We start from the raw sequence: 66,083 nt of genomic DNA on the forward strand, positions 1-66,083 counted from the left end.
CAAGGGCAGCCCCACGTAGAGAGCGTTGCAGTAGTCAAGGCGGGATGTGACCAGAGCGTGTACCACCGTGGCCAAGTCAGACTTCCCGAGGTACGGGCGCAGCTGGCGCATGAGCCTGAGCTGTGCAAATGCTCCCCTGGTCACCGCTGAAACCTGGGAATCCAGGCTTATTATTATTATTATTATTATTATTATTATTATTATTATACTGGATTCTGTAATATTGTGCTCTGGAAATTAAATTGCAGAAAATGTGATTCCCATTCTTGATCCGGATGCATCTCCAGCTTCATTCCTTACAATATTGTAAGGAAAACGTTCTCCATAGATTTTTGTTTTCCATCTAGTATTTGTGTTTTTGAAAAAAAAGTTATAAGTTGATTCTGGGAGCTGACTGACATGCGACAAGGGGTATATATATAGCTCTGGACATGAAGAAAAGTGGAGAGGGTGCGCAGATGTAGGGGGGAAGAAAATCCATGGCTGTTGTCAGGAGAAAGGGTTACCTAGCAACTTTGACACAGGCTTCTCTTGTGTACAGAAGTGGGATTATTTTGCAGACTTTCACCAGACAGCAGTGAAGGGGGAAAACACCTCTCTGCCCCATGGCTGTAGCAACCCTTTAAATGGTGAGTAGCCCATTTATAAATATTGAGCAAGAGACACATCCGGCATTTGTTATTTTCTTTGTTCAAATGCCAAAGCTGGAGGCCAAATTATCTTTTGCAGATCCTTTAAAAACAATCGCTGTTTGAGAACCAGACAGCTGGGGAGAGAGGAGAGAAAAATAGACACTGCCTGCTACATCGAATTTAAGTGCATGATGCCCTGCAACAATTGGTTAAGAGATATTTTGGATAAGAGATACACACAAGTTGAATATCTCTTATCCAAAATGCTTGGAACCAGAAGTGTTTTGGATTGTAGATATTAAAAATAAAATTAGAAACACCTCTATATGCATAAAGGCACATAATGAGATATCTTGGAGATGGAACCCAAATCTAAAGGCAAAAATGTTTTATATACAACATATACACATAGGATTAAGGTCAGAGGCAGCCCTAGGTAATTTTCAATGGTAAGCAAACAGTATTTTGGCGCCCCCCCCCTCCCCCCAACCAATCACTGATATATATGTTCTGTTCATCGTGGGAGTTTTGTGTGCCATATTTGATTCAATTCCATCATTGGTGGAGTTCAGAATGCTCTTTGATTGTAGGTAAACTATGCATCCCAGTAACTACAACTCGCATATGTCAGGGTCTATTTTTCCCCAAGAGCTCCTCAAGAGCGCCCCTGGGTGAAATCAACTATACTGTGAATGCTTACTTTGCGTAATGGGTTGAGCCGCCCCTGATTAAGGTTTATTTCTAGTCATTTTGTGCATGAAACAAAGTAAAATTTCACTATCTCACCTATGTGATCAGTTTCAGGTTATGCAGTATTTCAGAATACCAGACATGGGACACTCAACTTGCACATATGAGTGTGAAAGACTTAAATGTGCACACTATATTCATGTTTTATTCTAAGCATTTTAATCAGATAGAATAATAATAATAATAATTATTATTATTATTATTATTATTATTTGCCTGTGACAAAGAACTGGTGGGATCACAAGCCGGAAAAAGTTCAGAGAATGAACACGTCAAGCTACTCTGGGACTTCTGAATTAAGACAGACAGAGTTTTGGAGCACAATACTCCTGACCTCACAATCGTGTTAAAAAACAAAGTTTGTTGATGTTGCAATCCCAGGTGATAGCAGGATTGAAGGGAAACAACTGGAAAAGCTGACACGATATGAGGATTCTCTGTGTGTTATCCTTCACAAACTGCCTGCTTCAGTGGTATCGCTAGTCCAGGGGGTGCAGACTGCATTGGATGACATCAGTAAAGCAGATAATAATAATAATAATAATAATAATAATAATAATAGTCCTAGATGCTTGGGAAGTGTTCAACTTGTGATTTTGTGATACAAAATCCAGCATATATATCTCTTTTGCTGTGACGTACTGTGTTCTTGTGTCAGTAAAATAATAATAATAATCATCATCATCATCATCATAACTTGTGCCACAAATACCATATGCCTGCAACAAAGAACTGGCGGGATCACAAGCCTGAAAAAGTTTCAGAAAATGAACACGTCAAACTACTCTGGGACTTCCGAATTCAGACTGACAGAGTTTTGGAGCACAATACTCCTGACCTCACAATTGTGTTAAAAAAACAAAGTTTGTTGATGTTGCAATCCCAGGTGACAACAGGATTGAAGAGAAACAACTGGAAAAGCTGACACGATATGAGGATTTAAAGATCCAACTGCAAAGATTCTGGCACAAGCCAGTAAAGGTGGTCCCAGTGGTGATCGGCACACTGGGTGAAGTGCCTAAAGACTTTGGCCTGCACTTAAACACAATCGGCGCTGACAAAATTACCATCTGCCAGCTGCAAAAGGCCACCTTACTGGGATCTGCACGCATTATTCGCCAATACATCACAGAGTCCTAGACACTTGGGAAGCGTCTGACACGTCATCCAGTACAACAGCCAGCAGAGTGTCTGCTGTGGACTCATCTTTTTGTGTTTCAAATAATACTAATATATTTCACTGATTCTAAGATACTAAAAAGTACCTTAGAATATTTCACTGACTCTAAGGTACTTTTTTCCCATATAAACATCTCAAAAAACAGAGTACACCTTACAATTGCCAGTGAGTTATATCTAGAGTGAGGCCCTTTCCACAAAGCAGTATAAAATCCACGTTGAACTGGATTATATGGCAGTGTGGGCTCAGACAATCCAGTATAAAGCAGATGATGTGGATTATCTGCCTTGATATTCTGTTTTATATGACTGTATGGAAGGGCCCAGAGAGAGAACTTTTTTCTGTTGGTGGTACTGAAATTGGTGTGTCTTAGCTTCAGTGGCATCTTAGATTCGATGAATCGTTATATTTCCAACCTGGCTCTTCCTAAGCTTTAAAAGGTACAATATAAATTAAATGCATTATAACTAAAACACATAAAACAATTTAAAATACATGTATTAAAACACATAAACATAAAATTAAAACATAAACACTACACATATAAAAAGCTCAGTTGGGCAAACTAAATTAAGAACCAATTAGAGCCAGCTTCTGATTTATAAGCCCATTTTTGTTAGCAGTACTGTTTGGTCAAATAGTATCATCATCCTTTCACCTCTAATCCTGCAATTTCTTTTGGAACTTGACATTTTATTCTATTGGTCCATATGCCTAAAACTCAATGTTTGGTGATTATTTATTTCGTATCAAAAGCATTGCATAAATTAGTATAAAACTGATAAAAATAGAAGGAGCGCAGATGGCTAAATATCTTTTGACCAAAAACGGGCAACGGCATTGTCTGTAGCCTCCAACAATTCTTCCTCTGTACATGAGGCAGGACATAGTGGACAAGCATACAGATGCAGAGTTGTCTGTTCTGCTCCATAGTCACATTAGGTGTGGGATTCTTTTAGGTAGTGCCATTTTGCCAGGTTGTCTTTTGTTCGGCCCACTTCACTTCTGAGTCTGTTCAGGGACTTCCAAATTGCCCATTCTTGGTTTACCCCTGGAGGAAGACCCTCGTGGGGGACCATCCAGTTGGGATTTCCTGATTTAGCTGCCCAGAGGGATACCCTTGCTGCTGCTGGGGGGACACCAAGAGGAGTGGTAGTTCTCATAAAGCTTTTCCTTGATTTGAGTCTACTGGGAGGAGGCTGGTAGCCATGTACTGGGTGGCTTTCACAGTGTTCAACTTTATTTCTCTCACATTTAGCAACAACCTCCCATTGTTCATGGGGGGGGGGGGGGGATGCCAGCTAGCTTGTAGAGCAGTGGTTCTCAACCTGGGGTCCCCAGATGTTTTTGGCCTTCAACTCCAAGAAATCCTAACAGCTGGCAAAGTGGTTGGGATTTCTGGGAGTTGTAGGCCAAAAACATCTGGGGACCCCAGGTTGAGAACCACTGTTGTAGAGTTTATCAACAGGTGTAGGTTTAAGACATCCTGTGATTATTCTGCATGTTTCATTCAATGCTATGTTCATCTGCTTTGCATGGGCAGACCTATGCCAAACAGGACAGGCATACTCGGCAGTTGAGTAAGACAAGGCTAGGGCTGATGTTCTTACTAATTTTGGATCTGCATCCCATCTGCTGCCAGTAAGTTTCCGCAGGATGTTATTGCGTGCAGCTACTTTATGCTTGGTATTCAAGCAGTGTTTCCTATATGCTGGTGTTTAATCTAAGGTGACACTGAGATATTTAGGATGTAAACAATGTTCAAGCTCTTGACCTTCCCAGGTGACTTTCAATTTCCTGTTGGTTTCACAGTTGCGTAGGTGGAAAGCACACACTTGTGTCTTGGCAGGGTTAGGCTTCAGCTGGATATCTTTGAAATAGCTGGAGAGATTTTTCAAGGCATTAGTAAGTTGGATTTCAACTGTTTCAAAATCTTTTGCTTGTGTGGTTAGGCCAAGGTCATCAGCATATATAAAGCTCTTTGTGAGTGGTGGTTGTGACTGATCATTAGTAATCACTGATCATTGTGACTGATCATAACCACAACAATGTTTGTTATGATACATTGACAACTGAGATAGTAATTGAAGATCATGGAGGGATCTCCTCCGGGGCGGGTGGGTCCGCGGGTGGAGGGGCTGCGATAGAGGTGGTGACAGGTAGAGGGAGATACGGGAAAGGGAGAACAAATTACTTTTTTCGGCCCAAAATTTATAATAATAATTCGGCAAGCTCAAAACGTGACAAAAATGTGAGACAAAAGCAAATCTGGCCCAAAATTTACAATAGAACATTGGCAATTCCAAAAATCCATACCACAACTCAACAAACAATTCGGCCTGAAAATAACAAGAATATATTGGGAACTCCAAAAAACCCTCCCGACAAGATACAGCTGAGATGCCAGGATGGTGGCCCCTCTGGGTTAAGGGTGGTGCTGTTCAATGCCAGGTCAGTAAATGGAAAGACCTCTATCATTCGAGACCTAATCCAGGAAGAACAAGCTGACCTGGCATGTATAACGGAGACCTGGTTGGACGAAGGGGGAGGGGTGAATCTCTCCCAACTCTGCCCGCCAGGTTACTCTGTGCAGCACCAACCAAGACCCGGAGGGCGGGGAGGAGGAGTTGCAGTAGTCTATAAGGAGTTTATCCCCCTGATCAGGTGCCCCATCCCACAATCATCATCATTTGAATGTGCCGGCTTCAGGTTAGGTGACCGGGACAGGATAGGGATTCTGTTAGTGTACCGACCACCCCGCGGCACGACAGTTTCTCTACCTGAGTTAGCAGGTGTGGTCTCGGATATGGCGCTGGGCTCCCAGCGGCTTTTAGTCCTGGGGGATTTCAACGTCCATGCCGAGGCCCCACTTTCAGGTGCAGCTCAGGACTTTATGGCCGCCATGGCAACCATGGGCCTGTCCCAATTAGTATCTGGTCCCACCCATACGGCCGGACACACATTGGATTTGGTCTTTACCCAGGGATGGGGTGACAGGGTCGGGGCGGAGGAGTTGACCATCGCTCCGTTGCCATGGACCGATCACTTCCTGATTAGGTTTAGACTTACTGTACCTCCCAACCTCCGCAGGGGTGGTGGACCCATTAAAATGGTCCGCCCCAGGAGACTTATGGATCCAAACGGATTCCTGACGGCTCTTGGGGAGCTTCCCACTTCCCTGGCTGGCGATTCTGTCGATGCCTTGGCCTCTCGCTGGAACTCTGAGATGACTAGGGCAATCGATACAATCGCTCCGGAACGCCCCCTCTCGAGTAACCGGGCTAGTCATGCCCCTTGGTTCACTGAGGAGCTGGCAGCTATGAAGCGAAAGAAGAGGTGGCTAGAGCGCGTGTGGCGCCGGAATCCGACTAAATCAGCCCAAACACACCTGAATGCCTTCTTAAGGTCCTATGGTGTGGCAATAGAGGCAGCACAAAAAACATCTTTTGCGGCCAATATTGCATCGGCGAAGAACCGTCCAGCTGAGCTCTTTCGGGTTGTGAGGAGTCTGTTAAATCCGCCGGAAAGCGAGATCCCTGACAGCTCAGGAGCTCGCTGTGAAGCATTTGCTCGGTTCTTCGCTGATAAAATTGCGCTGATTCGGTCTGGATTCGACGTCACTTTAAATGCAGTCTCTGAGGATGTAACGAGAGCATCTGCTTGTCCGGTTTCGTTGGATTCATTTCAATTGGTTCAGCTTGAGGATGTGGACAGGATCCTTGGAGAGGTGCGACCCACCACATGCATCCTAGACCCCTGCCCATCCTGGCTGATAAAGGAAGCCAGAGGGGGTTTGGCAGAGTGGGTGAAGGTGGTGGTTAATGCCTCCTTGCAGGAGGGCAAAATTCCAGCGAGCTTGAAACAAGCTATTATCAAACCGCTGTTGAAAAAACCATCACTGGACCCCACTCAATTAGACAACTATCGGCCAGTTTCCAATCTCCCCTACTTGGGCAAAGTCATGGAACGTGTGGTGGCGACACAGCTCCAGGGATTTCTGGTAGACACTGATTATCTAGATCCGGCACAGTCTGGCTTTAGACCGGGACATGGAATGGAAACAGCCTTGGTCACCTTGGTAGATGATCTGCGCAGGGAGCTGGACAGGGGGAGTGTGTCCCTGTTAGTTCTGCTGGACCTCTCAGCGGCCTTCGATACCGTTGACCACGGTATCCTTCTGGGACGCCTCAGAGATATGGGACTTGGGGGTACTGCTTTGCAGTGGCTCCGGTCCTTTCTTGAGGGACGGTCCCAGAAGGTGTTACTGGGTGACACCTGTTCGGCCCCACAGCCGTTGTCATGTGGAGTCCCACAGGGTTCAATTCTGTCCCCAATGTTGTTTAACATCTACATGAAGCCGCTGGGGGAGATCATTCGGAGTTTCGGACTGCGATGTTATCTCTATGCAGATGATGTCCAGATCTGTCACTCCTTCTCACCTGTCACCAAGGAGGCTGTCCAGACCTTGAATCGGTGTTTGGCTGCTGTATCGGACTGGATGAGGGCTAACAAATTGAAATTGAATCCAGACAAGACAGAGGTCCTATTGGTCAGTCGTAAGGCCGAACAGGGAATAGGGTTACAGCCTGTGTTAGACGGGGTTACACTCCCCCTGAAGACGCAGGTTCGCAGCTTGGGAGTGATCCTGGACTCATCGCTGAGCCTGGAACCCCAGGTCTCAGCGGTGGCCGGGAGAGCTTTTGCACAATTAAAACTTGTGCACCAGTTGCGCCCGTTCCTTGGGAAGTCTGATCTGGCCACAGTGGTCCACGCTCTTGTTACATCCCGAATAGACTACTGCAACGCGCTCTACGTGGGGTTGCCCTTGAAGACGGTTCGGAAACTTCAACTGGTCCAGCGAGCGGCAGCTAGGCTGCTCACTGGGGCGACATACAGAGAGCACACCACCCCTCTGCTGTGTCAGCTCCACTGGCTGCCGGTTCAGTTCCGAGCCCAATTCAAGGTGCTGGTCTTGACCTATAAAACCCTGTACGGTTCCGGTCCAGCGTATCTGTCCGAACGTATCTCCCTCTACGTCCCACCACGGAATTTAAGATCATCTGAGGGGGCCCTGCTCTCGACTCCACCGCTTTCTCAAGCAAGGCTGGTGGGGACGAGGAGCAGGGCCTTCTCAGTGGTGGCCCCCCACCTGTGGAACTCACTCCCAGTGGATATCAGGGCATCGACATCACTCCTGTCCTTTAGGAGAAAGACAAAGACGTGGTTGTGGGACCAGGCCTTCAGGCAGTCTGCTAACTAGATAGGACAACCAGGCAATTAGGACCGGCAGGACTGATATATGTGGACTGATAAATGTGGAAGAAAACTCTGAACCATGAGATAGCGAACACTGACTGGCAAGAAGGAAGAAGTGGTTGTATCGGTTTGTATGAAATTTTACTGGTATTATTGGTTTTAACGGTTTTAGATGCAATGTATTGTTGTTGTTGTTGTTTGCTAATTTGTTATTTTGTTTTATTGCTTATTATTGTGTATTATGTATGCTATGGGCATCGAATTGTGCCTTGGATGTGTAAGCCGCCCTGAGTCCCCTTCGGGGTGAGAAGGGCGGGGTAAAAGTAAACCAAATAAATAAATAAATAAATAAATAAGATATTAAACAAAGTCGATGCAAGAACGCTGCCTTAGGGTAAACCATTCTTTTGCCTCCTCCATCTACTTTTCCTGCCTTGAAACACCACATAGAAGCTATGGTTTTCTAGGAGAGTCTGGATAGTTTTTGTGCAATCATAGTCTCGAGTAATATGGTAGACTTTCTGCAGCATTTTCCTATGTTGCACCACGTCATAGGCTGCTGTAAGGTCGACAAAAAATGTTCCAGTAATGCAACCTTTCTCATATCCTTCCTCAATGTGCTCAATCAGATTAAGAATTTTTAGAGATGTTTGGTGCTGTGGAGCAGTACCAAAAATACTCTCCTCCCTTAATACAAGGATGTGAGATCTCCCATTGGAAGACACACTTTCTCTTGAGGCAAATTAGACTTGGTGACACAATCTGGCCAAGAGGAGCCTTCCACCTGGAAACCATGGCCACACTTTTTGAGGTACCTGGGAGGAGTGGCTGTGGACATCGGCCTCCTGGCATTACTAAGATCATAATCTCAGAAGTTGATGGGAATGGGAACAGAATGGGCAGTAAATGCAACTAACTGTGGGAATCAGATATCTACAGACCTTCTCTTTCCATGAGCACTTCTCTGATGAGAACATCAGAGTTTTGGGATGCTGTGCAGATGACACCCAATCTATTACCTCTTTCCACCCAAAGTCAAGGAAGGTGTCCTGGTCCTAAACCAGTTCTGTCATCAGTAAGGTACTGGATAATGGCAAAAAAATTGAGACCTTATCCAATCAAGTTGCTCTTCGGCCCCTTCTATACCGCCATATAAAATCCAGATTATCTGGTTTGAACTGGATTATATGGTAGTGTAGACTCATGTAATCCAGTTCAATGTAGGTAATGTGGATTACCTGCTTTGCTAATCTGGATTATATGGCAGTGCAGAAGGGGCCTTAGTCAGTTAAAGACAGATCAGATTTCAAAATGGGTTTACATTCCCTCTGAAGACACAACTTCACAATAATTTTGTCTGCTTGTTTAACCTGAAGAAGAGAAGGCTGAGAGGAGATATGATAGCCATGTATAAATATGTGAGAGGAAGCCACAGGGAGGAGGGAGCAAGCTTGTTTTCTGCTTCCTTGGAGACTAGGACGCGGAACAATGGCTTTGAAGGGGCTAACAGAACTCAGAAATGTTGAAATTCTAAAATGCAAACCTAGAGAGGGGTTTGTGCCTCTCCTCTGGCCTGCAGAAGACCAGAAGCTAAGAGGAGATAATGTATCTAGAAGACACAAGATGCTGTATTGTCAAGTACACCCAGGGTGGGTTACTACGCCCAGGGAGTACCCAAGGGTGGGTTAACACCCAAAATGCTTATCTGTAACAATAATGTGTGTGTTTACGTAGTTTGTAGAAGGTTAGCAGTGAAAGACATTGGAGTGGCAAAATATGAGAAAAAACATGTTTTTGAATGGTTGATCCGATAAGAGAGGTGTGTGCCCATGACACAGTGAAAAGACATGTATATAAGGAGACTGAAATATCCAAATATCAGAGACAGCTCTCTTTGAAGACACTGGTCTGTCTGGGCTGTTTCTCCCTGTGTGGCCACACTTGAAATAAAGAGATTTCTGCTTTACCTCTGGAGACTAGACTCTCTTCATTTTGCTGCCCTCTGTGACGGACTCAGCAAGGACCCCAAGCAGGGGGTCCCCTACATTTCTGGAGGTTCCACCGAGATCTAGCAGAGGTGCCGGTTTGATGAGATTCTAGAGGTTGTTGGCAACCCATTCCTGAAGGCGAAGGCTGCCCAATTGGGATGTATCAACAGAGATCGAGAAGGGATCCCAAAACAACAGACCGATCCTTTTGTTCATCTTTGTTGGGTGCCCTCGTCAGCAGGAACGCTCCACTTGAGAGGAAAGTTGGAAATCTCGTCCCCAGGAACGTCAGGGAACGCAAGTCATCGTTACCAGGCGAGTAGAGGTTTTCTTGGGGAAAGGGAAAGTCTAGACTAGTAAACAGGCGCCAGAAGGGTGGAAGGTTGGAAAGTATTGTCTGTTCGGGAGTGTGATACAACTGAATAGGCACCACCCTTAGGAAAATGGGGCAAAAAGGGAGTAAGAAATGCTCAAGCCCATTGGAATGTATGGTTAAGAATTTCTCTAAGTTTAGGCAACAGATGCCAGGATGTAACAATGCCCAGAAATTGCAATTTCTGTGTCAGGTGGAATGGCCGAAATTTAATTTAAATCCCAGATGGCCAGAAACCGGAACTTATGATTTGAAAATAGTAAGGCAATACCTTCGTTACATAGCTGCCAACCATCTAGATTAGCTTTGCTATATAAATGCATGGAGTGTTGTGTTGCAAACCTGATCTCCTTGGCTTTTAAAATGTTACAAAGAAACTCCCTCTTGCATGCCCTTACTTGCCAATCCAACAGCACCATTTAATGGTGAAAGTAAGAAGGTCATATACCTTGATTCTGCAGAAGGACAATTAGAGCTGGAATCCCAGCCCCCACCATATGTGTCATAAGTACTTTTAAAAACATTAGATAGGTTCTGCTTTTAGTGAGACAGGTTGCATTAGGCACTTTCAGAGAAAAAATAGACACAGACTCCAGTACTTACATGCTCTGCTCCATGGGAAGGACAGAGTGGTGTATTCAGAGAGTGTCAGATATGCTATGGGAAAGCATGATTCTGGACACTTTGGGGCTTCTTTCTCAAGGGAAGAGGAAGAAGTGCGCTTTTGGAGTCTTAGATTTTGTGCAGGGAGTCAGGTTCTGCTGTATGGAAAACAGAGGTCTGGTCCTTGGCATTGTGCTTAGGGAAAGAAGTTTTGGCATTTCAGTGTTTTGAAGTTATGGCATTATGGAAGTTATGGAACTGTGCATTGGCAGGCTGCAGGAAAGCAGGGTCTGGCCTTACAGGTGCTTCTCCAAGGAGGGAGAAAAGGATATGGTAATATTTGGATGCATGTGGATGAATGCGTGTACATGTGTGTGAATGTTGAGTGAAAATGTAATTCCCCTATGTTTAATGTATTGTCGAAGGCTTTCATGGCTGGAATCACTAGGTTCTTGTGGTTTTTTTTCGGGCTATAGAGCCATGTTCTAGAGGCATTTCTCCTGACGTTTCGCCTGCATCTATGGCAAGCATCCTCAGAGGTGTGAGGTCTGTTGGAATTAGGACAATGGGTTTATATATCTGTGGAATGGCTGGAGTGGAGCAAGGAGCTCTTCCCTGCTGCAGTTAGGTGTGAATGTTTAGCTGATCACCTTCATTAGCATTAGAAGGCCTGCCTGAGCCTGGGAAAATCTGTTGCTGGGAAGTGTTAATCTGTGCCTGGGTTTTTTTCCTCTCTGTTGTTTAGCTGTTATAATTTTAGAGTTTTTTTAATACTGGTAGCCAGATTTTGTTCATTTTCATGGTCTCTTCCTTTCTGTTGAAATTGTCCACATGCTTGTAGTCTGTGTAGTCTGACATGGTGGTTGTTGGTGTGGTCCAGCATTTCTGTGTTCTCAAATAATATGCTGTGTCCAGGCTGGTTCATCAGGTGCTCTGCTATGGCTGACTTCTCTGGTTGAAGTAGTCTGCGGTGCCTTTCATGTTCCTTGATTCGTGTCTGGGCAATGCTGCGTTTGGTGGTCCCTATGTAGACTTGTCCACAGCTGCATGGTATACGGTAGACTCCTGCAGAGGTGAGAGGATCCCTCTTTTCCTTTGCTGAACGTAGCATTTGTTGGATTTTCTTGGTGGGTTTGTAGATTGTTTGTATGTTGTGTTTCCTCATCAGCTTCCCTATGCGGTCAGTGGTTCCCTTGATGTATGGCAGGAACACTTTTCCTCTGGGTGGATCTTCACCTTTACTCTCGTGGCTTGTTCTTGGTCTTGCTGCTCTTCTGATGTCTGAGGTGGAGTATCCATTGGCCTGTAGAACCCAGTTGAGGTGGTTCAGTTCATCTTGGAGGAGGTGGGCTTCGCAGATTCTTTTTGCACGGTCTGCCAAGGCTTTAATGGTGCTTCTTTTTTGACTTGGGTGATGCTTGGAGTTTTTATGTGGATATCTATCTGTGTGTGTGGGTTTTCTGTAGACGGTGTGACCCAATTGTTGATCTGGTTTGCGGATGACTAGGACATCTAGAAAAGGCAGTCTTCCTTCATTTTCTTTTTCCATGGTGAACTGGATGTTTGGGTGGATGCTGTTAAGATGGTCCAGGAACCCGTTTGAGTTCTTCTTCTCTATGGCTCCAAATGGTGAAGGTGTCATCCACATATCTGAACCATATCGTGGGCTTTTTGGTTGCTGTCTCCAGGGCTTGTTTTTCAAAGTGTTCCATGTAGAAGTTAGCTATGACCGGGCTGAGAGGGCTCCCTATAGCTACTCCATCTTTCTGTTCGTAGAATTCATTGTCCCACTGAAAGTAACTGGTGGTGAGGCAATGGTGAAACAGAGCCGTGATGTCTTTTGGGAACCTCTGGTTTGTTTGTTAACCAATGTAATTGTGAATCCAATGTAGTTACATAGAATCTGTATGTCTGTATGTCCAATGTCCAATGTCATTCTTTGCCTAAATGTTTTCTGTAATCTTATATACCTTCTCACACTGGAAATTGCATTAAAAAAGAACCTCTGCTTTAAAATCATTGAAAAGTCATTCATGACATATGTAATTTTAGATGTTATTTAGCCTCATTCTTATTGATGATACTTTTCATAAAGTGTTTGCAGTTTTGAGCAGAAGATCCTCATCCTTATTGATTACAGGCTAATGATAAATAGAAGTGGGTTCATCCGAACCAGGAAAAACTTGGAAAGCTGTGCAAGTTAATTAACAGTTTTATTTTCTAAACAGGAATGCAACTGGCCACCAATTAAAAGGATGCAAAGCTTATGAAAAAAAATTGCAATTGGACTATTAATTGGAACAGTAAATATATGTATTGTTTGTGTTTTATAGTTTTTAAGGAGTGCAATAATAATAATAATAATAATAATAATAATAATGGTGACTCATATTATTATCTGGTACCTTACTTACTTACTTAGGCGATCCCTCGTTGGACGAGTAAGATGGTCTTCCATTATGGATTTCCCTGTGGGTCCGCATGTGGCTGTGGAGCCCTATTCTTGCTCTGCATCTTTTTCCGCAGTGAGGGCATTGGTTTCCAGGTGGAAGGTGGTCCCGGTCGGGGTTGGCTTGACGCGCCTTCCTCCTGGCACGTTTCACTCTTTCACCCTCCACTCGTGCCTCCTCAAATTCTGCAGCACTGCTGGTCACAGCTGTCCTCCAGCTGGAGCGCTCAAGGGCCAGGGCTTCCCAGTTCTCAGTGTCTATGCCAGAGTTTTTAAGGTTGGCTTTGAGCCCATCTTTAAATCTCTTTTCCTGTCCACCAACGTTCCGTTTTCCGTTCTTAAGTTCGGAGTAGAGCAACTGCTTTGGGAGACGGTGGTCAGGCATCCGGACAACGTGGCCAGCCCAGCGGAGTTGATGTTGTAGGACCATCGCTTCAATGCTGGTGGTCTTTGCTTCTTCCAGCACACTGACGTTTGTCCGCTTGTCTTCCCAAGAGATTTGCAGGATTTTCCGGAGGCAGCGCTGATGGAAACGTTCCAGGAGCTGCATGTGACGTCTGTAGACAGTCCACGTCTCACAGGCATAGAGCAGGGTTGGGAGGACAATAGCTTTATAGACAAGCACCTTGGTCTCCCTACGGATGTCCCGGTCCTCAAACACTCTCTGCTTCATTCTGGAAAATGCTGCACTTGCAGAGCTCAGGCGGTGTTGTATTTCGGCGTCGATGTTGACTTTGGTGGAGAGGTGGCTGCCAAGGTAGCGGAAATGATCAACATTTTCTAATGTTACACCATTAAGCTGTATCACTGGCATTGGAGAGGGGTTGGCTGGTGCCTGCTGGAAAAGCACCTTGGTTTTTTCAATGTTCAATGACAGGCCGAGCTTCTCGTATGCTTCTGCGAAGGTGTTTAGAGTGGCTTGTAGATCTTCTTCTGAATGCGCACAGACGACATTGTCATCAGCATACTGGAGTTCTATAACAGATGTTGTTGTAACCTTGGTTTTGGCTTTCAGTCTGTTGAGGTTGAATAGCTTGCCATCTGTCCGATAGATTATTTCCACTCCGGTGGGAAGCTTCCCATCAACAAGGTGAAGTATCATAGCGATGAAGATGGAGAATAGAGTTGGGGCAATAACACATCCCTGTTTGACACCTGATTCCGCTTTAAATGGGTCACTGGTACCAGAACCTATTGGCAGTTGTTTTTTCAGAGGCCAGAGCTATTCAGCATCAGACCTCTTTGAAAAACAAAGCAAATGAGATATCAAAAGTGCAGGATTTGCTAAGATTGGTTTACATGATTGGTAAAGAACAATTGCTCTAACACAAATGAAAGCAATATATGGTATAAAGTGTAAGATTTATTGTATAAAGGGTATAGAAAAAATAAGGATGAAATGATGTTTTGAATCAGATCAACCAAGTGATAGAAGGAAAGACACAGAATACAACGGATGAAGAATATTGAGCTTCAAATAGAGAAGTACAGCTTTGGTATATGGGATTACTGCCGGATTGCAATTAAGTATATTTGACCAGCTGAATCATCCTTGGTTGCTTTAATGAAAGCTAAAAATGAAACCTTACAACAAATAAGTAAGTCTATGAGTTGTTTGACTATGGAAATAAATTTGAGAGATTGGAGAGAAAAATGTTGATGTTAATAATGGGAGGACACTCAGAAGCCTTCCTAGAATTAACAAAATTACATTATTGGTTAAGAACAGATTATAAAGGATGGAGTAAGCTTGTCAAATATTCTTGGGAAGATGATATACTAAGATTGAAACTGGAAACCTTGGGAAAAATGGTCAATATTGGAAAAAATTTGGTTTGTGATATAGTTCCTATGCCTATGCATGTGGGAAAATGGTTCTGGGTTCCATATTTGTTATCCAAGAAAACCATATGCACAAGGTCCAAATATACAAATTTGAATGAAATAATTGATATTGATAGATGCAATAAATGGGATATGTATGTCCTTTAACAGTAAAACAAGTTGAACCATGTGCATTGGAAATGGCAGATGCAATCTGCAGGTTACAAAAGCTAAAGCCCAAAACAATGGTATATGACAATGGAATGTAATGCCTATGTGCTATATCACCTAATGATTTATATTGGTGGAAACACAGAACACCACTGGTATGATATCTTCATAGGATACATTTAATAGTATGGATAGGGATACTTATATTGCTGCCAATCATTTGGATCTTATGGCCTCTTAGACAAATGACAGGATTGACAAATCGATTATCTATATTTGAAAACAAGTTAACGTGTTTAGAAACACAATTATGAACTATGATGTTTGATTAATCATACAAGTTCAATATTAACCTAAAGATATGTACTCTACACTTAATCAAGTTTGATTATAAGTATAACCAACACTGAATTGCTTATCATGTATGGATCATGTATGTGATACGATAAATTAGCATTTATGTATCAAGGGGAGGAATATGTGAGGAATGAATGTTTGAATGCATGGAAAAGAGAAGAAACAGGCCTGAAGAAAAACCAACATGGAGTTCTCGCAAGGCATGATATGGGATGAACTTGGCAGTCGAAGCGAGGAGGCAGCAAGGCATAACTGAACAACAATGGACAATGAGGTATGCGGCCGAGCATGTAAGGAGTGCAGGAGGTACCCCATAAGTCATGAGGCCTGGAATGCTAATGTCTTGAACTTTGGAGAGAACAAAGACATATTGTCCTTTAGTAAGAGGACAGAGCAACCTGCTGTTGAAATGAAGAAAAATGGATTTTGGCCTATAAATGCAGGGGACCCCTGACAATCTCCATGCTTCCTGAACTGCAGCAATGGAGTGTCCACGCTTCCTCAGAAAAGACTGATCATCTTTGCCGGAGAAGGCCTGTGTGTGCATGAGTATGAATGAATGTGTGTGTGCACGAGAGCTCTCCTTGATGTATTTTCCCATCATCATGAAGATGTGTGATAAGTTCACCACAAGTGCGGTTCCCACTTCGTGGCAATTGGTGGTGATTACAAGAATGCTGGGGTATCATAAAAATGTTATAACTAGATATTGATCTTGCTTCAGCTTCTGTATGATCAGCTTTCGCAAAAAAAAAAAAAATGGAGGAGTGAAGGGGCTAACAGAACTCAGAAATGTTGAAATTCTAAAATGCAAACCTAGAGAGGGGTTTGTGCCTCTCCTCTGGCCTGCAGAAGACCAGAAGCTAAGAGGAGATAATGTATCTAGAAGACACAAGATGCTGTATTGTCAAGTACACCCAGGGTGGGTTACTACGCCCAGGGAGTACCCAAGGGTGGGTTAACACCCAAAATGCTTATCTGTAACAATAATGTGTGTGTTTACGTAGTTTGTAGAAGGTTAGCAGTGAAAGACATTGGAGTGGCAAAATATGAGAAAAAACATGTTTTTGAATGGTTGATCCGATAAGAGAGGTGTGTGCCCATGACACAGTGAAAAGACATGTATATAAGGAGACTGAAATATCCAAATATCAGAGACAGCTCTCTTTGAAGACACTGGTCTGTCTGGGCTGTTTCTCCCTGTGTGGCCACACTTGAAATAAAGAGATTTCTGCTTTACCTCTGGAGACTAGACTCTCTTCATTTTGCTGCCCTCTGTGACGGACTCAGCAAGGACCCCAAGCAGGGGGTCCCCTACATTTCCAAACTACAAGAGAGGAGATTCCATCTGAACATTAGGAAGAACTTCCTGACTGTGAGAGCCGTTCAGCAGTGGAACTCTCTGCCCCAGAGTGCGGTGGAGGCTCCTTCTCTGGAAGCTTTTAAGCAGAGGCTGGATGGCTATCTGTCAGGGGTGATTTGAATGCAATTCCTGCTTCTTGGCAGGGAGTTGGACTGGATGGCCCATGAGGTCTCTTCCAACTCTTTGAATCTATGATTCTATGCTTCTTTTCTTTTTGATTCCTAAACTCTATTTCTCAATGCTCAACTGCAATGTTAGAAATTTGGAGGCTGGAGAAAAAAATTAATAGGGGGCAGGATTATTATTGGAGGTACGGCACGGCACTTTGATCATGCTTCCTTGCAGCTACACCTATGAATAAAATAATACCAATAAACACAACAACATCAGTAATAATACACATTTATGGAATCAAGTGTGATTTTAACTCATACAGGCATCAACCCAGGCTTGGTGCAAAACATGCATTTTTTAAATGAAGGGATTTGAGCCCCGGCATTCATTTTGAATCCCAGAACTGAAGGAAGATTACCATCTTTCTACAGGAAAGGAGTAATCTTCCCTGATTACTTCCTGTAACAATATCCCATTAATAATTACTTCCTGCTCTTCAGTGTGCCTAGTCCAGCTAAACAGGACCAACTGGATGCCTGGAGTGTAGTACAGTTATAGTTTGAACCACAAACACCCCGGTGGTATTTGTTTTGCTGCCTGTGCCCCTGTTCAGAAGATTTCACATCACTCTCTGTCCCTGTGATAAATTGATTTTGAAAACTTTGGCTTGTTGTGGAAACAAGGATTGGTGAGAAAGCTTCAGTGGAGACTCCTTTCCCCCATGATAACTCTTTCGGAAGAGAATTTCCCTTTGAAGGGGTAGATTTCTCTCACGCTCATTCTTAACTATGAGTCATTTGTAAGTTGGATGTTTGTAACCCGGGGCTGCCTGTATATTGTTATGGATGCTGCAGTACATTCCAATAAATAACCTGTGGCATTTTGTTTACATCAACTGATAGTGGTTTTGCCAGAATCTTGGGTTTTTTATGTTTAACTACAACCCAGCTTCTGCACTTTCTTCTTTCACCATGTTTAGAAGGCTCCTCAGCAGCTTTCTGAAATGCCCTGCTTTTCTCCATTTTCCAGCGGATATTGGCTATTTGGTCTCTTGTTCCTCTGCCTTTTCTAAACCCAGCTTGTATATCTGGCAGCTCTCTCTCCATGTATTGCTGGAGTCTTCCTTGCAGGATCTTGAGCATTACCTTACTGGCATGAGAAATAAGGGCCACAGTACGAAAGTTTGAGCATTCTTTAGCATTTCCCTTTTATGGTATGGGGACATAAATTGATTTTTTTCCAGTCTGCTGGACAATTTTGTGTTTTCCATATTTGCTGGCATATGGACATCACCTTGACAGCATCCTCTTTCAAGATTTTAACCAGTTCAGCTGGGATCCCGTCATCTCCTGCTGCCTTGTTGTTAGCAATGCTTCTTAAGGCCCATTCAACCTCACTCCTCAGGACGTCTGGTTCTAATTCACTCACCACATTATCAAAACTAACCTCAATATTATTATCCTTCCTATAAAGATCTTCTGTATAGTCTCACCACCTTCTCTTGATCTCTCCAGCTTCTGTCAGGTGCTTGCCATCTTTGTTTTTCATCATGCCCATTTTTGCCTGAAATTTACCTCGAATGTTTCTAATTTTCTGGAAGAGGTCTCTTATCCTTCCTATTCTGTTGTCTTTTTCCATTTCTATGCATTGCTTGTTTAAAAATAGCTCCTTATCTCTTCTGGCTAACCTCTAGAATTGCACATTTAATTGGGCATATCTCCTCTTATCTCTGTTCCCTTTTGCTTTCCTCCTTTCATGGGATACTTCCAGTGTCTCAGCAGACAACCATTTTGCCTTCTTGGTTTTCTTTTTCTTTGGGACGTACTTTGTTGCCGCCTCCTGAACAATGTTGCGGATTTCTGTCCATAGTTCTTCTGAGACTCTATTTACTAAATCTAGTCCTTTAAATCTGTTATTCACCTCCACTGCATATTTGCTAGGAATGTTAGTGAGATCATATCTAACTGGTCTGTATGTTTTCCCTGATCTCTTTAGTCTGATTCTAAATTGTGCAATAAGAATTTCGTGATCCGAACTACAGTCAGACCCAGGTCTTGTTTTCTAGATGTGTTGGATTGAAATCCCTGACCAGCATGACCAAGCTGGCTGGGAGAAATTATAGTGTGGTCCAACACATCTGGTAGGTGAGGTCACTGGGGTACAGAAGACTGAATATTTATGCAACTATTTATTTTTTTAAATATTCATATCCAGTTCTATATTTTAAGGGCCATGTTTGGGTGCCCAAACAAATTTGTGAACATCCTGAGGCTCCTCCATGATGACATGATGGCAACAGTTTTGGACAACAATGGCTCCCAAAGTGACCCATTTAAGGTGGAATCAGGTGTCAAACGGGAATGTGTTATTGCCCCAACTTTATTCTCCATCTTCATCGCTATAATACTTCACCTTGTTGATGGGAAGCTTCCCAGCGGAGTGGAAATCATCTGTCGGACAGATGGCAAGCTATTCAACCTCAGCAGACTGAAAGACAAAACCAAGGTTACAACAACATCTGTTATACAACTCCAGTATGCTGATGACAACGTTGTCTGTGCGCATTCAGAAGAAGACCTACAAGCCACTCTAAACACCTTTGCAGAAGCATACGAGAATCTCGGCCTGTCATTGAACATCGAGAAAACCAAAGTGCTGTTCCAGCAGACATCAGCCAACCCCTCTCCAATGCCAGCGATACAGCTTAATGGTGTAATATTAGAAAATATTGATCATTTCCGCTACCTTGCCAGCCACCTCTCCTCCAAAGTCAACATCGACACCAAAATACAACACCGCCTGAGCTCTGCGAGTGCAGCATTTTTCCGAATGAAGCAGAGAGTGTTTGAGGACCGGGACATCCGTAGGGATACGAAGGTGCTTGTCTATAAAGCTATTGTCCTCCCAACCCTGCTATATGCCTGCGAAATGTGGATTGTCTACAGGTGTCACATGCAACTCATGGAACGATTCCATCAGCGCTGCCTCTGGAAAATCCTGCAAATCTCTTGGGAAGACAGGCGGACAAACGTCAGCGTGCTGGAAGAAGCAAAGACCACCAGCATCGAAGCAATGGTCCTCCGCCATCAACTCTGCTGGACTGGCCACGTTGTCTGGATGCCCGACCACCGTCCCCCAAAACAGTTGCTCTACTCCGAACTCATGAACGGAAAACAGAATGTTGGTGGACAGGAAAAGAGATTTAAAGATGGGCTCAAAGCCAACCTTAAAAACTGTGGGATAGACACTGAGAACTGGGAAGCCCTGGCCCTTGACCGCTCCAGCTGGAGGTCAGCTGTGACCAGCAGTGCTGCAGAATTTGAAGAGGCACGAATGGAGGGTGAAAGAGAGAAACGTACCAAGAGGAAGGCACGTCAAGCCAACCCCGACCGAGACTGCCTCTCACCTGGAAACCAATGCCCTCACTGCGGGAGAAGATGCAGATCAAAAATAGGGCTCCAGAGTCACCTACGAACAGAGTCACCAGGACACCGAACTTGGAGGACCATCATCCTCGGACTAAGAGGGATTGCCTAAGTAAGTAAGTATATTGTAAGGTTTCATAAAGTGGCATAGAATAAAATTAACTTAAGAAATCTAAAACATTCTTTCAAAAATTAAAATAGCAATGTCGGTAATCAAATGCATGTTTATGCAATGACATCAAATTAACATTTCCAATCTGTGGTCTTGAAAACACATCCTGCACTTGCCTATTCATCTTTGTTTGGTAAACAGAGTTTAAAAGTATAGTATTTTAATGTACCTACTTGCTGATTCCTACACAGCCCATGATGTTACATATGCATTACCTGTATGGCGACATAAACAAATCTCAAATTATGCTGAGGTCTGTTCTCCAAACAACACTGTTGATGCAATGTTCCTAATGATTTAATTTCGTTTTGAAACATAACCCAAGGGAAAAGGTGATGCAAAGACCTGATGCTTCAGTGGTTGCTCATAATGGTATCTCTGTTATTTATGCTGAGTATGCAAGGTTATTTGCAAGGAATTATCAGCAAACAAGCCTTGAAGACAAAGAGTTCTGTAAGTCTTCAGAATATGATCTAAGCGATATGGCCAAGACTCCAGGTCACCTTTCAAACTGTCAAGAGACAGGAAGATCTTAAATGGCCATTTTTCTAAATTCTTTGGCAATTTTGTTGAAGTTTGCACAAGTCTCAGATTCCATCTTCACATCATTAGGTTTCCTCATATATATGCAGCTAGCTTCTGTGATTTGAAACTATTTTAGCAAATTACCTAAACCATTCATTTTGTTACAACATTCCATTTGACAGCAGCATTTCAGGTAAGTTCTAGATTCAGAATTATTAATGTTATAGAGCAGTCGAAATGCAAAAAAAAAAAAAAAAGGTAAATGGGAATATTTTCCGGAGTTCATCTAAACCGCTGCTTTTTAAACTGTGGGTTCCAGACAGAAATGGGGTTCCCTTAGCAAAATGTGTGGGTCAAGAAAAAAATTGGCAACAGTGAAAGATTTCTGAACACCACACATTTGCACAAATCTGACAGCAACAACATGCAGTGGCATCTGCAAAAAATGCTTCAGCTGTACGCAACAAAAAGGGAAATCAGCTTGTTTAGCAAGCCTTGCAAATGCTGATTGAGTATCAGTAAATATTTGGGGGTTTTTTATAACTATTTACTATAGGTTAACTATACCAATTTATATACCTGGGATCACGTTAAAATTTCTCTGTCAGAAAGAGATTGCAAGTGGAAACAGCTTAAAAAGCCCTCTTCTTGATAGCATAATTGATCATGTTGATTGAATCTCTTGGAATATAAAAAATGGCTTATCATAATGCTGTGTTATTAAACACATATTAGAGATACCAATTCCACTATTCTTTTTTGAATCAGTACAATTTAGAGTTGCCAGGAATGCAAGAAATCCAGGAATGCGAAATTCAGTGTCCGAGTTGATCTAAAGGCAACACCTTTTAGGCATTTGTTGGATCCATGGTGTATGTTTATTGTTGTTTTTCAGCTTTGTCAAGGTGCTTGCTTGTTTTTACTACTCCACCTTTTCAATGCACTATTGAATTAGCATTTTGGAGATTCAGATCCAGATATCCACTAATCCATTAACTTCATGACACACAATTAAATAAGTGTTTCTATAACAGCGCTCCATGCAGTCATGCCGGCCACATGACCTTGGAGGTGTCTACGGACAACACTAGCTCTTCGGCTTAGAAATGGAGATGAGCACCACACCCCAGAGTCAGACATGACTGGACTTAATGTCAGGGGACTACCTTTACCTTTTTTTTATACACTTAAAAAACTGCCATCAATGATGCCCTTCACACGATGCAAGCTTCAAATGTGGGGCAGAGGTATCTTGTGATTGCTAAAGTGTGGGTTTTTTCCCACGATTCCTGTCGATTGGAAAGTAACGTCTTCCTCAATTTCCTATTTAGAGACATGTAAAAACAGCCAATTTAACATATGATGGGATACAAATCTATTCTTTAGAAACTCACGTTTCTTCTCGTTGGCTATCCGTCTTCTTAGTCAGCTTGTTTTGGTGCTCTTTAAAATAAGCAGGGCTTGCAATTATTATGGATCCTTTCGGATCCGCTTCCCACGGAGTGGTTCACTAATCCTCCGATGTTCCCGAACCCTCTCAGGACCTCTCCCTTGAGGGGGGGATCCCACTGGGGTCTTCGGGGTCACGTTTGCCAGACTCTGCGACACTTCCCGGTATCAATCCACCAGGAGTGTGTGAGCTGTGGCTCTACCAAACCTCTCTACGTGGTTGGGCTGCTAAGAACCCTTAGCAGCCCCTGTCTGCCGCCATCGCTGCTCACCGGAAGTCCCTTCCCCCCCCCTTTTTATATTTTTTTTCTTAATATCAATAACAATTATTTTAAAAAAACATATGATGGGATTCCCCTCTTGCTTGTTTGTAAATAACATGATGATGTTGTCGTGGAGGGAGGAACCAAGATGGGTAGAATGGATTCCTTACTGTCACCATTACCCTTTTGGGACTGAGGAAGTATGTTGTTGTTGTTCATTCATTCAGTCGTCTCCGACTCTTCGTGACCTCATGGACCAGCCCACGCCAGAGCTCCCTGTCGGCCGTCACCACCCCAGCTCCTTCAAGGTCAGTCCAGTCACTTCAAGGATGCCATCCATCCATCTTGCCCTTGGTCGGCCCCTCTTCCTTTTACCTTCCACTTTCCCCAGCATAATTGTCTTCTCTAGGCTTTGCTGTCTCCTCATGATGTGGCCAAAGTATTTCAACTTTGTCTCTAGTATCCTTCCCTCCAGTGAGCAGTCGGGCTTTATTTCCTGGAGGATGGACTGGTTGGATCTTCTCGCAGTCCAAGGCACTCTCAGCACTTTCCTCCAACACCACAGTTCAAAAGCATCAATCTTCCTTCGCTCAGCCTTCCCTAAGGTCCAGCTCTCACATCTGTAGGTTACTACAGGGAATACCATGGCTTTGACTATGCGGATCTTCGTTGCCAGTGTGATGTCTCTACTCTTTACTATTTTATCGAGATTGGACATTGCTCTCCTCCCAAGAAGTAAGTGTCTTCTGATTTCCTGGCCACAGTCTGCATCTGCAGTAATCTTTGCGCCTAGAAATACAAAGTCTGTCATAGCCTCCACATTTTCTCCCTCTATTTTCCAGTTGTCAATCATTCTTGTTGCCATAATCTTGGGGTTTTTTATGTTTAGCTGCAACCCAGCTTTTGCATTTTCTTCTTTCACCTTGATTAGAAGGCTCCTCAGCTCCTCCTCGCTTTCGGCCATCAGAGTGGTGTCATCTGCATATCTGAGGTTGTTAATGGAGGAGGTATAGCAAACAAGATATTCAAATCATTAAGGAGAAAATAGCAAGCATGCAAATCCTGCGCTTCATGTCTCTGTAACCTTAGCAAACCCCCTCTTTCAGCTCCTTCTTCCTGTGTCAGGTCATAAAAGTCCTTTTAAACTCTTGCCCGAAACTCCTGCTGTGCTGCTTTTGTCTATCAAAAGGACAGCAGAGACAGAGATTTAAGAGAGCTAAAGTTTCATCCCCCCCCCCCTTCTTCCTGTAAGAACGCAAGAATAACCCCTCTATATATTTTGTTGTTTTTCCAAGAGAGAAGTTAAACAAAGAAAAGAAAATGGGAGAGGAACAGTGAGGGAAACAAGTCTTTACTTTGTGATGGCATATCAAACAGAAAGCAGAGAGAAAGATTAGGTGTGATCAGGCATATAGCTGGGGGGAGGGGGCTTGGGGGGCTTCAGCCCCCCCCCCCCCCAATTCTCATGGTGGTCCGCGAGAAGGCCTTATTCATATCATGATCTGATCACCATGCTCAATATATCCCATATGCATGGAGGTATTGGGGTAACAATACAAAATGTTTGCTAGGGTAGACTCTCTTTCACTCAGACTCAGCCCCCCCCCCCCCCGAAACAAACTCAGCCCCCCCCCCCAATCGAAATCCTGGCTACGGGCCTGACTGGTGGAGTTTGGGGAAAATAGAATCTTGACATTTGGGAGCTGTAGTTGCTGGGATTTATAGTTCACCTACAATCACAGAGCATTCTGAACCCCACCAATGATAGAATTGGGCCAAACCTCCCACACAGAACCCCCATGACCACCAGAGTGGGCCACAGCAACGCATGACAGGGGACAGCTAGTAGTAAACAAATAGATGGGAGTCAAATCCTGGAGATACATCTCCACTGCAGAATTTATGCAGTTTGACCCCACTTTAACGGTGGTGGGCTCAATGGCGATGGGTTCCTGGGATCTGTAGTTTGGTGAGGCAGCAGAGAGAGAGAAGGCCCTTTTCAAACTATAACTCCCATAGATTTGAGTCAAGAGAGGGATCAAGCTGCCCTCAAACTTCAGGCTGGGGCTTTTGGAGGCCTCATCGATGGACTAAACTTCAATCGATGGACTATGCTGAAGATCCAGCCTTAGAAAAGTTGTACCAAGTAGCAGATTCAGCCCCCCCCCCCCCCGAATCAAACTCAGCTCCCCTTGAAACGAAATCCTGGCCATGGGCCTGGATGTGATGGAGGTAGGAAAATCTTCCATTTAATTTCAAAACGGTGTATGCTGAAGCTTTATGGAAAATCTGCTCTCCCAAACACTTGACCTTTTCTGTGTGATGAAGTCCTATAAAACTTATTTATTTATTTACTGTATTTGTATACCGCCTTTCTCAGCCTATCAGCGACTCAAGGCAGTTTCCAACAAAACAGTATACGCAGTATCATAGAACATTTTAAAGCATTTCAATTACAAAAACCACAACAACAATAAAAACAACATCATTAGCGTCTCCTTATTGTCAAGCGTTGTCCAGTTCCATCGTCAATCGTCCATTCCTATATCATTTATCCATGTCCGTTACTCTGTGTTTGGGAACGCAGGCTCAAACAGCCATGTTTTGACTTGCTTCCGAAACGTGAGGAGGGAGAGAGCAGATCTAATCTCTCTAGGGAGGGCATTCCATAACCAGGGAGCCACTGCTGAGAAGGCCCTGTCTCTCATCCCTGCCAAACGTACTTGAGACAGAGGCGGGACCGAGAGGAGAGCCTCCCCGGACGATCTCAAGGTCCTTGATGGTTCATAAGGGGAGATACGTTCGGCCAGAACCGTTTAGGGCTTTATAGACCAAGACCAGCACTTTGAATTGGGCCCGGTAGCAAACCGGCAACCAGTGGAGTTGACTCAGCAGAGGAGTAGTATGTTCCCTGAGAGCCACTCCTGTTAGCAATCTGGCTGCCGTTCATTGGACTAATTGAAGCTTCCGGACTGTCTTCAAAGGCAACCCCACGTAGAGCGCGTTGCAGTAGTCTATACGGGATGTAACCAGAGCATGGACTACCGTGGCCAAGTCAGACTTCCCAAGGTACAGGCGCAGCTGGCGCGCAAGCTTTAATTGTGCAAAGGCTCCCCTGGTCACCGCCGAAACCTGAAAACCCTCTCTCAGGCTTGCTTAATCCACAGGGAAAGTCAGGAAAGATAAAAAGCTATGTTTGCTATCTTGAGTTCCTTGATGGAAAGTTGAGATATGAATGTAACTAATAAATAAAAAATAATCTTTTTTTAAAAAAAATAAATAAATCCAAGGACATCATTATTAAAGTGGAAATGGAGAAGCTGAAAAATCCAGTGACCAGCCCCTTCAAAGGAAAGGATATCACAGCTTTGGCTTGGAAACTGAAACATGTGGCTTTGAACACTCCTCTTCAGTTCAGCGCTCTGGCCTTGAGGCCCCAATCGAAGAGCACCGCTCGGTTTGGCAGCCTCAGCCATCACTCTTTCTTCTCCCGGCATAATCCCCACCCGCAACGAGTAACTCATATCCAAGGTAAGCATTCAAAACTGCTTAATCATTTATTTATTTATTTACAGTATTTATATTTCACCCTTCTAACCCCGCAGGGGACTCAGGACGGATTACAATGTACATATACATGGCAAACATTCAATGCCATAGACACACAACATATATAGACAGACACAGAGGCAATTTAACATTCCAACTTTTCATGAGGGTATTCTGGCCACCACTGCTGCTTCACCGTCCATTTGTGACACTGATGAAGTACTTTATCATTCTTTGCAGGCTTTCTGGAAACTTTTATGGCATCATAAATTAGTTAAATTAGCCTCCCCGCATAGGTGGTACCTAAATTTCCTACTTGACTGATGCAACTGTCTTTCGGGCTGCAAAGGTAGACAGCAAGCTACACAAATTGGTTGGACATTCACTCCGACCCAGGCTGGCTTCAAACTCATGACCTTTCAGTCAGTAGTGATCCTAATGCAGCTGACTCCCAGCCAGCTGCGCCACAGTCCCGTGTCTATGGTTGACAACCTTGGTTTTTGAGAGATTTGAAAGTTTATGCTTTTAGCTTTCAGAAGCTTCCTAACAGTAAGGGCATTACCTCTGCGGACTAGAGCAATCAGAATTGGAGTCTCCAAAGTTTTCCTAGCTCTGCACTTATCTGGGAGCATGGTCCATTAATTATAGTGGGACTCTTACAAAGGTAACGGCGCACCATGCAGTCATGACCTTGGAGGTGTCTACGGACAACGCTGGCTCTTCGGCTTAGAAATGGAGATGAGCACCACACCCCAGAGTCAGACATGACTGGACTTAATGTCAGGGGACTACCTTTACCTTTACCTTACAATGAGTTCATTGCTTAAATCAGCTGTTGTATTTTTATAGCTAGTGAGAGGTGTTGCAGGCTTTTCTACCTTGGAAGCTCAAATAATTGGAGGACATCTACATGAACCATAAATCCCAAATTGGATAAGAAATTGGTTATAGTATGATAGCTGGGTCCGGAAGCTTTGAGTGTTACGGAGATGCTGCATCACTCCTTTGGGAGCGCTCTTTGCGCAAAACAGACTTAGCTAATGTAAGCCAGCCTGGAGACAGATAATATAGAAGGAATGTAAGAGTTCTTTAATGTGAAACCCTAACCCTTACCCTAACCCTGAACCGTATGCTAAGTCTCAGCCTAATCCCTTACCCAAATCCCTACCTTAACCCAAACCCAAACCCTAAACCTTGCCCTAACCCTTACCCTAAGCGTCCCCTCCTTTCTATCCTTCCTTCGCTCTCCCTGCTCTCACTCCGCCCACTCTCTTCCCTTATTCACAGACGCCTTTGCGGCATCTCCGTAACGCTCAGAAGTTCCTGACCCAACTATCATACTATCACCAAGAAATCATTCCTAAGCATCTACACCAGGGGTCCACAAACTTTTTAAACAAAAGGCCAGGTCACAGTCCCTCAAACTGTTGGAGGGCAAAATTATAATTTGGAAAAAAAAAATGAATGAATTCCTATGCACACTGCACATATCTTATTTATAGTGCAAAAAAACCCCTTAAAACAATACAATAATTAAAATGATGAATAATTTTAACAAATATAAACTTATTAGTATTTCAATGGGAAGTGTGGGCCTGCTTTTGGCTGATGAGATAGAATTGTTGTTGTTGTGTTCTTGCAAGTCGTTTCAGACTTAGGTTGATCCTGCGCGAGGGCTGGGTAAATGACCTTGGAGGCCCGTATCTGGCCCCCCGGCCTTAGTTTGAGGACCCCTGATCTAGACGAACTGCAGAGAGTTCTGGATCCTAATGCAGGGCAAAACCAGTTAACCTGATTTGATCCTATGTTAGCAAAAAATGGTGAATAGATATTTCCCTGAAGCTCCGGAGCAGCCCTACACTTCAGTGTTGTTGTGAAGAGCTGGACTGGCTTTAATTCGGAAACAGTCCAACTTTTTACATGGACCAGTGCTGCCATCTTTTTTTTCCTGAGCTCCACAAACACACATCTAAGAGTCTCAGCTAAGGGAATACATCAGAGAGAAATATTTGAAAGAGATCAAGGAAAGAAAGAGATCAAGGTAAAGAATTTGGGGGGGAAAGGTTAGATTCAATTTATTTATTTATTTTATTTATTTATTTCAAAGTTTTATATACCGAGCTTCTCACCTCATAAGAGGGACTCAGCCCGGTTTCCAACCATAAAAACACATACAATCGGTAAAATATCAAAATACACATTACAATAAAACATTAAAAAAGCACATATATTTAAAACTACACTGGTCAGTCGTCATTCTAAAATAGAATATACACCATCTTCCATCCAGATCATTGTCTCATTCTTCGAAACCCTGTCTCCATAACCACGACTTTACCTGTTTCCTGAATGTCAGGATTGTTGGGGCGGTTCTAACCTCTGGCGGGAGAGAGTTCCAGAGTCGCGGGGCCACCACCGAGAAGGCCCTGTCCCTCGTCCCCACCAGCCGCGCTTGTGAGGCCGGCGGGACCGAGAACAGGGCCCCTCCAGATGATCTTAGTAATCTTGGTGGTTCGTAGGGGAGAATACGTTCGGAGAGGTAAACCGGGCCGGAGTCGTTTAGGGCTTTGTAGGTTAACACCAGCACTTTGAATTGTGCTCGGAAGCTAATTGGCAGCCAGTGGAGCTGGTGTAACAGCGGAGTGGTGTGCTCCCTGTACCCAGCACCCATTAGTAATCTGGCTGCCGCACGTTGTACTTGCTGCAGCTTCCGGGCAGTCTTCAGAGGCAACCCCACGTAGAGAGTGTTGCAGTAGTCTAAACGGGATGTAACCAAAGCGTGGACTACCGTGGCCAAGTCAGCCTTCCCAAGGTATGGGCGCAGCTGGCGCACAAGTTTTAGTTGTGCAAAAGCTCCCCTGACCACCGCCGAGACCTGGGGTTCCAGGCTCAGCGATGAGTCTAGGAGAACTCCCAGACTGCGAACCTGTGCCTTTAGTGGGAGTGTGACCCCGTCCAGCACAGGCTGTAACCCCGTACCTTAGCAACAACGGTGCCATTGCCACTTTATGATGCCATTTTGGAATCTTTCCAAAGTAAAACAAAGTTGCCCCAAGCTCACTGATTTTTAATACAAGGTGAGGTATTGCTTTTTTCAAAAATGTTTTTACACAGAACTGGGAAAAGTGTATTTTGCAGGAACTGTCATACCTATACTCCCTGAGGATTTTGTTGTTGTGTACTTTTGAATTGCTTATGATTTATGGCAACCCAAGGCAAACCTATCATGGTTGGTTTGGGGTTGTTTTTGCATGGTTGCAAGATTTGTTCAGAGGAGCTTTACCTTCCTCTGAGGCTGAGAGATCATGACTTACTGTTGAGATTAACTTCACAATTCAGCAGCAGATCAGTTGCACAACTTCAGCGCTTTCCAGTAGCTTCTTCCTGCACAGTATTTTTAGTCAACTGCTCCCACAGCCTGCAGTCACTCTGGAACCTTTTACAGACACTTGAGCACATGCCCGGCCATTGTCAGTTTTACCATTGTCTTTCCCCAGTCTAGATGACATTACAAACTTACCACAGCATACAGTTATATCTTGTCTTAGCAGATAGGTTCTTTTAATTACATATAGCCTTCGACGAACAACATCACAGCACAAGGAGAAATACACACTGTACATGACTTCCTTATATACAATTCTATACAATTACACATAGCAATCTCTGATTGGTTCCCAACTCATTAACTTAACTCAGACCCAGGATTACATCATTCACAATCACCTGGACTAGGCCAGAACACATTCCCCAAATGATTCCCTATATACAGTTAATGCATGACTCAGCATTTCCAATTGAAGCCCATTAGCAGTGCATGACTCAGCTATATTGCATTACAATACATTGTAAAACCTGACACTTACCCAAGGAGAGTTTCTGTAGCCAAGCAGGAATTCATACCCAGGTCTCCAGAATCCAGTACTCAAACCACTACGTAATGCTGGCACCCATCCTGAGAATTATAATCCCCAAAAGGAATTTTTTCCCAATCTCTAATTGTACCGTGAGTTTCTGTCCTATGAGAAGCCTACAGATGTCTCTTCTGTTTGCAGGCTTGAATGGTGCTCCTGTTTGCACAGTTAATGATGAATGGACCATTCTTCCACCACATCCACATCCAATGATAAAAAGTCAGATCTGTACTTCTGTTTTGGGGGTTCATGGGATCCAAAGGCCTATTGGAGATCCACAGCCTATTCCAGTCCCCAGGCTATCAATAGGTAAGTACACAATGCGTATTATTCAATCTTTCTTCTCAATATATGGCCTCCACATTTGTTCTGTCGCGTGCTGGACCTGTAAAAATTGTCTTTAGAACTGGACGTGCAAACTTTGCCCAGCGGGAAGCCAGGGGACACAAGGAGAAGTTCTCAGAGGTTTTCCACAACAAATGATCTTTAGATGGCTTGTGAAGTATAACAAAGTCCTTTATTAATGAACAATCAAACAGAAACTTCTCTTGTCTTCAATAAAACTAAACAAATGCTTTCAGGCTTTATGCAACTGGTGACTTCCTAATCTTGCCCACGAAGGACAGGCAACTGTCTTCAATAACTTCTTCTTTACTTTAAAGGAAAATCCCCTTTTTAACTTCTCCCAACCTGACTGTAATCTAACCCTTACTGATGTGGGCTCCGCTACCGGGTCGAACTGCGTCTCGAAGCACCGAGTGGACCTACCAGTAAAGGTTTAGATATTCTCCATCCGGAGTTCTTTGGTCTTTAGGGCTATTTTCCTGGAACTCTTTGGAGACTCTTAAGACTGTTCTCCCCCAGAAAGTCTTAAGGGTTGAAGCTTTTGTACAGGGGACGCTTGCACACGCCCTGTACATTAGCTTTCCTTACTGAGACTAATTGAAAATGGCTCCCTTCCCTTCCCAATTGCCCTGAGCAAGGGGCGGGACCAAAACTTAACGATGATGGACAGGTGACTTGCCCTATGACTGCAACCAAAGGAAGCCACCTATCTGCAGAGTCCCTGAAACCTTGGACTGCAAGCAAACATTTAATACAAAGCAAATAAAATTGGAGCTCCCAGTACAACTGTACCAGAACAACATTAAATGTTATAAGGGGCAAAGAACACCCATGAAAGTGAAAAACTGTGAATAAAGAAATTGCTATATTTTTTACCTGAAAGAACACTTCTCTAGCAATTTCTAGGTTTTCCAGCATGACTGGTCAACTTCTGCTTGAAGCAGACCACAGAATCATATTGGAGGACCAGAGATTCTTGGAGAGAGGTTCTCTCTAGAAACCTCTAGGTCCTCCAGCATGACTTGATGAAGTTGACCAAAGAGTCAAACTGGAGAAACTGGCCCTAGAGATTCCTAGAGAGAACATTTTTAATCAGATTCCATGAATAGTCAAATTTGCAAAAGTCAAAACTACAAATGGGAAAGGATAACAATATTGCTTAATCCCGATGCTCTACTCATGACTGATGACCTGCTCTTAACAGTGAGAAAATCCTCTATCGTATTTTGACCTGGTTTATATTGTATAGTAAACTCTCAGTTAACCAGAACGCAAGCAATTGGAACTCCCAAGCAACCATTTGGGGGGCGGGGTCAAAGAAAACAGTTTACATTTACAAAGTTGTTTGTATAATACAGTGAAACAGTAGAACTGTGTTACATTCACTTTGTTTTTATTTACTTTTAATTATTGTATTTTAATATTAATATAAAATCAGTTCAGAGTTTATGGTATGGTATAGCCCCCGGTGGCACAGTGAGTTTGACGGCTGAACTGCCGAGCTTGTTGACTAAAAGGTTGCAGGTTCAAATCTGGTGAGCAGCGTGAGCTTCCACTGTCAGCCCCAGCTTCTGCCAACCGAGCAGTTCAAAAACATGCAAATGTGAGTAGATCAATAGGTACCGCTCCGGTGGGAAGGTAACGGTGCTCCATGCAGTCATGCCGGCCACATGACCTTGGAGGTGTCTACAGACAACGCTTAGAAATGGAGATGAGCACCACGCCCCAGAGTCGGACACGACTGGACTTAACGTCAGGGGAAACCTTTACCTTTACCTATAGCAGGGGTCCTCAAACTAAGGCCCGAGGGCTGGATACGGCCCTCCAAGGTCATTTCCCCAGCCCTCGCTCAGAGTCAACCTAAGTCAGAAACGATTTGAAAGCACACAACAACAACAACAACAACAACAACAACAATCTTATCTCATCAGCCAAAAGCAGGCCCACACTTCCCATTGAAGTACGAATAAGTTTATATATTTTTTAAATGTTCATTTTGATTATTGTATTGCTTTTAAGTGTTTTTTGCACTACAAATAAGATATGTGCTGTGTTCATGGGAATTCATTCATGTTTTTTTTTTTCAAATTATAATCCGGCCCTCCAACAGTTTGAGGGACTGTGACCTGGCCCTCTGTTTAAAACGTTTGAGGACCCCTGACCTATAGTATAGTGTTAGGCCTATTTTTAATCGTAACTCTCAAGCAACCAGAAACTACATTTATCAGGCATCTATTAATTCCTATAGGTGTCAGATAACTAAGAGTCTAATAGAGTTATATTTCTGCTGTTATCTGTCTGAAGTTATCCATCTTCATTGGGAGAAATGTGGGGTATAATTTCAATAAATGAATGTATAACATCTTAAAAGTATGGGAGGGGGGACAATTTGCAGAAGCAGCTGATGGGGACATACTTTTATTCAGAGTTTGGTAAAGTTACTTTTTGGGTTACCAATCCCATGAAAGCCAAGGCAGTGTAGTCAGTGGGAATTTGGAGGGTTGTAGACTCCAAAGCAATTTTTCCAAACTCTGTTTGTACTCTACCACCTTATTCTCTGCTGCTGTTTTCCCACATTTCGCCTCGCGCTTTCTGCCTGTTATGCTAGTTTTCCATGAGCTCATAGTCAGAAAAATGTGGCAGATTTAACTCGTGCTGACTCACTTAAAAACAACATTACTTTAGATCATGATAGTGATAGGAACGTGAGAATGAAAGTTTTCATCCTCATTCGAACCACAATGTGCACGCTCTCTCTCAAGGAGCTTTGTACATTTGTGGTATAGAAAAACTTGGAAAGATTATTTTTCTGCAGAATTTAGAAATGTTACTCTTATTGTACTATTGCTCCCAAATCCCTCTGAACAGCAATGGTTAGGGTTCATGCATGCTTATCAGGAGAATATACGCCCCCTTCTACACTGCCATATAATCCAGATTATCAAATCAGATAATCCAGATCCAGACAAGATAGAGGTACTCCTGGTAAGTCATAAGGCCCAACAGGGTATAGGGTTACCACCTGTGCTGGATGGGGTTACACTCCCCCTGAAGTAACTGGTCCACAGCTTGGGAGTTCTCCTGGATTCATCGCTGAGCCTGGAACCTCAGATATTGGTGGTGGCCAGGGGAGTATTCGCACAATTTATTTATTTATTTACAGCATTTCTACCCCGCTCTTCTCACCCCTGCAGGGGACTCAGAGCAGCTAACAATGGCAATGATTTGATGCCGCAATAATTCCAATAATAATAGCAAAATAAAATCATACAATACATTAAAACAACATTAGTTATCCAATCATAAAGGCATTTCCATTATAACAACCATCCGGTCCAATTCACTGTTCAGGTGCCATTATATCCATTAGCCAAAAGCCTGGTTCCACAACCATGTCTTCAGTTTTCTTCTGAAAGAAAGGAGCGAGGACGCCAATCTAATTTCGCTGGGGAGCGAATTCCACAGGCAGGGGTCACCACTGAGAAGGCCCTGTCCCTCGTCTCCATGAGCCGCATTTGCGAAGCTGGTGGAACCGAGAGCAAGGCCTCCCCAGCACATCTTAGACTACAAAGTGAAACATAGAGGGAGATACGTTCGGACAAGTAAGCTGGGCCAGAGTCGTATAGGGCTTTATAGGCCAAGACCAGGACTTTGAATTGTGCTCGGAAATGGACCGGCAGCCAGTGGAGTTGACATAACAGGGGGGTGGTATGCTCCCTGTACAATGCTCCAATGAGCAATCTACTGCCGCCCGTTGGACTAGTCGAAGTTTCGAAACAGTCTTCAAAGGTGAACCACTTTGAGTCTCCCCAGGAGTGAGAAAAGTGATATAGAGAATAAATAAATAATATGCTTTGAAGTGGATTATGTGAGGCTCTGCTGCCATATAATCCAGATTATCAAATCAGATAATCTGGATTTTATATGGCAGTGTAGAAGGGGCCCTAGTCTAAACAAGCAAACTTTTCAACCCTCAGATCATATGTGATGGTCAGGGAATAAAAAGACTATTTGAAGTATAGTCAGAATACATGCTTTATCAAGTGTCGTAAAACCTGACAAAGAAAATCCCAGATTAACAAGAATCTTGATGTTCAGGGCATATTTTGCACAGAATTTTAATGATGATGTATAAATATCTAAATGGTTGGAAAATGTTATTAATTTACTGTTTTTGAACAGTTTCTCAAGTCGCTCCTGACACGACAAAAGAAAAAAAAAACAACTGTTTTTGAAAGCTGCCTTGCAGCATATAATAAATAATTTTTAGCTGGTTTGTTGTTGTTCATTCATTCAGTCGTCTCCGACTCTTTGTGACCTCATGGACCAGCCCACGCCAGAGCTCCCTGTTGGCCGTCACCACCCCCAACTCCTTCAAGGTCAGTCCAGTCACTTCAAGGATGCCATCCATCCATCTTGCCCTTGGTCGGCCCCTCTTCCTTTTGCCTTCCACTTTCCCCAGCATAATTGTCTTCTCTAGGCTTTGCTGTCTCCTCATGATGTGGCCAAAGTACTTCAACTTTGTCTCTAGTCTCCTTCCAATGAGCAGTCGGGCTTTATTTCCTGGAGGATGGACTGGTTGGATCTTCTCGCAGTCCAAGGCACTCTCAGAACTTTTCTCCAACACCACAGCTCAAAAGTATCGATCTTCCTTCGCTCAGCCTTCCCTAAGGTCCAGCTCTCACACCCATAGGTAACTACAGGGAATACCATGGCTTTGACTAGGCGGATCTTTGTTGCCAGTGTGATGCCTCTACTCTTTACTATTTTATCGAGATTGGACATTGCTCTCCTCCCAAGAAGTAAGCGTCTTCTGATTTCCTGGCCACAGTCTGCATCTGCAGTAATCTTTGCACCTAGAAATACAAAGTCTGTCATGGCCTCCACATTTTCTCCCTCTATTTTCCAGTTGTCAATCATTCTTGTTGCCATAATCTTTTTTTTTTTTTAATGTTTAGTTGCAACCCAGCTTTTGCGCTTTCTTCTTTCACCTGGATTAAAAGGCTCCTCAGCTCCTCCTCGCTTTCGGCCATCAGAGGTTGTTAATGTTTCTTCCAGCAATTTGCACCCCAGCTTTGCATTCATCAAGCCTCGCACATCGCATGATGTGCGGGGAGACTATTTTCTGGTTGGGGGAGACTATTTTCTATGCAGAAAATGCAGTTTTCTGTATCAAAACCCTATGCAAATTTTGTGCAGAACTTGTCCCTAAGTATAACTTTTTTTTACTGTTTTGCAGTGGGAACAAAATTGCTAAAAGGCTTGCAGCATTAAGAACAAAATTTAAAACAAATTACATCCCTAATCATTGTTTGCCATATAACCTCTACTTCTTCTGCAATGCAGAGTCTCTCTCCCAGAAAGGACACCTTCTTAATCTCAATTAACAAGTATTGTCAGTGTAATTAAACTACAGACTGTTTCCACTAAGTATCTTCATGATAAATTTGTCTCCAGAGAAGGCTGTAATTACAATAGTATCTCAATTAAAAAAGGGGGGTGAAGAGATAATTTCTTGGACTACTTTGTCGACCTGTGGTGATCCTCGAGCAAATCTATCACAGGGTTTTATTGGCACAATTTGTTCATAGGCAGTTTGCCATTGCCTTCATCTAAGGCTAAGAGAGTGTGACATGTCCAGGGTCCTCCAGTGGGTTTTCATGTCTGGATGGGGATTTTAATCCTATTCTCCCAGACTCCCAGTCCAACAATCAATCCATTATACAATGCTGGCTCTTGTTTTATTACTTATACTAGCTGTCCCCTGCCACGCGTTGCTGTGGCCCCGTCCCCGTCTGGTGATCTGGAAAATAAAGTAATGAGAAAGTGTTGGTTTCGAATATATGTAATTTACTTATGCTTGTGGGTAAAAAGTATTTCTTGTTGTTTTTTTGTCATTGATGATGTGGTTTGCCAACTCTGGAACATGCAACTTATCATTGTTCTTCATTAGGGGTCCCTTTCAAATCTATGATACTATATCTCTGTGTGTTTGTGAATAATATATATCTATCTATATCTATGGCTGGATGGCTCTTTGTCAGGAGGGCTTTGATTATGTTTTCTTGCCCTGGTGAAGGGAGTTGGACTGGATGGCCTTAAGGTAGCATTTCGGTTGGTCATGGGAGTTCTCTGTGGGAAGTTTGGCCCAATTCTCTCATTGGTGTGGTTCAGAATGCTCTTTGATTGTAAGTGAACTATATATCCCAGTAACTACAACTCCCAACTGTCAAGGTCTATTCCCCCCAAACTCCATCTGTATTCATATTTGGACATATGGAATATGGAATATTCGTGCCAAGTTTGGTCAAGATGATCCATCATTCAGTTCTTGTGGGTTTTTTCAGGCTATATGGCCATGTTCTAGAGGCATTTCTCCTGACGTTTCGCCTGCATCTATGGCAAGCATCCTCAGAGGTAGTGAGGTCTGTTGGAAATGGGAAAAAGGGGTTTATATATCTGTGGAATGGCCAGGGTGAGACAAGGGGGCTTTTGTAAGTTGGGCTGGGTGTCTCACCCTTTGTCTCACCCTGGCCATTCCACAGATATATAAACCCCTTTTTCCCATTTCCAACAGACCTCACTACCTCTGAGGATGCTTGCCATAGATGCAGGCGAAACGTCAGGAGAAATGCCTCTAGAACATGGCCATATAGCCCAAAAAAACCCCACAAGAACTGAGTGATTCCAGCCATGAAAGCCTTCGACAATACATTGATCCATCATTGTTTGAGTCCACAGTACTCTCTGGATGTAGGTGACTATAACTCCCAAACTAAAGTCAATGCTCACCAAACCCTTCTGTTGGTCATGGAAGTTCTGTGTGCCAAGTTTGGTTCAATCCCATTGTTGGTGGAGCTCAGAATGCTCTTTGATTGTAGGTGAACTATAAATTCCAGCAACTACAATTCCCAGGTAATAAAACCAATTTTTTTGAGTGATGGTCACTCCTTGGGTTAGTAGGAGTCTTGTGGCCAAATTTGGTGGCAATTCATCCAGTACAGTAGTTTTTGAGTTATGTTAATCCCACAAACAAACATTACATTTTTATTTATATAGATTTATGTCCCATATTTTTTCCAAAGAACTCAGAGTGGCATTTGTGGGTTTGTCATTTTATCCTCACAAACATCTTATCACATTGGCTCCAGGAATCGTCATGGATTGTGGTGAATGTGGTGGTGCCCAGAGGGGGGAACATGTCACCCCATGCCCCGCATCACCTGGCTTCCCCCTTACCTGATCCTACGGAAGGAAGTGCCTGCCACCTGGCTTCCATCCATTGATCCCTATGTGACACAGGAAGCTCCCTGTGTTGCTGCTGTGGCAGCATACGAAGGCTACTCTCAATTTGTGCCATACAACCCCACTGGAATTAGCTGTATGCCATTGGATGAGCTCTATGGGACAAATGGAGGGAACCAGCATATTCTACCTATTTTGGTCAATGTGATGAGGTTGTAAGAGAGAGGGATTGATGAAAGATCACACAATGAGTTCCATGATTCAGTCAGGATAAGAATATGGATGTCTCCAGTCTCTATTCAACTTACTTACTTACTTACTTAGGCGATCCCTCGTTGGGCAAGTAGGATAGTCCTCCAGGATCAGTGTAATGGCAGTGGGTCCGTAGGTGACTGTGGAGCCTGCATCTTCATCCACAGTGAGGGCATTGGTTTCCAGGTGGAAGGCAATCCCGAACTGGTTGGCTTGGCACTCCTTCCTCTTGGCACGTTTCTCTCTTTCACCCTCCATTCGTGCCTCTTCAAATTCTACAGCACTGCTGGTCACAGCTGACCTCCAGCTGGAGCGCTCAAGGGCCAGGGCTTCCCAGTTCTCAGTGTCTATGCCAGAGATTTTAAGGTTGGCTTTGAGCCCATCTTTAAATCTCTTTTCCTGTCCACCAACATTCCATTTTCCATTGTTGAGTTCGGAGTAGAGCAACTGCTTTGGGAGACGGTGGTCGGGCATCCGGACGTGGCCAGTCCAGTGAAGTTGATGGCAGAGGACCATCGCTTCAATGCTGGTGGTCTTTGCTTCTTCCAGCACGCTGATATTTATCCGCTTGTCTACCCAAGAAATTTGTAGGATTTTCCAGAGGCAGCTCTGATGGAATCGTTCCAGGAATTGCATGTGACGTCTGTAGACAGTCCACGTTTTGCAGGCATATATCAGGGTTAGGAAGACAATAGCTTTATAAACAAGCACCTTGGTATCCCTACGGATGTCCCGGTCCTCAAACACTCTCTGCTCCATTCGGAAAAAAGCTGCACTTGCAGAAGCTCAGGCAGTGTTATATTTCGGTGTCAATGTTGACTTTTGTGGAGAAGTGACTGCCAAGGTAGCGGAAATGGTCAACATTTTCTAATGTTACACCATTAAGCTGTATTTCTGGCATTAGAGAGGGATTGGCTGGTGACTGCTGGAAGAGCACTTTGGTTTTCTCAATGTTCAATGACAGGCCAAGCTTCTCGTATGCTTCTGTGAAGGTGTTTAGAGTGGCTTGTAGGTCTTCTTCTGAATGTGCACAGACAACGTTGTCATCAGCATACTGGAGTTGTATGACAGATGTTGTTGTAACCTTGGTTGTGGCTTTCAGTCTGCTGAGGTTAAATAGCTTGCCATCTGTCCGATAGATTATTTCCACTCCAGTGGGAAGCTTCCCATCAACAAGATGAAGTATCATAGTGATGAACATTTTAATCACAACAACACAGCACTACTTGTTATCATTTTCAGCTGCAAACTTGAAGCAACTTAGGTATGACAAATGCAAGATATAACAGGCCTACTAACAGGTCGGTGCACTGCCATTGTGTTATATGATTATTTTTCCCTTTGTGCTCTTTTATTTCATCTTTTTGACTTCTTCTTGCTTCTCCACACACACAGGCTCTTTGTCAGATGCATGGCGAGAAGAATTGAAGGAGCTCGCTGCAAGAGTGACTGCTACTTCTTTTACTAAGAAGGAGAAAAAGGAGACAGTAAGTAGAAACACTGGGGTAAATGGGGTTGCAGGTCATGAGGCTGCTTTGCTGTGGCATATGATCAAATCAGCACCGGGACTGATAGTGACAACCACAGAGTAGGGGAACTCTGACTTTTTTTGTTGATGGTTCAGGATGTGGTTTCAGGAAGCTCACACCAGTCATTAGCCAGCATGCAGAAAGTTTCAGTAAATAGGAGAAGTTGTAATTGTTTAACATCTGTTGTTTGGTAACCCTTATGTTCTGCCTTCCTCTAATGAGTTCAAGGCAGCAGACAGGGCTTTCCTCCCAATTACTTTAATCTCACAACAGTCTCAAAAGGACAGTAGAGTCTTGCTTATCCAACATAAATGGGCCGGCAGAACGTTGGATAAGCGAAAATGTTGGATAATAAGGAGGGATTTAAGGAAAAGCCTATTAAATGTCAAATGATGTTATGATTTTTACAAATTAAGCCCCTGGTGGCGCATTGGGTTAAACCCTTGGGCCAGCAGAACTGAAGACCGACAGGTCGCAGATTCAAATCCGGGGAGAGTGAGGATGAGCTCCCTCTGTCAGCTCCAGCTCCTCATGTGGGGACATGAGAGGAGCCTCCCACAAGGATGGTAAAACATCAAAACATCTGGGCGTCCCCTGGGCAACATCCTTACAGGCGGCCAGTTCTCTCACACCAGAAGCAATTTGCAGTTTCTCAAGTTGCTCCTGACACACACAATCCCCCCCCCCCCCGCCCCAAATCATGTCTTACAACAAATTGACAGAAAAAGCAGTTCAATACACAGTAATGTTATGTAGTAATTACTGTATTTACAAATTTAGCACCAAAACATCGCAATGTATTGAAAACATTGACTACAGTGACACGCTGTTTGTTTTTCTGGGAAGCAATGCGCAATGAGCCTTTCCACATGCCGGGCACCCGCCGCGAGGAGCAAGATACAGTCGGAGCAATTGGACACTGTGCCTGATGGGAAAAGTCTCGCCCTTCCTGGCAGGTGCCCGGCACACGGAGAGGCCCACAGCCAGGCATGTAGCTGCGGGGGAGGGAGGGGGCTTGAGGGGCTTCAGCCCTCCCCCGAAATTCTCAGGGTGGTCCGCGAGAAGGCCTTACTGTTACATTATTTAAACTGTTATGTTTATTTATATCATGATCTGATCGCCATCGTTGATATATCCCATATGTATGGGGGTATTGGAATAATGATGCAAAAGGTTCGTGAGGGTAGTGCCTCCCCCCCCCCAAAACAAAGTCAGCACCCCCCCCCCCCGGAATCAAAATCCTGGGGCTACTGGCCTGCCGCCTGCCCACAGTGCATTGCTGCCTAGAAAAACAGCTGTGGATCCAAGCAGGAGGCAGACTGCATTGGATAATTTTTGAGCTACAATTGGTTGAATTTGTAAATATGGAAGGCTAAATGTACCTTACTGTTCTAAAAACCAAGACCAAGGAAGCTCCAATCCAAGGGAAAGGATACTGTATAATATATAAGTAATGAAAGATCTTCACATCTAGTTATTGAAACCAGAATGTGATACTTTGGGAATCATTCCCAACAGGCATGTAGCCGGGGGGGGGGGGGGGGAGCTTTGGGGGCTTCTCATGGTGGTCTGCAAAAAGGCCTTACTGGTACATTATTTAGACTGTTATGTTTATCCATATCATGATCTGATCACCATGCTCAATATATGTCATATGCATGGGGTATTGGGGTAACGATACAAAAGGTTTGCTAGGGTAGACCCTCTTTCACTCAGACTCAGCCCCCCCCCCCCCCCCCATCAAAATCCTGGCTACGGGCCTGATTCCCAGTTAAAACTTTGTGATCGATAGCTACACATGACTCAGCCTGTCTAGTCAGGTGAAAAGCTAGTTTTTAAACTGTATCAAAGAGTTGACAAAATGTGGAACAGAACTGGGAAAGAGTTCCTCCAAATTAGTCTGAGTAGACAAGAAAAGAGAATATTATGATCCATTCCAACCAAGACTGGAATCTTGAGGGCAATCTTTGGGGAAAGTCTGTGCAGAGGATGAGCAAAGAGCAACCATGTTACATAGCATTATGATTCCACTTTAACTGCAAAAGTTGCATTCTATCAAAATCTGCAGTTTGTTGTTTAGTAATGCACTAGATTGTCTGAGTGTGAACTTTAAATGTTGTTGTTTATTCATTCAGTCGCTTCCTCATGGACCAGCCCAGGCCAGAGCTTCCTGTCGGCCGTCACCACCCGCAGCTCCTTCAAGGTCAAGCCAGTCACTTCAAGGATACCAACCATCCATCTTGCCCTTGCTCGGTCCCTCTTCCTTTTTGTTCCATTTTCCCCAGCATCATTATCTCCTCTAAGCTTTTCTGTCTTCTCATGATGGGGCCAAAGTAATTCATCTTTGCCTCTAATATCCTTCCCTCCAGTGAGCAGTCGGGCTTTATTTCCTGGACTGGTTGGATCTTCTCGCAGTCCAAGGCACTCTCAGAATTTTCCTCCAACACCACAGTTCAAAAGCATCTATCTTCCTTCGCTCAGCCTTCCCTATGGTCCAGCTCTCACATCTGTAGGTTACTACGGGGAGTGCCATTACTTTAACTATGCAGATCTTGTTTGACAGTGTGATGTCTCTACTCTTCACTATTTTATTGAAGAGTGATTTAAATACTTTTCCCTACCTAAACCACAAATCCTGGGAATCCATAGAACAAAACCATGGCAGTTAATGCAAAATCATTGGGATCATCACTGTTCTGACATGGCAGAGGCATCCAAACAACAAGTAAGAAGGAGAAGGTATCACCTGATCACTCAGGCCAATGTCAAAATGGAACATCTTTGCATCATCTTGTTATGAAATATCTTGTAATTCTATTTACATTATAGCAGTTATTTTAAAATCTGTTGCTGTACACATAAGTTAGCAGATGAAAGGTTTATGCAAACTTTTCTTTCATCCTCTTCCTGGCTAGTACATTTCCTCAACCATTTTGATGATGGATCAGTGCACACCATCGTACACCTCGTTCAACTCTCTTGAATGTTACCTTTATAAACACAAAGATCTTGTGGATGGATGGATGGATAGATAAATAGATAGATAGATGATAGATAGATGATAGATATATAGACAGATAGATAGATAATTCAGTGGCCTTCTTCCCTCTCTGCTTTTAGCCACCAGTAGATGGCCCACAAACCTTGGCTATAAAAATAAGAGAATTAGTACTAAAAAGACAGATACATGCACTACCATTCGTGTGAATGAAGCCTCTTTCTTCTTTGTTCTTATGCAAATATTTCAAACAGAAATATTGTTGAGAAAGGAATAAACAACTGGGACCTTCACTGGGACCTTCAAGGGAATCTCAGTGTTTCTAAAAGCATAAAAATACCTTAAAATGAAAGAACTATTTCAAAACATCCCAATGAAGATAGGGGATGTTCAGTGGGCATAATATAATACCTATTTTGGGGCAGGGATGGAAACTTGGGGATGACAGGAACCGACCAACCTGCCTCACTCTGGCATTCTCCAGGTGTGCTGTGTTATTTCAGGACTGGGCAACCTTAAGAAATCAATGGAATCTTCCATCCTTAGTCCAGTATCAACCTCAGTATCCCATTGTTGAAATCAGAATGGACACATTGAAAAAGAAAATGTTTTGGGGATAAAACAAATAGTGGGGATGCAACATTTATTTAAAAGGAGAACTGTGTTCTCCTGGAGGACTTTATCACACGAGGCACACAAATTGGCACTGCATCTGGATGACGGTCCCTATCATACAACATCAGATGCATCCTGCTGCTGGTTTGCTTCCTCCCTTGTTTTTCTCCCGTCCTTAGCCAGGTAAAACCCATCAATAGCTCACAATTCTGCCACATTCCCACTACCTACCATAGTATGATGGGCCCCTTCTGCTTTTTTCCGATATGGCAGCAGTAACATAACATCAATGCATTCTCATCTTCTCCTTCCTCCCCTTCATTATTCCCAAGCTTGTGTGTGTGTGTGTGTATGTGTGTGTGTGTACTAGCTGTACCCACCAACCTTCCCTCTTTCTTTCTCTTCTTCGTTCTTTCTTTCCTTCCTTTCCTCTCTCCCTCTTTCCTTCCTTCCTTCCTTCCTTTTTTTATTTTCCTTCTCTCCTCCCTTCCTTCTCTTCTTCTTCCCTTCCTTCTCTTCTTCTTCCTTTCCTTCCCCCTTTTTCTTTCCCTTCCCCTTTCTCTCCTTTTTTCCTTCTCTACCTCTTTCTCTCCTTTCTTCCTCCTCTACCTCTTTCTTTCCTTCTTCCATCCATCCTTCCTTTTTTCCTTCTTCCTTTCTTTCCTCCTTTCTTTCCTTCTTCCATCCTTCCTTCCTTTCTTCCATCCTTCTCTCTTTCCTTCTCTCTTTCCCTTTTCTCTCCTTCCTTCCTTCCTTCTCTCCTTCCTTCCTTCTTTCCTTCTCTCCTTCCTTCCTTCCTTCCTTCCTTCCTTCCTTCCTTCCTTCCTTCCTTCCTTCCTTCCCTCTTTCCTTCTCTGGGGGTGGATGAGGCTACCACCAGACCCACCATTGTTCCTAGCTCCTGCTCTGGATGAAAGAGGGAGGGAGGTTGGTGGTGCCTCTCCCGCTTACTATGTTCTCGCACAGGAGGGGGCGGGACTATGGAAATCATTTGTGTGCCTGTGCTGTGTTGGCTTCTAGCTTTTTTGGATTTTGAAGATCTTTTAGTTGTTTTTTAGTGATTTATTTTGAGTAATGGTCACTCCTTGGGTTAGTAGGTGTCTTGTGGCCTAATTTGGTGTCATGTCATCCAGTCATTTTTGAGTTATGTGCATCCCACAAACACACATTACATATATGTGTGTGTGTGCTGAATTATATAATTGTTCTAAAATTAATATTAAAATTATTTCTGTACAAGTACAGAAATGCAGGTTGCAAGGTTGTGCTTAAGTATGATTGCAAAACCACAAATTGGTTAACTGGCACAATTATACTAAGAGAGGTGTGATATGGAAGGTATTCATCCCAGTCTGTATCTATGCTGGTATTACTATAACAGAATATCAGGTTGGCATGATAAAGTTCTGAGACAGTAGGAGTAAAAAAGAAATAGGAGTAAAAATAATGATCGTGGTTCCCATTGAATTATGGAGTTGGAAAGTAGGACTATAATAATAATAACAACAACAACAACAACAACAACAACAACAAAACTTTATTTTAGACTGCCCCATCTCCCGGAAGGGACTCAGTGCAGTTGGAAATTATTTGGAATCCGCATACAGCCCAGGGTCCATATGATTCTCTCCCTGGACTCCATATCTCCAGATAGCACAGCACAATTATGCAATTTCACCCTTGTAGAAGCAACATTCCACCTCACTTTGAGAGTGCCACATTGAGGAATGGTGTGTTGGGTATCCTTCTCAGTGGTGGCCCCCCGGCTAGTCAAAACGTGGCTGTTTGAGCAAGCGTTCACAAACACAGAGCAACGGATATGGATAAATGACATAGGAAATTGACGATGGATGATGGAATTGGACAATGCTTGACAATAAGGAGACGCCAATGATGTTGTTTTTATTGCTGTTGTGGTTTATGTAATTGTAATGTTTTAAATTGTTTTAAATGATTCTATGTATACTGTTTTGTTGGAAACCATCTTGAATCGTTGATAGGCTGAGAAAGGCAGTATACAAATACAGCAAATAAATAAATAATAAATAAATAACAGATTTATTTATTATTTATTTATTTACGCTATTAAATTTGCTATTTCTATCCTGCCCATATCAGCCCGAAGGTGACTCGTGGCGATGGAGTTCATTTTGGCATAGGTAGGTTCCACTTATTCCAGTCAATCTGCTTTATGGTCTTCCAAACTTGATTTTGCCTTGCTGTTTTATTTTAAGGCCGAGAAATCACAAAGAGAGACACAATACTCAGAAGAAACAGGACGCCTTATTCCTCCTCCTTCTCGAGCCATAACTCGTCATTCATCCCACCGCACACATAAGAACAATGCCAAGAACAGAAGCAAAGATGCTACTCTGGCTTTTCAGGACCAAGAACTGATAGTAAGAAAAACATTACGAATCTTATTGTTCCTATTCCATACCACCAGTAGATTATAAGAATCTGATATAGGCTATATTGTCATAGGAGCCCCCGGTGGCGCAGTGGGTTAAAGCACTGAGCTACTGAGCTTGTTGATCGAAAGGTCGCAGGTTCGATTCCAGGGAGCGGTGTGAGCTTCCGCTGTCAGCCCTAGCTTCTGCCAACCTAGCAGTTCGAAAACATACAAATGTGAGTAGATCAATAGGTACCGCTCCGGCGGGAAGGTGACGGCGCTCCATGCAGTCATGCCTGGCACATGACCTTGGAGGTGTCTACGGACAACGCCGGCTCTTCGGCTTAGAAATGGAGATGAGCACCACACCCCAGAGCCAGACATGACTGGACTTAATGTCAGGGGACTACCTTTACCTTTACCTATATTGTCATAGGAGTGGAAGAACTGGGAAATAAATAAGGTTTCTGTTCAGAATAAGTTACAAATTAAAATATATAGACAGCATGCATAACTATGTCCAGCATCTGTGGGAATATTGGAGTGATGCGGTGTTTACATAACAGAAAGAATAAAAAGGTGATGTTGTATTTCGAACGATATGTTCCCTTCATTGGTTCTCTTGCTTTCATATAGTCACTCACACCAGTACTTAAGAAATTGCTTTAGCAAAATATTTTTTTAATATTACACTGGTAAAAGATAGGATCATAGCAATAGTCAGAAACTTGGGAGGGGGTGGAGGTAGGTATTGAAGAGAGTTTTCGGCCACTTCCACAAAGGCAATACTTCAAAGCCATAGTGGACCCTCTTGTTCTGACTCTTGCCTAAGATTTTAGGGGAGGGGGTTGTATCAAATGTGCAACAAATGGTAATTTAGCACAAAGTCCACAGCATTAGGGGGGAAATCAAGATAAGCCTGTGTATGCATATATCCTTTTGATGCTCTATTTGCCTACCTTTCAGTGTCACGCTGACCTGATCATGTTGACACTTTTCCACACTGTACTCTTCTGCCAACAGATTTTGGAAATGCTGTGTCAGATCCTGCAGACAGACTCCTTGACTGCTATTCAGCAATGGCTTCTCACTGCTGGTCAAAGGGGTGAGAAAAATGTGGAACCAGCAAAGAATCAAACCGCTGCTTGTGATCCCAGACATTCCAAACCTGGTTGTCTTTACCATATTCTCAACCATCTAATTTTGTTTTCCTAATTCTACCTAATTAACTATTATCTGATGGAATGGTACTTTTAGGACAGGTGCAATGAATGATATATATGGCTGGTTAGCTAGACAGACAGAAGCATAGTGCATACTGACACAGGAAAGATCAAAATAGTATTCTACTACCACATCACTTGATGTTAATCTCAATCAAGTTGGTCTTGACTAATGACAACCCTTTGCATGAAAGGCACAGACATAGACACACCTCAGTACTCTTAACAGGCTTGCAAACTCAGATTTGAGGCTTTCTTGATTGAGTTAAAACAGCTAAAACTCTTTCCTACTGCCTCTAACTTTATCAAGCACTAGACGTCCCCTGCCAGGCATTGCTGTGGCCCAGTCTGGTGATCTGGAAAATAAAGTAATGAGAAAGTGTTGGATTCTGATATATGTAATTTCTTTATGCTTGTGAGTAAACAGTATTTCTTGCTGTTTCTTTGTCAGTGTTGACATGCAACATATAATTGTCCCAGTAACTACAACTCCCAAATGTCAAGGTCTATTTCCCCCAAACTCCATCTGTGTTCATATTTGGGCATATGGAATATTTGTTCCAAGTTTGGTCCAGATCCATCATTGTTTGAATCAAAAGTGCTCTCTGGATGTAGGTGAACTACAACTCCCAAACTCAAGGTCAATGCCCACCAAACCCTTCCTGTATTTTCTGTTGGCCATGGGAGTCCTGTGTGCCACATTTGGTTCAATTCCATCATTAGTGGAGTTCAAAATACTCTTTGATTGTAGGTGTACTATAAATCCCAGCAACCACAACTCCCAAATGACGAAATCATTTTTTTTAGTGATGGTCACTCCTTAGATTAGTAGGTGTCTTGTGGCCAAATTTGGCAGTAATTCGTCCAGTGTTTTTTGAGTTATGTTGATCCCACAAACAAACATTACATTTTTATTTATATAGATTATTGCCTTTTTCACATGAGTACATACATCAGTGTAAGTATGTGTGCTCATATGCGTGCCTACCTTCAAGTTGCTTGTTGACTTATAGCGACGCCATAAATTTCGTAGGATTTTCTCAGGCAAGGGGTAATCAGAGATGGTTTTATCTGTTCTTTTCTATGAAATGTAACCCAAAGCATCTTGTATTTGTTGGAGGTCTCTTATCCAATATGGTTGCCCTGTTTAGCTTCCATGTTCAGACATGATCTGGTGCCTTTAGGATATTTAGTAGGCCTGGGTAACAACGCAAAAATTTGTTTCTAAAATCGTTTTGTAATTGGGGTTTTTTTTTGTTTCGATATTTAAAATAATTACAAAATTTTCCAAAAAAAAGTTCGGTATTTACGAAATTTCGTAAATATTTACAAAACATTTTGTAAAGATGGCGCCCTTTTTTTTCAATATTTTTTAAATATTTTTTAAATTTAATTATTAATTTAGTAGAATAGGGAGGAGAAATTAAAATTATTATTAAGGAGGGAAGGCAGGCACTCACTCTGGCGGGCCCTCTAATCAAGGTGGTCAGTTGAAACATTCACACCTCGCTCCAGCAGACAAGAGTCCTTTGTCCCACCCTGGTCATTATTCCACATAAATATAAACCCTTATAAATATAGACCTCTGAGGATGCTTGCCATAGATGCAGGCAAAACGTCAGGAGAGAATGCCTCGCTCGCCCCTCTCGCTCGCCGCTCGCTCGCCCCTCTCGCTCGTTGCTCGCTCGCCCCTCTCACTCGCCATAGATGCAGGCGAAAAGTCAGGAGAAAATGCCTCTAGGCCATGGCCATATGGCCTGAAAAAACCTACAACAACCCAATCAGGGACATCTAATCACCTCTCAACAAAAGATTGCTCCAGGCACTGCCAGGCCATCAAATGCTAATCAAGGTGGTCAGTTGAAACATTCACACCTCGCTCCAGCAGACAAGAGTCCTTTGTCCCACCCTGGTCATTATTCCACATAAATATAAACCCTTATAAATATAGACCTCACTACCTCTGAGGATGCTTGCCATAGATGCAGGCAAAACGTCAGGAGAGAATGCCTCGCTCGCCCCTCTCGCTCGCCGCTCGCTCGCCCCTCTCGCTCGCCATAGATGCAGGCGAAAAGTCAGGAGAAAATGCCTCTAGGCCATGGCCATATAGCCTGAAAAAACCTACAACTCAGAGAGGAGAGCTCCCAGCAAGCATCGGCAGGCGGCCATCTTACGTATTTCCGAAATGGACGGAAATACAAAATTTTTTGGCGCCTGCCGTTTCGATATTTAAAAACACTTCCAGGTTAAAAAAAAGTTTTGTAATCGTTTCGTAATTCAAAAAATAACGAATTTTTTAACAAATTACAAATTAACGAAACGAATTGACCAGCCCTAATATTTAGGGAAATGTATTTTGACACATTCTCAAGCAAACTGGGCAGGTAGGAGCTTGCAATTCATACAATGTTTCATTTCCATTCTCTACAGATAAAGATCTTGTCATGGGATTGTTGCAGATTGCCACAGCCAACCTTCAGACACAGGAATGGGCCACTAGCATGGAAGAGAGTTGTCCACAGTTGTCCCCAAATACCTCAAGCTGCTCTTCTAGCCTATACAACCTTGGGAAAAATCACTTGAGAAGGTCATCACTTTAAAATCCTTTGAATGCTCACTAAAATACATTACTCTATTCAGATTTTGGAAATTAACAAACTTTGGTGTACAACATAGAAAGAACTTCTGCACAGATACTTTTTTTAGATCAGTAATTCAAGGTGCTTTAGCAAATGTTGCCTAACCTTTAGGCAAAAAGTGAAAATAAATCAAGACCGCCCATTCAGTTCATAGAATCATAGAATCATAGAATCAAAGAGTTGGAAGAGATCTCATGGGCCATCCAGTCCAACCCCCTGCCAAGAAGCAGGAATATTGCATTCAAATCACCCCTGACAAATGGCCATCCAGCCTCTGCTTAAAAGCTTCCAATGAAGGAGCCTCCACCACACTCTGGGGCAGAGAGTTCCACTGCTGAACGGCTCTCACAGTCAGGAAGTTCTTCCTAATGTTCAGATGGAATCTCCTCTCTTGTAGTTTGAAGCCATTGTTCCGCGTCCTAGTCTCCAAGGAAGCAGAAAACAAGCTTGCTCCCTCCTCCCGGTGGCTTCCTCTCACATATTTGTACATGGCTATCATATCTCCTCTCAGCCTTCTCTTCTTCAGGCTAAACATGCCCAGTTCCCTAAGCCGCTCCTCATAGGGCTTGTTCTCCAGACCCTTGATCATTTTAGTCGTCCTCCTCTGGACACATTCCAGCTTGTCAATATCTCTCTTGAATTGTGGTGCCCAGAATTGGACACAATATTCCAGATGTGGTCTAACCAAAGCAGAATAGAGGGGTAGCATTACTTCCTTAGATCTAGACACTATGCTCCTATTGATGCAGGCCAAAATCCCATTGGCTTTTTTTGCCGCCACATCACATTGTTGGCTCATGTTTAACTTGTTGTCCACGAGGACTCCAAGATCTTTTTCACACGTACTGCTCTCGAGCCAGGCGTCACCCATTCATGATTTTTTACTCTTAGTCCTTAGCCCAAGCAAAAATGGAAAGTCGAAAGTTCTCAAATACAGGTCCAATCGACTTTCCATTTTTGCTTGGGCTAAGGACTAAGAGTAAAAAATCATGAATAAAGGAAATTGAGACAGCCCTCTAGGAATCTCTAGGTCTTCCGGGGTGATCCAATGGTCAACTTTCTGCAGAAAGTGACCATAAAGTCACCCTGGAGGATTTAGAGATTTCTGGGGGAGGGGATACATGTTAATCAAATTAATGAATAATCAAATCTGCAAAAGGCACAAAGTGGAGACCTGTCTGTACTATCAAAGCTCATAAAAGTAACTTTATTGAATTACAGCTTCCAAACCATAATATCTATGCTGACTTGGTAATCCTAGAAGCTGTCATTCAAAAAGCATCTACAAATTCTAAGCACTATTAAAACACCAAGTGGTGGAGGCTCCTTCTTTGGAAGCTTTTAAACAGAGGCTGGATGGCCATCTATCAGGGGTGATTTGAATGCAATATTCCTGCTTCTTGGCAGGGGGTTGGACTGGATGGCCCATGAGGTCTCTTCCAACTCTTTGATTCTATGATTCTAGATGGCTGGATGGCCATCTCTCAGGGGTGATTTGAATGCAATATTCCTGCTTCTTGGCAGGGGGTTGGACTGGATGGCCCATGAGGTCTCTTCCAACTCTTTGATTCTATGATTCTAAGTCATACTACCCTTCTATTCTGCCTTGGTTAGACCACATTTGGAATACTGTGTCCAATTCTGAGCACTACAATTGAAGGGAGATGTTGACAAGCTGGAATGTGTCCAGAGGAGTGCAACTAGAATGATCAAGGGTCTGGAGAACAAGCCCTATGAGGAGCGGCTTGAAGAGCTGGGCATGTTTAGCCTGCAGAAGAGAAGAGTGAGAGGAGATATGTATAAATATGTGAGGGAAAGTCATAGGGAGGAGGGAGCAAGCTTGTTTTCTGCTGCTCTGGAGACTTGGACGCGGAACAATGGCTTTATACTACAGGAAAGGAGATTTCACCTGAACATGAGGAAGAACTTCCTGACTGTGAGAGCTGTTCAGCAGTGGAACTCTCTGCCCCGGAGTGTGGTGGAGGCTCCTTCTTTGGAAGCTTTTAAACAGAGGCTGGATGGCCATCTGTCGGAAATGTTTTGAATGCAATTTTCCTGCTTCTTGGCAGGGGGTTGGACTGGATGGCCCATGAGGTCTTTTCCAACTCTGTGATTCTGTGATCACTGGACTAGATCTCAGAGACTTTTACTTTCAGGAACAATTGTTCTTCGACCCGAAGGCCATTATGAAATAGTCAGTAGCCTTATTAGATGCCTGAGCATGGAAAAATGCCCAAATCACAGAATGGGTATAACTGGACACTAAACTCAACTGACATCTATATATGTATTACAAAATCCAAGCATACAGTGCCAGAAATTGTAATATCTAAGGTCATGTTTCAAAAGAGCCTAGCTTCTAGCCAAAGTTTGTGGTTTATTCTTGGGCAATACTGGTAACGGATTTTGAAAGAAAGAAAGAAAGAAAGAGAAGAGAAAAGAAAAGAAAAGAAAAGAAAAGAAAAGAAAAGAAAAGAAAAGAAAGATCAAGTGAACATTTCCCTTAAAGTCATTTTCAGCAATATAACTCAATTTATACACAGTGGGTTGGATACACAGGTTTCAGTGCAATGTCAGTTCCTGCTTGCATACTTGCATTTTATAATCACGCTGCCTCTGATTTTTTAATGGATTTAGTGATTAGTTGCATCAGCTGTATGAATCATTCATTCATTCACCCATCCATCCATCCATTCATTCATTCATGGAACTTTCCCTCCTTTACATTTCATTTTGTGTGGCCTGAAATTTAAGGCACAAATTTAGTAAGGACTAGCTGTGCCCTGCCACGCGTTGCTGTGGCCTATAGTAAAACTTATCAAAGTAGAGGTAGATATCTGGACTATTATGAAAGAGAGGTCCCTACGTATCCCTTCCCCCTTTTCCTCCCCCTTTCTCTCCTTTCTTCCTTCTCTACCTCCTTCTTTCTTTCCTTCTTTCACTACTTGGTTTCATCCTTCTCTCTTTCCTTCATTCCCTCCCCCTTTCTTCCTTTGCCTTTCTTCCCTCCCTGTTTGCTTCCTTCTTTCACTTTTTATTTCCTTTTATTTCACCACCATCATAACAATAACAATAATGCAATGCATTGCCTCTGGGACCTGACACCCCTCCCATTCCCCCTAAAAGGGTCTCAGAGGAACAATAGCATAATAACAATAATAGAAATAACAACCTTTACCCGCCACGTGTTGCTGTGGCCAATCTTCCCTCTTTCTCTCCTTCTTTCCCTCCCTCCCTCCCTCCCTCCTTCCTTCCTTCCTTCCTTCCTTCCTTCCTTCCTTCCTTCCTTCCTTCCTTCCCATCTTTCCTTCTCCTCTTCTTTCTCTATCTCTTTCCTTCCTTCCCCCCCTTTTTCTTTCTCTTCTGCTGTCTCTCTTTTCTTTCCTTCCATCTTTCCTTTTCTTTCCTTTTCTTCTTCCTCTAACTTTCCTTCCTTCCCCCTTTTTCTTTACCTCCCTTTCTCTTTCTTCCTTCTTTCCTTCCTTCCTGTCTTTCCTAGATTTTGACAGGGCGGGAAGGAGCGGGGTGGGGTTTGGAGGTGGCGTGAAGTAAAAGGAGGTAAGATTGGGGCAGGGGAGTGATGGAGCGTGGGGTTGCGTGTGTGTGTGCGGCAGTGGGGGGAGTGATGGAGCGTGGGGTTGCATGTGTGTGCGGCGGTGGCGGGGGGAGTGGGGTTGCGTGTGTGTGCGGCGGTGGGGGGAGTGATGGAGCGTGGGGTTGCGTGTGTGTGTGTGGCGGCGGGGGGAGTGGGGTTGCGTGTGTGTATGCGGCGGCGGGGGGAGTGATGGAGCGTGGGGTTCCGTGTGTGTGTGCGGCAGGGGGTGTGTGTGTGCGGGAAGCGGCGCGGCGGGGCTTGGAGTGGGCATGGTTTCCACAGAGGGAACGTTGGCCGGAAGGCCATGTGCGCGCGCCAGGGAACTTTCGGCTGGGCGCCAATGCGTATGCTCAGTTGTTTTGCCGTTTTGTGAGTGTGTTGTTGTGTTGTTTTTCATTTTGAGTAGATATGTTTGTACCTTGTGGGTTGTGTTATGGGCATGGGAATTTTGGTTAAGTTTCGTTGGGTTTTTTTGAGTTTTGTTCTTTTGCCGTTTTGTGAGTGTGTTGCTGTGTTGTTTTTCATTTTGAGTAGATATGTTTGTACCTTGTGGGTTGTGTTATGGGCACGGGGATTTTAGTAAAGTTTCGTTGGGGGATTTTTGAGTTTTGTTGTTTTGCCGTTTTGTGAGTGTGTTGTTGTGTTGTTTTTCATTTTGAGTAGATATGTTTGTACCTTGTGGGTTGTGTTATGGGCACGGGGATTTTGGTGAAGTTTCGTTGGGGTTTTTTTGAGTTTTGTTGTTTTGCCGTTTTGTGAGTGTGTTGTTGTGTTGTTTTTCATTTTGAGTAGATATGTTTGTACCTTGTGGGTTGTGTTATGGGCATGGGAATTTTGGTTAAGTTTCGTTGGGGGGTTTTTGAGTTTTGTTTCCTCGTTGGATGCCCCTAACAAATTTATATATATAGATTTGGACTGGGTGCCATGATACTAGTGTTTGCACGTAAGATAAGCAACATACCGTAATAATGCTTGGCTACTTGGCCTGCTGCCTTCTATACGTAAGGTTTCTCAGGCACCATTAATGCTCCACTGAACAAAGGCCATTCAAACTATTATGCTAGGGATAGAAAATAGTAGTAGTAACCTATGGATGTGAGAGCAGGACCATAAGGAAGGCTGGGTGAAGGAAGATTGATGCTTTTGAACAGTAATGTTGGAGGAAAATTCTGAGAGTGCCTTGGACCGCGAGAAGATCCAACCAGTCCGTACTTCAGGAAATAAAGCCTAACTGCTCATTGGAGGGAAGGATACTAGAGACAAAGACGAAGTACTTTGGCCACATCATGAGAAGAAAGGAAAGCTTAGAGAAGACAATGATGCCGGGGAAAATGGAAGGAAAAAGGAAGAGGGGACGACCAAGGGCAAGATGGATGGATGGGATCCTTGGCAGGGGGATCCCATCCCCCTGCCAAGTGACTGACTTGACTCTGAAGGAGCTGGGGGTGGTGACGGCCACAGGGAGCTCTGGCGTGGGCTGGTCCAGGAGGTCATGAAGAGTTGGATGCAACTGAAGAAATAAACAACAGAAAATATTATTCTATTGGAACACAATTATCATCTTTCCCTTTTACAAGCAGTCCCCAAATTACGACCACAATAGGTTCAGTAGGTTTGTTCTTAAACTGAATTTATTTAAGTCATAACAGATACATTTTTTAAGTGTAACTTCATGTGTATGTGTGTGTAAGCTTTGAATAGCATAGGAAAAGGTTACCACCCCTGTTGTGTTTGTTTTCTTGTCTGCATTACTTTTAGAAGAATTCACCTCACTTTCTATCTCTGTGACCACTGGATTTTGAAAAAACTGGCTTGTTGTGGAAACAAGGATTGGTGCGAAAGCTTCAGTTGAAACAGCTTCCCCCCCCCCCCCCCCATGATAACCCTTACAGGAGTGAATTTCTTTTCCAAGGGGTAGATTTCTCTCACTCCTTTCATCTCACCTCCGTTCTTAACTATTTTTTATTTATCATGTCAGGAGCAACCAGACAGTTGTATTACATTTTTAACAAAACAAACAGACAAAACACAAAGTTTGCAAGCTTGGTAGTTGATGAAATGTCCTCTGACCAGTATCTGGCCACTTGGAGTGCCTCTGGTGTTGCCTCAAGAAGGTCCTCCATTGTGCATGTGTATGAGGAGCCCCCGGTGGAGCAGTGGGTTAAAGCACTGAGCTGCTGAGCTTGTTGATCAAAAGGTCGCAGGTTTGATTCCGGGGAGCGGTGTGAGCTTCCGCTGTCAGCCCTAGCTTCTGCCAACCTAGCAGTTCGAAAACATGCAAATGTGAGTAGATCAATAGGTACCGCTCCGGCGGGAAGGTAACGGCGCTCCATGCAGTCATGCCGGCCACATGACCTTGGAGGTGTCTACAGACAACGCTGGCTCTTCGGCTTAGAAATTGAGATGAGCACCACACCCCAGAGTCAGACATGACTGGACTTAATGTCAGGGGACTACCTTTACCTTTACCTTATGAGTCGTATGTAAGTTCAATAATTGTCACTTGGGGCTGCCTATATCTAGGGCTGATGAAAGTTGTAGTCCAACAATATCCAGATGTGCAGTGTTAATTATGCAAATTGGTAGTTTGTAGCTATGTAAACAATAGATGTTTGCCAGTCTTTTATTTTCACAATGTTTTTGTTGCCCAAAGTTTGCTAAATCTCCTCTTCTCCTGCTGCTGCTTCTCCTCTTCTTTCGAAAGTTACAGTATCGGTTTATTTCATTACAGAGTGTGTGTAAAAACACAAAAGCCAGAGCCTATCCCAGAAGAAGAGAAACCAGGTAACTATACTATAGAAAACAGGATGCCTTTATTCCGGCAGGGCAGGGCTATTAATGAAGAACATAAGAAGCACAAAGCCAGATTAAGCCAAAGGCTTATCTATTCTAACCTTCTTCTTACTGCAGTTGCCTGTGCAGAACCTTTAGGCACAAGTGCAATAGCATTATTATTATTATTATTATTATTATTATTATTATTATTATTTAAAATCATTAAATTATTAAAAATGGAGTTTTTGAGCACAATACTCCTGACCTCATGAACATGGGAAAAATAAAGTATGGATTGTCGATGTTGCAGTCCCAGGTGACAGCAGAATTGATGTGAAGCAACTGAAAAAGCTTACACAATATGAGGATTTAGAGATCAAACTATAAAGATTCTGGCACAAGCCAGTAAAGTTAGTCCCAGTTGTGATCGGCACACTGTGTGCAGTGTCTAAAGACCTTGGCCTGCACTTAAAAACAATCAGTGCTGACAAAATTACCAATTGTCAGCTGCTAAAGGCCACCCTACTCGAATCTGCATGCATTATTCGCTGATACATCACACAGTCCTAGACCAGTGGTTCTCAACCTTCCTAATACCGCGACCCCTTAGTACAGGTCCTCATGTTGTGGTGACCCCCAACCATAACATTATTTTCATTGGTACTTCATAACTGTAATTTTGCTACTGTTAAAATAGTCATGATGTAAATATGCAGGATGTATTTTCATTAACTGAACCAAATTTAGCACAAATACCTGATACGCCCAAAATTTGAATACTGGTGAGATTGGAGGTGATTGATTTTGTCATTTGGTGATGCTGGAGTTGCTGGGATTTATAGTTCACCTTAAATCAAAGAGCCTTCTTAACTCCATCAATAATGGAATTGAATCAAACATGGCACACAGAATTCCCATGACCATGAGAAAATACTGGGAAGGTCTGGTGGATATTGACCTTGAGTATTTGGAGTTATAGTTCACCTACATTCAGAGAACACTGTGGATTCAAGCAATGATAGATCTGGATCAAACTTGGCACAAATACTCAATATGCCCAAATGTGAACACTGGTAGAGTTTGGAGAAAATAGACCTTGCCATTTGGGCATTGTAGTTGTTGGGATTTTTAGTTCACCCACAATGAACCCCATCAACGATAGAATTGGACCAAACTTTTCACACAGAACTCCCATGACCAACAGAAAATACTATGTTTTCTGATGGTCTTTGGTGCCCCTCTGACACCCTCTCGTGACCCCCACAGGGGTCCCGACCCCCAGGTTGAGAAACACTGTCCTAGACACTTGGGAAGTGTCTGGCGTGTGATCGAATACAAAAGCCAGCATATTGCTCTTGTTTGCTGTATGCTAATCTTGTTATCTAATAATAATAATAATAATAATAATAATAATAATAATTTATTTACAAGCCACCCTATCTCTCCAAGGGGATGCAATCTTTCGGATATCCTTTACCAACTTGCATCCAGACACTTATCAAAAAACAAAAGTGTCACTATCTTAGTCATCCATGTGATAATTTTGGATTTTGGAGTATTTTGGATTTCACAATCCCAGATAAGAGATACATCCCTGGCATATTGCTTCTGTGTTTGTGTGCATTTGTGTGAGCCAGTTGATATATTGTTATAGGTTAAGAAAATGTGGTTAAAAATCAACCTCTAACTTTCATGCTAGATAATGAATTGACTCAGGGTTGTAAAGCCTGCAGTCTTCTAGATACTGTTGGATTGTGCCATTCTTAACCATTAACCATACAAGCTAGTGTTGATGGGAAATGGAGTCCAGCAATTTCTGGAGGGCCACAGGTTCCCCACTCCCAAACGAACCAAATTTAACTGACTTGAAATATGTTTTCCATTTTAGTACATGTCGGCACTGCAGAAGTTCTTCAGTTCCACTCAAACATGAATGAAAAGCAAAAACAACCAGCTAAATAGAAGAAAAAGATGTTCTTCCTGCAGCTCCAGTACTTGCTTCTTGACTGTTTCCCTCCTGGTATTCAGCAAATGGCAACTTGAAACAGTCCAGCATTAGAAAACGGATTATACTGTTTCGTAGTATATGTATATATATATTATAATGTGAGCATTTTAGGGTTTGACAGTTTCTTTACTGAGACTCAAGTATTTTGAGGATGCCTCCAGATGGACAAAAGTTAATGCTACCAATCAAAGTGTACTATATCGTATTTCTCTTTTTCTCTTTAACAGATTTGCCATTAAAATAACAATGACGCAAGAAACAGTGAGGGTTATAAATGGAACGCAGCATATTAAGGAATTCTCCATTCACTCCCATCCAATAGTGCAATTGCACGATTATTATTTTTTTACTACAACCACTTGTAACTCATGGCCCTATCCTATAGAGCAGGGGTCTTCAAACTAAGGCGCAGGGGCCGGATACGGCCCTCCAAGGTTATTTACCCGGCCTTTGCTCAGAGTCAACCTAAGCCTGAAACGGCTTGAAAGCACACAACAACAACAACAACAACAATCCTATCTCATCAGCCAAAAGCAGGCCCACACTTCCCATTGAAATACGAATAAGTTTATATTTGTTAAAATTGTTCTTCATTTGAATTATTGTATTGTTTTAAAGTGTTTTTTGCACTACAAATGAGATATGTGCAGTGTGCATAGGAATTCATTTATTATTTTTTTCAAATTATAATCTGGCCCTCCAACAGTTTGTGGGACTGTGACCTGGCTCTCTGTTTGAAAAGTTTGAGGACTCCTGCTATAGAGATTCAAAATATGCTGTTTAGTAAGGTATTTCCCATTTATGGCTAGAGAGCTCTAGGGCTACAATAGCTACAAGTCTAATATTTCACCAAACTACGAGAGGTATTTTTTAAGTAAGGTCCGTTGGAACATAAGTACACAACTAAAGTTTATTTCAAAAAAGTAAATTTATTTTCAGAAAGTACACACTTCACTCTATTTTTCGACATAGTTGCCAAGTTTGTTCAAACACTTATCATACCTCTGAACCAATTTTAAAATACCCTCTTCATAAAAACTTGCCGCCTGCTCCGATAATCAAGAGTTCACCAAATTGTCTGTAATCAAAGAAGCGCGACCGGAGCGGTCCTCATCATGGACGTTGTCAAGGCCATCTTTGAATTGTCGTACCCACTTACGCACTTTGCTTTCACTCATAACAGTATCACCGTACACTTCACAAATCTGTCGATGAATTTCTGCAGCAGGCAGGTTCCTTGCTGACAAAAACCGTATCACTGAGCAAACCTCACATGCGGCAGGTGAGTTGATAGTCTTAAACATTTTTAAAGCACAGAACAGAACCGTACAGGTTAGCTACAGAGCGGAAACTGAGCACAGTTGTTCCCGAGGCATGCCGGTACACGACGTACGCGCTCGTTGTGGTATGCGCGCAAACTACTAATGTCTACAACAAAATGGACCTTACTTAAAAAATACCCCTCGTACAATTCTCAAGAGTTTATAAAATGGACCTTCTACAACTATGATGTGATGATACCCTTTGAAATTCTTGAAAAGATCTGGATCTGCTATATGCTACTGTTCCATCTTAGTATTTGACAAAATCCATCAAGGATGCATTGCATATTAAATCTAGTAGACATATAATTGATGATACAGTCCCTATTATGGGATGACTCTGAGATCAGTAAATAAGAGTGGATAGTGAGTTAAATATGTAGTCAGTTTAGACTGATTTGCAGGCTTTATTGCATGCTGAAGTATGACTATCACCTTTCCAAAGTTTTGAAGAAATATATAAGTTTGATTTTATCCCTGGGGCTTATAAGCATAGTCCCAAGACTGTGATCTTTTTCAGGTCAATGATCTTACTATTCTGTTGTTAAGCAGCAGAATTTTTTTTAAAAAAAAGCCTGATTGCAGAAGACAGGAAGAGGAATGTGCTATCGGAAACAAAATGTTGGAATAGGACAGAGGAGATCAAAACATGGATCCTTATTCAGTCATGAAGCTCAGTGGGTGAAATTGGGACAGACACTATGTCTCCCTCTACCCTACCTCACAGGGTTGTTGTGAGGGTGAAATGAAGAATGGAACTATGTATACCATGTTCCTTCTTTGTAGGGAAGGTGGCTACAAATCAAATAAATATATCAAAACATAGAAGCCAAGTCTTTCTTTTTTGTATGTCCTGGGATTTTATTTATTTATTTATTTATTTATTTATTTATTTACAGTATTGATGTTCCACCCTTCTCACCCCGTAGGTATTTACTCTACTTACTTCCTGACTGTGAGAGCCGTTCAGCAGTGGAACTCTCTGCCCCGGAGTGTGGTGGAGGCTCCTTCTTTGGAAGCTTTTAAACAGAGGCTGGATGGCCATCTGTCAGGGGTGATTTGAATGCAACATTCTGCTTCTTGGCAGGGGGTTGGACTGGATGGCCCATGAGGTCTCTTCCAACTCTTTGATTCTATGATTCTATGATTCTAAGTACTTACTTAAGTAAGTAAAGTAAGTACAGTATTTATGTTCCACCCTTCTCACTCCGCAGGTGAGAATGTACATATAAATGGCAAACATTCAATGCCATAGACACACAACATATATAGACAGACACACAGAGGCTATTTAACATTCCAGCTTTTTCATGAGGGTATTCTGGCCACCAGGGGAGCTGTCACTTCACTGTCCATTTGTGACACTGATGAAGTACTTCCTCATTCTTTGCAGGCTTGCTCAAGATTTTTATGGCATCGTAAACTAGTTAAATTAGCCTCCCCGTGTAGGCAGTACCTAAATTTCCTACTTGACAGATGTAACTGTCTTTCGGGCTTCAAAGGTTGACAGCAAGCTACACAATCTGTGGAATCAGACGGCAAACTATAATTTTTTACATAGTGGTTGGTGCTCTTTAGTTTTTACCCAATTTGAGTCCCCAGATGTTATTGAATGAGAACTCCCATCACTTTTAATTATCTGCCATTTGACTGGGGATAATGGGAATTGTCACCCAACAGGACTTGTGGCTCTGAGGTGGGGAAAAGTTAGAGGATATTTTAAAGTCAGACATCATATCCACAAGCCTTGTATCTAAACCCTTGTATCTAAGACCCAGCCTACCTATCCGAACGCATCTCTTTCTACAAACCCTCCAGGAAGTTAAGATCATCTGAGGAGGCCCTGCTCTCGATCCCATCTGCTTCGCAAGCACGCTTGGCGGGGACAAGGGACAGGGCCTTCTCTGTGGTGGCCCCTCGGCTGTGGAACTCCCTGCCTAGGGATATTATATCAGCCCCTTCCCTCCTGACTTTTCGGAAGAGAGTAAAAACCTGGCTCTTCGAGCAAGCATTCGGAACCCCGGAATAAATAGTCAAGCTTGAGATGGAGAATGACCCAGGAACGGCCAAGACGATGAAACGGATGAGGATTGGAATGAGAGGATATATCTCTTTTTAAATTGTTATTGCACTGTCTTTTTTGTCTAAATGCACTTAATTGTTTTTGCTATTTGAATGAATGTATTGATGGCATCGAATTGTGCCGATATGTAGACCACCCTGAGTCGCCTGCGGGCTGATATGGGCGGGATATAAATAATGTAAATAAAAATAATAAATAAACCCAAACCCCACTGTCCTGATTAAACAGAACAAACTTTGTATGCTTGCTGGAGATTTTTATGGCGTCATAAATTACCCTCCCCGCATAAGCGGTACCTAAATTTTCTACTTGACAGATGCAATTGTCTTTCGGGCTGCAAAGGTCAACAGCAAGCTACACAAATTGGTCAGAATCTCATTCCGACCCGGGCTGGCTTCGAACTCATGGTCAGTAGTGATGTTAATGCAGCTGACTCCTAGCCAACTGTGCCACAGTCCCGGTGCGTGTCACAGTCCCGGTGCTTTTCTGCTGTGTGTATACTTCATAATAAGGATACAAAATCTTTGTTTCCCCTAATTATATAATATTGTTGTAAACTGTGTCAACATAAGGATCTACTTCTTAAAATCTCAGATGCCATTACACATCACCAATATGCACATCATCCTGCTCATGTATGAAGGTGTGCAGTAACGTTATCATTGATCAAATGATATCAAAAGATTTTCTGGTTTTGAAGGTATGTATCACTTGTAAAAGAAATCTTTTAAATTCTTATTAAAATATTTTTGTGACACATTTTTCTTCTTACACACCTCCTATACTATCTTAGACCTCGAAATGGAAAGGTGGAGTCGGACACCAAGACTGCAAAGTGACCACACTTTGCACCAGCCCTCAGTAATGTGGGAAAACTGTTATATTATATGATTGTTGCTCCAATGTTGGGAAAACACCTATCAATTGTCAAACATTTAGGATTCACTATATTTATCAAATCTACAATGGTCTGCTAGTTTTTGTAAATACTGCACAGTCTTCCCAAAACATAGTACAAATAGTCCCAAAGTTATGAACAAGATAGGTCTATAGGTTTGTTCTTAAGTTGAATTTGAATGTAAGTAGGAAAGGTACATTTTTAAATGTAACTCCAGCCAAATGTATGTATGTATGTATGTATGTATGTATGTATGTACTGTATATATACGATATAGTCATAAAGGTAAAGGTTTCCCCTTGACATTAAGTCTAGTCATGTCCGACTCTGGAGGGTGGTGCTCATCTCCATTTCTAAGCTGAAGAGCAAGTGTTGTCCATAGACACCTCCAAGGTAATGTGGCTGGCATGACTGCATAGAGCCTCGTAACCTTCTCGCCAGATCTCATATTTGCATGTTTTTGAACTGCGAAGTTGACAGAAGCTGGGCCTAACAGTGGGAGCTCACCCTGCTCTCAGGATTTGAACTGGCAACCTTTCGGTCAGCAGGTTTCGGTCACCCACTGCGCCACTGGGGGCTCCTGCATATACACATACATACACAAATATTTAAGCTTTGGATAACATAAGGAAAAGTTAACACACCTGTGGTCTTTTGCTGTCTGTAATCCTGTTCAAAAGATTTCACTTAATTTTATGTTCCTGTGATAAATGAATTTTGGAAAAAATAGCTGTTGTGGAAACAAGGATTGGTGAGAAAGCTTCAGTGGAGGCCCCTTTCCCCCATGAGAACTCTTTCAGGAGCGAATATTTTTTTGAGAGGTATACTTGGCCGCAGTGGTCCATGCTCTAGTTACATCTCGAATAGACTACTGCAATACACTCTATGTGGGGTTGCCTTTGAAGACTGTTCAGAAACTCCAAGTGGTTCCATGGGCGGCAGCCAGGCTGCTCACTGGAGCAACATACAGGGAGCATGCAACTCTGCAGTTATGTCAGCTCCACTGGCTGCTGGTCTGCTACCAAGCACTATTCAATGTGCTGGTTTTAGCCTATAAAGCTCTAAATGGCTCCGGTCTAACTCATCTGTCCGAATGTATTTCTTTCTATGAACAAGTTAGAGAGTTAAGATCTGTGGGGAGGGCCTGCTCTTGGTCTCACCCCCATCGCAAGCGTCATTGGTTGGGACGATAGACAGAGCCTTCTCAGTGGTAGCCCCTCAGCTATGGAACCTCTCTTCCTAATAATGTCAAACTGGCCCCCTCCTAGTTTTCAGGAAAAGATTGAAATCTTGGTTATGGGATCAGACATTTGGATAGGTATTGGGTGATGCAATATAGAACTGACATATCTGTATCAACACAAATGATGATTCCTGGATGCGGTATTGTGGTTTTAACAGTTTTTACGGTATGTATATGTTTTTATCTGTAATTTTATATATGACTAGCTGTACCCACCACGCGTTGCTGTGGCCAACCTTCCTCTCTCTCTCCTTCTTTCTTTCTCTCCTTCCTCCCCTTCTCTTTCCTTCCTTCCCTCTCTCTTTTTCTTTCCTTCTCTTCTTCCTTCCTTCTCTTTTCCCTTTCTTGTAGGGGGGACCCTTTTCTTTCCCTTCCCCTTTCTCCCCTTTCTTTCTTCTCTACCTATTCTTGGACTGCAGTTCCCAGCAGTCCTCCTGATCGATCTATCTATCTATCTATCTATCTATCTATCTATCTCCATCTAATCTATCTATCTGGAGGATTGCTGGGAGTTGCAGTCCATGAATAGGAAATTGGAAATATGCAGGGATTGGGATGCTCTCAAAGAAATCCAAGGAGAAGAAAGCTTGCAGCTTGGAAGCAGTGCATTTGGATCATCCTCCCCCCCAAAGGGCCTGGTCTAGGGATTCTGGGAGCTGTAGTCGGGAAGAGAGTGTGGATTTGCTATTGTGTGTTTTGTTTGCCGGGGGAGTCATTTTTGTGTATGTGCTTTAGCGTCTTTTTGCTTTTTGGGCCTTTTAAAGTCCCTTCTGCTGTGTTTTTCAGTGTTTTTATGAGTGATGGTCACTCATTGGCCTGATAGGTATATTGTGTCCAAATTAGGTGTCAATTTGTCCAGTGGTTTTTGAGTTATGTTAATCCCACAAACAAACATTGTTGTTCAACATCTACATGAAGCCGCTGAGTGAGATCATCCGGAGTTTCGGGGTACGGTGTCATCTGTACGCGGATGATGTCCAACTCTGTCACTCCTTTCCACCTGCTACTAAGGAGGCTGTCCAGGTCCTGAACTGGTGCTTGGCCGCTGTGACGGTCTGGATGAGAGCGAACAAATTGAAATTGAATCCAGACAAGGCAGAGGTACTCCTGGTCAGTCGCAAGGCCGAACAGGGTATAGGGTTGCAGCCTGTGTTGGATGGGGTCGCACTCCCCTTGAAGACACAGGTTCGCAGCTTGGGTGTGACCCTGGACTCATCGCTGAGCCTGGAACCCCAGGTTTCGGCGGTGACCAGGGGAGCATTCGCACAGTTAAAACTCGTGCGCCAGCTGCGACCGTACCTTGGGAAGTCTGACTTGGCCACGGTAGTCCACGCTCTGGTTACATCCCGCTTAGACTACTGCAACGCTCTCTACGTGGGGTTGCCCTTGAAGACTGCTCGGAAGCTTCAAATGGTCCAACGTTCGGCAGCCAGGTTGCTAACAGGAGCGGCACTCAGGGAGCACACCACTCCTCTGCTGCGCCAGCTCCACTGGCTGCCAATCTGCTACCGGGCACAATTCAAGGTGCTGGCTTTAGCCTATAAAGCCCTAAACGGATCTGGCCCTACTTACCGCTCCGAACGCATCTCCTCCTATGAACCGACTAGGACATTAAGATCGTCTGGGGAGGCCCTGCTCTCGGTCCAGCCCACATCGCAGGCGCGGTTGGCGGGGACGAGAGACAGGGCCTTCTCGGTGGTGGCCCCTCGGCTGTGGAACGCCCTACCTGTGGACATCAGACAGGCTCCTTCACTGCTGGCATTCTGGAGGAAGGTCAAGACTTGGCTTTACGAACAAGCGTTTGGCTAAATAGTGCAATGAAATACAGTAAGATGGTACAACTCAACATAGGAATTGGTATAAAGGATTATGATTACGGATTCTGATTCTGATTTGTTTGCTGAGGTGCACGTCTATGATAATGATTGTTTTTTACTTGATATGTTGTATAATGTGCTTTTAATTGCCTTTTTGATGTTGTTGTGTTAACTTTTACTATGTAAACCGCCTTGAGTCGCCATTTCGGCTGAGAAAGGCGGTATAGAAGTAAAGCAAATAAATAAATAAATAAATAAACATTACATTTTTATTCATATAGATGCATTTCTTTTTATCTGATTGTATATGCGGCATTGAATATTGCCATGTTGTAAGCTGCTCTGAGTCCCCCTTGGGGTGAGAGAGAGCAGAATATAAATACAGTAAATAAATACATAAATATCCGGGCGGAGGCCACTAGGGGACACTAGAGAGGGAAGGATAGTTTTATTTATGGGAGTGGAAGAGGGTTGAAGGAGTAAAACCATTTCCCCTTGCTTACCTGTTATTCCCCCTACCCATGTCCCCATCATGGAAACAACCTTTGTTTATTACATGGGAAGGGGGAGAGGGCATAACCAATGGAAACAGGGGAAATGGCTTTCCTCCTTCAACTCCCCTCCTTGTTAAATGGACTATCCTTCTCTTTCTAACACCCTCTAGTGGCCTCTGCCCGGATAATGAAACAGTACCATAGATTTCGTTCACTTCCCGTTGTCTCACCTCTGTTCTTATCTAAGAGTCAT

General features: G+C 43.2%; 1 protein-coding gene across 1 annotated transcript; it reads left to right on the top strand.

Moving 5' to 3' along the window:
• Positions 1 to 557: 557 nt before the first annotated feature.
• TBATA (thymus, brain and testes associated) lies at positions 558 to 59,780 on the top strand. Its single transcript, XM_060768847.2, has 9 exons — positions 558 to 629; positions 26,185 to 26,425; positions 30,499 to 30,666; positions 39,595 to 39,686; positions 45,576 to 45,740; positions 46,757 to 46,838; positions 49,387 to 49,543; positions 55,922 to 55,974; positions 57,854 to 59,780. The coding sequence occupies exons 1-9, from the start codon at positions 627 to 629 to the stop codon at positions 57,925 to 57,927; spliced, it is 1,035 nt and encodes a 344-aa protein (XP_060624830.2). The 5' UTR covers positions 558 to 626; the 3' UTR covers positions 57,928 to 59,780.
• The last annotated feature ends 6,303 nt before the right edge of the window (positions 59,781 to 66,083 follow it).

Source organism: Anolis sagrei, chromosome 3 (assembly GCF_037176765.1).
Source record: "Anolis sagrei isolate rAnoSag1 chromosome 3, rAnoSag1.mat, whole genome shotgun sequence".
Classification (NCBI taxonomy): domain Eukaryota; kingdom Metazoa; phylum Chordata; class Lepidosauria; order Squamata; family Dactyloidae; genus Anolis; species Anolis sagrei.

Excerpts from the sequence above, each read along its gene's own strand:
- TBATA (XM_060768847.2), top strand. Across the intron at positions 46,839-49,386 it reads TCTCACTGCTGGTCAAAGGG|ATAAAGATCTTGTCATGGGA; the intron begins GTGAGAAAAATG and ends CATTCTCTACAG. Across the intron at positions 49,544-55,921 it reads GGGAAAAATCACTTGAGAAG|AGTGTGTGTAAAAACACAAA; the intron begins GTCATCACTTTA and ends ATTTCATTACAG.